The sequence below is a fragment of the Tinamus guttatus genome, unplaced genomic scaffold (assembly GCF_059628265.1).
Source record: "Tinamus guttatus ecotype Peru unplaced genomic scaffold, ASM5962826v1 Tinamus_guttatus_pri_ptg000530l, whole genome shotgun sequence".
Taxonomy (NCBI): domain Eukaryota; kingdom Metazoa; phylum Chordata; class Aves; order Tinamiformes; family Tinamidae; genus Tinamus; species Tinamus guttatus.
In genome coordinates, this window is record NW_028289064.1 from 3792846 (window position 1) to 3864676 (window position 71831).

The following is a 71831-nucleotide window of genomic DNA, read 5'->3' on the forward strand; positions in this document are numbered from 1 at the left end:
ACACCCCTTGGGAAGAGGCCTTCTTGCCACTTTCTGGTGTGCCAGCCTGGCTGTCCAAGGCAAGGGCTGGGACATGGGACAGGCAGGAGCTTCCCACGGCGCATGCGGCCGCGCTGCGGCGCACAGGCAGCTCGGGTGCCGCTCTGTCCTTGAGGAGCCGGCCGCAGCCCGTGGGATGGGGCAGCAGCTCTTGACTTTTCCGTGCACGGCCAGGAAAGTAACCTTAATTAAAAACATGAAGCCCCAGTTTGTATCGTATTCGCGGCGTTAAACAAGCTCTGGAAATAGAAGCCCTGTTTTCATTTAAGCTTTTCAACTGTGATCTAAGGAATAAAATATGGAGGGGGCGGGCATGTGTGAGATTTACATGTGATGATTTGGGAGATCTCGCTGCTTCGGAGGCTCGTAAGGCGCCACGATGCCAACTGCTCCCGCCGCTGCCTCGGTGCTCTTGGCAGCCCTGCCCCGCGCAGCCTTTTGGTTTTTTCCAGAGCCGCTTTCCAAATGCTGATTTCTGCCCGGGGCTGTTGTTGCTGTGATTTATTCTGGGTGCGGATGCGGGACCTGCCAGGCCCTCAGCAACCTGCTCCCCAGGCTCCCCGTGCATGCCTGGCCACAGGCAGGTGCTCCCTGGGGACCATGGAGGTGGCCCTGAGGCCACCACGCAGTGAACAGGCACCAATCCCATGCTGAGGTGCAGGGAGGTGGCGAGATGTCCCCATGGGGTCCCCATGGCGCTCCTGCCCTGGCTGCTTTCCTGGGGCTGCAGGGCTCCTCGCTGGCCTGTGCAGGGGCAGGCCAGGAGGAGTGGGGCAATGGGAGCAACTGTCTGTGTGGAAGCAGTTGCTGCTGCCTTCCCGTTTCACTGGCCCTTCCAACCCTCGGGATTTGGGATTTGGCGATCAAGCCTCTCACTTGCTCGGTGCCCTGTTGCTGTATTGCAACTATAACGATATTTCCCAGGTCATAAACAGTTCGGCTGTGCAGAGCAATCATCACAGCTGTGTGCTTTGCAGCAAGTCTCTGATGCAGTGTTAGCAGGGCCTGGGAAGCGCTTATTTCAGTGTCCCCATCCATCCCTCGGCCACCACCATCTGTGCGGCCTCTGAGCACTTGGGTAGTGCCCCAAACAGGGGCACCCCAAAGGGCCAGGGAAGGGCACAGGAGCTCCCAGCCTTGCTCATCCTTTGCTTCCCCGGGACGGGTGCTTGTGTGGGTGGCTCCAGGCTTTTCTCCCGCCTGTACCGGAGCAGCAGGATGCCCTTGTGCTCGGCCTCTCCCACTGTCCTGCTCGTTCCCTTTGGCAACCAGAGGCATGAAGAGGGGACTGGCGATCCCTGCTCCGCTCCCAGTGTCTTTCTAGCGTGCGTGGCTGTGTGACGTCATGGAGCACAAGCGTGACGTCACGGCCCCGTCCACAAGCCAGATGCACAGAGACTCCCCCAGGGCGGGGGGCAGCCCGGGCCGGTGGGGAGGTTTCTCTGGACGGGACGGAAGAGGGGACAGAGAGGAGAGGGACGGGGCAAAGCCGGGAGCGGCTCTGCGGGCGCCGGGGGCACCTTTGTGGCGCCGCAGGGAAATGGGGGGACGGGGCAGGCGGCAAGTCCCCTTTCCCCGCGCCTGGATGAATACATATTGAAAAAATAAATACATAAGTAAATGAAAAGTAAATTATCGCGAATACCGGCTGGGATCACCGCTCCCGTTTCTGCGCGCAGCGCCCCACATGCGAGGCCCGTCGGGAGCGGGGCCGGGCCGGGCCGGGCCGGGCCGGCGGGGCCGCAGGGCGGCGGGCGCGGAGGGCGCGCGGGCGCGCGCGCACCCGGCGTCCCCGCAGCGCCAGCACCGCGGGCCCGCGCGCGCCGAGGATGCTGGAGGGAGCGCGCTGCTCCCTTCCAAACCTTGTAAGAGAGAGGGACAAGATGGGAGGCGGGCGGGGGAAGGAGAAGGGCGAGCGAGAAGGGAGGCTGCTGAAGTGTCAGGAAAGCTCCCGTCTCCGCAACGGCTTCGCTAAACGCCCGTTAACGAGCGCGGGGGCTGCGGCTCGGTGCCCTCAGCCGCCGCGGGAGACGCTCCCCGGCAGCGCCGGCCGGGCAGGGCCGCTCCGCGGCTCCCCGCGCCCCGCGAGGGCGCGATGCCCGCGGCGCCTCCCCGGGGTGCCGGGGTCCCCGCGCCCGCCGCGGTCCCGGGGGGCGGCGCCCCTCGCGCGAGCGGCCGCGGGGCGGCTGCGCGTTTGGTGGTCGCTCCAAACAATTTGTTTCCCTCCCCGCTTGGGGAGGGGGAAAGGGAAAATCATTCCGGGGGAGGAGAGGGGAGGGGAGGGAAAGGACTAAAAAAAAAAAAAAACCCAAACACCAAACCCAACAGAAACCCCGTGCTCCCAACTATTGCGACACGGAGCGAGCAGCGCGGCGGAGGCTGGCGGGAGGTGCGGGCGGCAGCGGCCGGGCCGGGCGGGGGCAGCGGGCCGGGCCGGGCGGACCAGGGCCGGGCCGGGGGGCGGTCCGCGGCCGTGGGAGCGGGGGGCAGGCGGCGCCCGGTGCCCCCCGCGCTGCCTGCCCGCCCCTCGGCGCGGCTCCGCCGTGACCGGCAGCCGCTTCTCCGCAGCGCAGAGCGAGGCACCCGCACCTCGGAGCCGGCGGCCCCCGCGAGCGCGGCCAGCCCGACGGCGGCCCCAGGACCCCCAACCATGAACAGCATCGTCTTCAGCAAGCTCAGCGGCCAGGTGCTCTTCGAGGAGGAGGCCAAGGAGCGCGAGCGGAGTAGCCGGCCCTACGTGGGGGTGGTGGACAGCCCGCACCACGCCGAGGTGCTGCTTCCCGACAGCCCGTCCATCAAGGAGAGCCTCAGCCTGCGCCACCGGCGGACGGGGTATGGAGCGCGCTCCGGGCTGCCGAGGCTTGCGGGGGGCGAGCCGGGCTCCTGCGCTGCTCCCCGGCTGAGGCCGCGCTGCGCAGCCCGGGGGTGCAGAGCGTGCGAGGCGGGCGGGCAGAGCGCTCCCGTTTGGCCGTGCTGGACCCGCGCTGCCTCGCCCGGAGCGCTCCAGACGGGGCGAGCGGAGCGCTTTATTTAAATAACCCCCCTCAAACCGACGCGCAGGGTGGGAATCCACCTTGTACCGCGGTCCCTCCGCTTTGGGGGTTGCGAACTCGCGGGGCCGGGGCGGCCTCAAGCACCGCGTGTCCCCCGCGCGGTGCCGCAGCAGTCGGGCGCGCACTTGTCCCGCACCGCTCCTCGGCGGCGCTGCTTCCCTGGCGAGGGCATTTAAACCTAACCTCGCCAGGAATAGCGGCACAGGCGGGAGCGGCGGCACCAGGAACATTATCGCAAAAAATCAAATCCACCTGAGGCCGAAGAATCGTCTCTGTGCTTTTATTTATTTATTTATTATTATTATTGTTATTATTTTTCCCCGCTGGAACAGGTGAAATTTGAGGTGTCGGAGGACTTGTTGTCCCCAGCCTGTTGTCAGCCGTAGCTCGCACTGCTAACGCAGCCAGCGCGAGCCAGGGATTCCGGGTCAGGTTTACAAGTAAAAAAATAAAAGCGCTAAGGAGCACAGCGAGAAGGCACCGAAAGCGAGAAAAAAAAAAAAAACCCTGCGGAGCTATTTTTGCTGCCGAATTTCCACCTTAACGATTGCATCAGCTCGTGCTTTTCACGGCCGCGCTGGCTGGCAGGGCGCGGATTGTGTTTCACCGAGATGTCCTTACCAGCCGCTCCGGGCACTGCGGCCCTTCCGAGGAAGCCCCGGCGCAGCCAGCGCGGCCGCGGCCCCGCGGCGCCCCCTGCCGGCCCCGTTGCGCGCCCCGCGCCGCCTCCGCTGCGTGCGGCGGCCGTAGCCTTTGAGGGTGTAAAAAAAACCACATTTTTTCCCCTTTTTTTTTCTTTCCTTTTTCTTTTCTTTTTTTTTTAATGTTCTTTTTATTTTTTCTATCCTTATTTATTTTTTTTCCCTGGGGCAGGACTCAGGTCCGGGGGTTACAGCCCCGCGGGCGCCGGCGCGGACCCCTCCGCGGCAGCGGTGAGGGGGTGCTCCCGGCGCGGGTGCCGCAGTGCTTGGAAAGCTCCTCGGTAACCGCGCCGAAAATTACGCTCCGCAGGTGCCGAGCGCTGTAAACAGGTCGAGGCTCGAGCCCCGCGCCCGCGTAACCCCTGCGCCGCGTTTCCCTCTGCTCCCTCTGCCTCCATCCCCCGCCGCGACCCCCAGCCCCTCGACGGGGAGGCCGGGGAAGCTGCAGCCTGCTGGTCGCGGGTCCTGCGGCGGCTCCCTGCGGCAGCGAGCAGCGCGGGCAGGGTATATACCCCCCAGGGCACCCCCGTCGTCGGGCGGGACACTCGCAGTGGGGCAGGACACCCCTGCGGCAGCGGCGCCCAGGGGAGCGCGGGGCTGCCCGGGTCCGCGGGGCCGTCGGGAGCCGTCGGGGCCCGTCGGGCCGGGCGGTTCTCACGCTCCGTCCCCGCGCAGGGCCCGTCAGAGCGGCGGCAAAGTGCGGCACAAGCGGCAGGCGCTGCAGGACATGGCGCGCCCGCTCAAGCAGTGGCTCTACAAGCACCGCGACAACCCCTACCCCACCAAGACCGAGAAGATCCTGCTGGCCCTCGGCTCCCAGATGACCCTGGTGCAGGTAAGGCCACCCGTGACCTTCCCGGCTGCCTCTGGGATTTTCCTGCATGGGAGGGATGGGGACAGCGGCACCCAAAGCAGCTCTAAGGGATTGTGAGGCTGCCCCACATGCAGGGGTTTGGCCCCGTGGAGGAGGCCCTGCTGCAGCCACGCTTGCCCATAGCTGTCCCCATTGCATGTGTGGGACAGCAGAGACACAGGAGCACCAGCACAACAAAGAGGCCGGGTCTGAGCCCTGCGGTCCCCCCTGCCCTTCCCAGGGTTTCTCCTTCAGCAGGAGCAGTCCCATCGGACAGGAATTCCCACCTCTGGCCCTCCTGGATGGGGAAGCGCGAAGGGCACCTGGCAAATGGGGTGTGTGTGTGTCCTTCCCCGTCTGCCTGTCTCCCCTCTGGGGAGGGCGGCATTTGCATTTCATCTCATTCAGAAATACGGTACTTTTGTATTTATATTTTTGCTTGGTCTTTAAAAATCTTCCAGCCAAACAAAAAGAAAATCAATTATTGGAGGCTTTGGCACAAAATAGGAATTGGTCAGAAAGTTTTACGGAGCTGCAAATTTCCCCCATGAAAGCAGGATAGTATAGAAAAAGTGAACATTGTTTTGATAATAATCATTGTTATTCCTAACACTAGTTGTGCAGGTATTGGTGTTACCATACCCTCGATGCGCAGCATACAGCGATTCTGCGCCTCAGCTCTGCATCAGTTTTCATTGCACAGGACAGTTAGCTGTAGGGATTACTCTGATTTGTCTGTCAGGTGAAACTCCACTGAAATGACTGGTAGTTGTGTAGCAGTAAGAGGTATGAAGTTGGCTGTCAATGTTTGTAAATCTTATTTATTTGCTTTCTTTGCCATCTGGCACTCTGCTGAATTTTATGGTTAAATGATACCAGTGGCTGAGTGAGGCTATCTCAGTTCTGGGTGCTGCAAAGATTTACACATTGTGAATAATTTTATTTTCCTCACTGAGAGTTGCTCCTAGGTGCATAACATTACATGTGTTTTCAGGATTGGGACTTAAGTCCTCCACATAATACATTATGTGTCACTTTACAAAGGACATTAAGGTATCAAAATAACACGAGGTGTTAGAAAAACAAGGTGTCCATTCACCATTATTATTTTGCGTATTCTTTCAAGAAGGGTTGTGTTATGAACTTCGATTCTAGTACTGTTGGCAAAATGTGAAACTTTTACAGTTTAATACCTCATTGTGAAACTACTGCACTAGCAAAAACACTATAGCATTGACAAAAGTAGTACTAATGTCTCAGAAAGTGCTGGTTGTAATTCGAGGATACAGTTAAAACAGCTTTGCTTGCTTTTTAAAAATATTTGTGAAAGGTTTGCACAGACTTTTAAAAATGCAATGATGTAAAAACTGTGCGTTCAGTGCCACAATTCAATATGAGCAGCTTTTTGGACTACGACTTTTAGAATATTCCTGTATTTTTATATAAGATTGAAAACATATATCCCGAATACGTGTGTGGAGACTTCAACATTAGTGTTGTATTGAGGAGTCCCTCCCTTATTCTTTCACAAATGCCACAAAATAAACAGACGAGGGAAACTGTGGTGATTTTTTTCCAGCGGGTTTCTCACAGCAGCTTTGCTAAGCGCTGGTTAGGATATTCTCTGCTGACTTCTGTGAAAACATCAAGGGAGTCATGGCCACTACTCCAACAGAGCTTTATGGTTTAAGTGAGGTGCAGAATAAAATTAAGAAGGATCATAAATGGCTGCATTTATCCTTCATTAGGCTCCCTTGATTCTAGTGGATTTATGCTGGAGATGGGTCTGGCCAGTCATATTTCTATGAAATGTAGTATTTGAAAGGGTTGTGCAAACCAGCACATCTATCTTCGTTTACAGAAGCACATCAAAAAGAAACCCCAGATGTTTCTTCCATCATTTGGGCGCAATGCTCTTTTAATCCAGGAATACTATAGCATCTGTGCAAGAGGTAAATACATATGTCTGGCAGCAGCAGTAATTCCTGAGCCTGGAATTACTGGACAAAACAACACACACCTCACATCTATTTTTCACACACCGAGAATGAACGAGACTGAAATCCAGATCAAAATTCTTGTTCTCTGAGAGGCAGAAGGATGGAGCCAGGCTGTGATCTCAGCCGTGCTGGGTACATCTGAAAAACTTCCCTGAGGTCTTGGGTGTTTCTTTGAGCTGAGACTAGTATAACCAAGCACAGAGGCAGGACTGGGCTTTCGTATCTGTTTGAATGCTTTGCTTCTCGTTCCAGGGGGGCAAATTGCAAAAGCATCAAACAGGCGCTCTTACGCTTGGTTTTCTAATCTACTAACACCAAACACCATCAGATTTTGTTGAAAAACCAGGAACCGCTGCCTGATGTTTTCCCTGCATTACACGCCTTCACGTTCGGAGAGCTGTCTCGCGTTCCCTGGTCCCCTTCCCTCGCCCGGCGCTCTCCCGTGGTGTTTGCCCTCAGCGGGAGGTGACTCTGCTCCCACAGCTTTTACCCCTGCCGAGGCTGCCGTCGCTGAAAGCTGCTGCCTCGTCACTGGCATCTCCAGGGCGCTGACGCCTGGTCACCAGCAGCCCAGGGGAAGCCGAAAGATGCCGTTAAAAACCCTTCTGAGTTTCTGTCACCAAAAGTCCATTTAGAAAAGGAAAAGTCGGGGGTTTCTGTCTTTTCTTTCGACTGCCAATCCTGGTACAACACCCTGAATATCCCCAAATGGCAAGTAGCTCCCATGTATCCCAAGGTTTTGGTAGCGAGGTCTGGACTTCTTGTGCAATGTTTTTGGCTGTGGCTACACTCTCTGCTCTGTGGCCACCTTCCTTCCCCATCCCACCAGCTTGCCATTATTTGCCTGCACATCTTCAGCAGCTTCTGGAATATGACGCTGGTCACCATAATATTGATAATAAGGCTATAATATGTCATCTCCACGTGCTTGTCTTTCTCCTATTCCAGTGTGTACCACCCATCCAAAAGAGATGACATGCAGGACCCTGACACAGATGCAATTGATCCTCTTATAAGATGAAATGTTGAGCATCCAGTCTTGTTTTGTATTATTATTAGGACAATATCTGAACATCTTTTTTTCCTGCTATTTCATTTTCATTAATTTTACTATCACCCAGTTTTCTGCTTTTTAAACTTTTAATTTACTCCACTAACATTTTTGCTCAATATTCTGTTTCTGGGCATGGTGGAACAACACGGGAGTTGTTTCATGTACTTGTCCATCAGGGCTTTGAGAGGGAAGTCTAACTCTTTCAAGGAGGTAGGATTTCTCAGCAGTCATAATTCATTTTGTTTCCTAATAACTAGTAGTAAAAACCGGGCAAATTCTGGGCTGACTTATTCCTGAGCGGTCCAGCAATGTCTTTGGGAGTCCTCAAGGCAAATGTTATTGCAGCTTTCAATCCAACCGTCTAAAGTATTCTACTCCCCAAACTGCCAAAGCAGGAAACCAAAAAAGCAATATAGTTTGAAAAGCCATTTTATGCTTTACTCCAATTAGATTCCAATTGAGAATCCAATAATTTGTCCCATTAATATGCTATTAATATGCTACATTTTCATTCGCATTATTACCGCAGCATTTGATTTATTTTATTTTAAATTTTGTTTTAGTCATTCTTTTGAAATAAAAAAGAAAAATGTCCATATATTCCTTCCAGGAAGAAATATGAATGGCTGTATTGTTGAATCGAAGCTATTTGCCATACTAGGATTAATATCCCGGTCATGTGCTGCTGTGGATTTAATAGTATTCAGATTCATACAGGCATATCTGGTTTATTGGAGGAGGAGAACTGCTTGATTTCTCTTCCCCTTCTGAAACCTTGGCTGCTCTTAAGAAGTGAAGCAGAACAAATTAGAACAAATTTGAAGAATCTCTTCAGAAGCAAAGCCAGAGGGTCAGTATTTCTTGATGCTGATATAAATCCTTCTTGCTCTTTAGGGGAATGACTGAGCTGCTGTAAAGTCTGAATGCTGGGAAGCCTACCTGTTACTGTTCCTCTTGTTTTTATTTTGTAATTCCTGAAAGACTTTTTTATTGCTGCTTTGCAAGAACATCGTGCATTTGTTCAAGATGCTTTGTTCTTGGTAGGCCTCTGAGACAAAGGTTTTCCCACTGTCTTATATGTAAATCATTGGGTTTATGTTTTCAAGATTTTTGGAGGTTGTAGTAGTGTAGCTTAGAACCTTTTTAGTGAAAAGTTGATTTTTGGCAGCTTAGGTTGTTTCTGTCTGTAACAGCCAGAGTAAGTGTGGTAAAATGGGTACCTGCAGAGATTCCGACTTGGAGCAGTAGACACAGAGCTTTTCAAAGGCCACATAGATACACATGATAGCATTTGGGGTTGAAATTAGTGACAAAAAGTATCCTTGGCTTTAAAGGAGCCTGGAACTGCCTGTAATGTAGTAGCCCATGTCTAGAGCTCAGGGTGAGCATGCTCTATGGTACAATTTGGGAGCTGGTAGCCTTTTTGCAGTCCACACATCAGGATTTTGCTCCCGGATCCAAGCCTGGGAGAGGTGATGAACCTCTTGATCGCTTAGGGATCTGGATTTGTCAGGAGCAGCAAAACACCCCCAAATGCTGCCCCACAGATACATGCAAAAAACCTGCTATGTGCATTGGCCTAACTTTCATTCAGCTTTAATGAGCCTTGTTTTAACTGCCTTCAGGGTAAGAGTTTCTGGAGTGAGAGTCAGCTGCTTTGTGCTTTAGAAGAAAGTCTCTCTTGTAAATGCTGACTAAGGTTATTTCATAATGATCAAATACTACTATTTCCTCCTCTCTCCTCATAAGACTTAAAATATAGCTCATCTTTTCATGTTGATATGCAGAAAGCTGAGGGCTGGCATGGGAAGAATGAGTCCAAAATAAACCAAGAGTGCCATGCAAAAATTGCTCTTGCTAAACTTAATTGCTTTTATGCATGACTCACACTAATACTACCCTATCTTTCTTTCCTGTACATGGCACTTTAATGATGAAATATTTCGGTATATAATGAAGTGCAGCATAATGAAATATTTCTCATGAGATGTTGGAAAGCTGTCAGTTTTGTTAGACGCTGCAGTAACTGCTCTAATGTTCAATGGGACCCGGGATTGATCCATCTCTATCATTACACATATGACTTGAAAGTTATACCAAGTCGTGCAGAAGGCAGGAGACTGCTGCTTCGCCTGAGCAGTCTGGAGTGAGTTTGTTAAACAGCATTAGAAAGTGGATGGCTTCCAATCCATCCTTTCTGGTTTACTATAATGATTGCTGTGTCAATACGATGAATATAAACAAGTAGCCTTGGAAGAGAATGAAAATTACTTGGTCTTCTCTGCCAGCTACAGTTCTGGTCTCCTAACCTGTCACAGTAAAGTACATGGTTTGCAAAGGCATATGTTTGGCATTTGAGTGCTGATCCAGGGCTCACTGTATTTTCAGTGGAGCCCTGTTTCATGTAAACTGGGTTTTACATAAAACCAAAGTGACAGGCTTAAAACGCCACTGCTAAGTTCTGGGTAGGACTCTGAGCTGAAGTTTTGATTTTCCTAAAGCAGATACTGTTTATTTTTCTCATAATCACCCTAAAAGAGATTATCAATCCAAAATAATTAGCAATACACCTCTGTGCTACCTTTGCTGCAAATGTCAGATGACAAAACTAGGGCCAACATCCAACTTTGAGGTGTCCAGTTTGGTTTTCTAGTAGGTAGGATAGTATTGTATTGATAAAACATATGTTAACCGGCTTTGCAGGCTAACGTGAATTAATTTGTCGGATCATGCAGGTCCGGGTGTGACTGCACTGTCCTTCCTCAGCCCCGAAACGTGAGCAGGGCAGTCCCAGACCCGGGTGCTCTTTGCATTCTGCTTTTCAAGGAACACTACTCGGCGCCCTTTTGGCAGAGGTCATGTCACATACAGTTATTCCTCGAAGGAGTAAATACCATTTTGGAGCTCTGGTTTATCATAAAATAAATATTGATAGAGTTAGTGTTTTACTTATAGGAAAGATACCATTAGGTCATTCTGTCGTTATCTGTAATTCCCATTTTATGTTTTTGTAAGTGATAGTGAAACCGAGGCCAGCCCTTCCTTAAGTACACTTTGATACAAAGTACACGGCATCCCACTAACAGTTTAATTAGCATTGCTGACACACAAGACTTGTCTTGTGCCTTTCTGCTTCTTTGATGCATAAAAATCTGTAAAATGTTTGTGCTAGAACCTGGCTTTGCAGTGACCATTCATATGCAAAGGATACTAACATGACTGCATTTTGCAATGTCAAACTCGAGGCAATGCCAGGCCCTCGCTTAGCAGCCACAGATTGAGGAAGATACATCTTCACTATTTTTAGAGATTTCCATAACAAAACGTTCACAAGAGCTGTTGCTCCATAGAGCAAATGGCTGGTTTCTGCAGTGACTCAAAGTATGTTATGTTCTGAGTAGAACTTTTATGATACCCACTAGCTGTCAATCTCAGCGTACTGATAAAGCACGAGGAAGAATTTAGGCTTTTATATAACCAAATTCAAAAGTTTTTTTGTCTTTTCTGTTCAGCGTTTTATCGTAGCCTACATAAATGTCAAAGGCAAATTATCTAACATTACTTTTTAATTTTAATTTGCTACTAATATGTTGAAAATTCTTACTGAAAGTTCCACAGAATTTTCTTGAAGAAAAAAAAAAAAAGAAGACTCATGAGTATTTTGGGAGATCTGAATTAAAACTCACTACTATTAATAACAAGGACTTGGTAACACTCGTGAAGGATGGGAAGCCTGAATCCCCACTCCTGGCTGGGTCCAGTTCTGATCAGTATTGGTCTGCCAGACTCCTGCTGCCCCACACAGGAGGAATTTATTTCCGTCATTTGCTGTTTTTTTAGGCTGTACACAAACTCATGCAAATTATATGGTTAGATTTGTTTGTTTGCTTGGTTTTTGAGGGAACCTAATACATTCGTTTTTATGCAGGTATCCAACTGGTTTGCCAATGCAAGACGTCGCCTTAAGAATACGGTCAGGCAGCCAGATCTTAGCTGGGCTTTACGAATAAAACTGTACAACAAATATGTTCAAGGAAACGCGGAAAGACTTAGCGTTAGCAGTGATGATTCATGCTCTGAAGGTTTGTTGATGTTCTTTTACTATCGATTTTCAGTTGATTAAAATAAGTTTAGAAAGAGGCAGATTCCCAAAGAGAGCTCTGATTTCTCCCCAAACACTCCCAGGGGAGTTGCCTTTCCTCTTTGTGAATTAAATGCCACTTTCATTTCCCAGTTACTTTGCAGCCTTGCAAAATAGCATTGTATAAATTAATCAAGGCTGACAGGCTGGTTGTGTGTTATTTGCCTGTTCTGTTTAGTGTTATTATTAGAAAGATGTTTCATAGTTTATTAGATACTACAAGTTTATTCCTTTGATCTTCAGTAAAGAAAAAAATATTCATATTTATTGGTTTAGGGAAATTAAAAGCTTCTTGGTCATTACCTTCCCTGGGTTTATGGATGTTTCTTTATGGAAGGACTAAATCAATATTATTTCATTGACAAGACAATCTGATTGACTTCAGTGGGACTTTTTATATGGTAAACAGAATATGATGGAGTTTGTGGCAACCTTATGTGTTACCAACAAACATTTCCCATAAAAGATGCAATGAAATTCTCTGACTGATCAAAGTAAACAAATATAGGACATTTGTAAGTAACAGCCTATTTAATAAATAGAACATCAGTATTAACACATCTATCAGTCAGTTGTAACAAGGAGGTGTGTTGAGAGGTGAACAAATGCTATAAACATCGCTAGAAATATGTATGTCATTTTTAAAGGAATTTGTTTCAATTTGTACTCAATTTCGCTTGTCTCAATTTCAGTTTGTACATTTCTTTTATATTCACTTGCCTTTAAAATATTGTTTGCAGGAAAGTTAAAAGAGTACAGTTTAAGAAATTATGCTTAAATACATCTTATTGTGCAGAAGTAAAATACATCTTATTGTGCAGAAGTAGCCAATTTTAAGTTCATATTTTCTGAGAAAATATGATAGTAAGAATTAAGCTTGTTCATGCAGATTTGGAAGTGTTTGTCATTGGTTTATGGTACTGCTGAGGTTTCTTCTCTCAGCTAGTGTTGCTCATGAGCAAATTAGACCCAACGCCTGTTTTATGCAGTGATTTAATTTGGAATAGCTGAGAGCCCTGGGAAGTGCTGTGAACATATAAACAGAAAACAGTGAAAAATGTTGTTTAAGGATGCATTCTAAATGATTTGTCTGGTTTCAGTTTTGTTTATAGCAATTTAAAACATATAGAGAAAGGCTCTCGTATTAGGTATTTGATGTATCGCTGTACCTTTCTCCTTTTATTTTCAGATGGAGAAAATCCTCCAAGAAACCATATGAATGAAGGGGGATATAGCAAACCGGTTCACCACACTGTGATTAAAACTGAAAGCTCAGTAATAAAAACAGGAGTGAGACCAGAGCCAAGCGCCAGTGAGGACTACGTGTCACCCCCCAAGTACAAGAGCAGCTTGTTGAATCGCTACCTGAATGACTCATTGAGACATGTCATGGCTACTAACGCCGCTATGATAGAGAAAACAAGGCAAAGGAATCACTCTGGTTCGTTTAGTTCCAATGAATTTGAGGAGGAGTTGGTGTCTCCATCGTCATCAGAGACAGAGGGCAACTTTGTCTACCGGACAGGTAAGGAACAGCTCCCGCGTCGTGGTGGTTGCTGCTGGCTTGCTCGGTTGCTCTCACCTGAAGTGAGGATCTCCTGCCCCATGTGATACGGGAGCGGGTAACTCCTGTCCCTCGTCTCAGCCCCTCAGTAAGTTCTCTTGGCAGTTCTGAAGCTGCAGGCTGTGGCTGACCACTAGAGCAAGCTGCTTTGCTTTCCGGAGCAGAGCTGGGGGCAGATTTTTAAAATGACATTTAAGAGGCTTGTTTGCCAGCACGAAGGCAGGCAGAAAGGGGAAAAAAGTCTTGAGGCATTCTGACACAGTAAGGGAGGTGGCAGAGGAGGGATGTTTAAGCCATCAGCTGGCTCTGGAAGCCCCGGTGCATGGAGCCTGGGCATCTCTTGCCATCGCGAGAATGGGTTTAGACCAGATTCTGCATCATGGGCCAGGTATAAGACTCTGAGCTAAGGTCACTGCAGACCTGGCCCTTAAATATCTTGACTTTTTTTTTGTTTTAAGGGGCTACATGTAATTTATTATTTTAGACTTATCAATAAAAACCAAAAAGCATGATTTATATTACCCACTGCGTTGTCGGTTGGACAGGGGGTTGCTTGGTCCATGCCAGCAAACTACTGTAAGTCAGGGCAAGATGTGGGTGCTCTGGGGCTCAGCCAGGGCTCTTGCATGCAAGGAAAGGTCCCAGGGGGCCAGGCAGTGCTGCAAGGCTCCTCCGATGAAGCTTACTCCAAATTTTTTTGGGCACAGGAGGCAAAACCCTCCTTTGCAAGAGCTGGAGTTGTGCATTGCAAATGCCAGTTTCCATCGGCCATCTCAGGCTGATGGAGATGAACCTCCAGCAGCAGCTGTTCGCGTTGTCCCCGGGCCTTGCCTTGGGGGCATCATTTCAGGCGGACGGGCATTTCCCTGGAGCACGGCAGGGTTTTGTGTTGGAGTCAGTGCAGTCAAGGTGCAGCATCAGGCTTCCCGGCAGGTTTGTTCGGTGCTTCCCACCCTCACAGTCTCTCACGTTCGCTGTCCCTTCCCTGCCATGTTTTGTGCAATTCTTTCGTCCTTTCGGAAAGGCCACCAGGCCTGGCGGAGGCCGGGTGGTGGCAGGGGGGTGTTGAGCTGTGCGGGTCATTGAGGGACAAGTGCGGCCGGCTCGGATGCCCATGAACGGGATCTTGTGGGGAGCAAAAACAGCGGATGTGTGATGAAAACGTTTCGGAATTAACTCTCTCTGCCCATTTAACATTATTTTTCGACATACCAAATGCATTTGGTCCGCATTACGGGCGTGTTGCCTGCCAAGTTTTACTTTTAAATGAAAAGTTACTCAAGAACAGATGCAGCAGCTCAGATATGTAAACTTCTGTTTTTCTATACTTTTATACCATTACTTAAAAATGGACGCAATGACTTTTAAAAAATTGTAATAAATTTGCTACTGGATTGAGCTTTTCTTGCCAAGGTTCAAGCTACGCTGAAAAAATACGGTCTTTAACGAGAAAGCTGAGACAAGCATACTGCAACTGCAGTGAGTTCACAAGCTGGGCTGGAATGACTAAATAACAGTATATTTGTCCTTAAAGCTCCTCGCTGACGTTCCTGGAACTCCTCTTGAGATTGTATTTAAAGCACTTTTTAAAAATCTTGTTAACTTTTTGAAGTGCTGCAGCCTTTGATGAGAACACAGCAGCAACTCTTGGGATGTAGTTTTATTCTTCTTACACTCCCAAAGCAGACAAGCAGTAACTTACCAACGGAAAGGAAAAGGTCATGCATGCGTATTATTTGATATATCCTTTCCATATGTGTATGTACATTCAGGAAATAATAGCTACAAATAGGATTCTTTTTTTCAGCTATCAGATTAGTCCCATTAATGATTTTCTGATGATGCTGTAACATGAAATAATTGTCAGCTTCATGAAAAAAAAAGTATTTTCAAGCTATCCATTCATGAAATTTATTTAGAAATAATTGCATTTATCCGGGTAATTGTTAGACAGGAGATAAAATAAAAACGTTTTATTTGTTAAGTTTTTTTTCTGTAACTTTAATAACTGGGATAGTATTTTTCAGTGCAGTAATGTAATGGACTTGTAGCTGTATGCTCAAAAATAAGTATGATCTATTTCGTTTGAGTTAAATAACAAATATTTTTGACTATGCCACTTAGATCCTCCTGAAAGCAGCAAGTTTTTTTGGTTTGGTTTGGTTTGTTTTTTTTAAGTGAGACTTCACCACTTAAAAAGGGGTCCCATATGCAGTTTTTGCTACCAAATGAAACAGATAAGTTTTAACGCAAAGGGGTTGAAGCAGAATTTTGGAGTCCTTAGTAGGTATGTTAGTTTCTGAAAACATTTTGCGTTGCGTTGTATAAAACCACAGGTTGAGAACATTTTGATTGACATTTTATTTTTGAGAAACATTTGGCAAAGCTGCCCTGCTCCCGAGGGCAGGAAGTCATTTGTTTTGAAGCAGATTCTTTATTGCGCGGCTCTGGAAGGCGGCGCGGGGCGGCAGATGAGGAGCGGCGCGTTTGCTCGCGGGCTCTGGTTCGCGTTACGGGACCCGTCGCAGCAGCGGCCGCAGCGGCTCCGCTCCGCAGCCCGCGCTGCCCCGGGCAGAGCCCGGCCATGTGCCTCACGGCCAAATTAACAGGATGTGAGCACAGTGTCCAATGACAAAAACAAGAAGTCGCAGTTTAAGGTTTATAAGGAAAATGGGTTGTACTGTTTCCCATTTCAGTCATTAACATGATTATAAACACTGGAGCATATGCTACTCTAGGAAGTCCTATGTAAAGATCAAGGACAGGCTGTATAACCTGTCAGGAGAGTGGCCTTGCTTTATTCCTTTGCACGGGTACCGCGAGCCGCCGTGCCTGGTGCCTCCACGCGGTGCCGGGGAGCAGGCTGGGGCGGTACGGAACAGCACCGCCGCTCAAAGAGCAGAACAGCAGGAATGTATAGTACCTATATATGTATATGTATGTGTGTATATATATATTTAATGAGAACACATTCCCATATATCACATGTGCAAGTATTTTCGTTGTAGGCATATATGCATTTCTATATAATGTGACATCCATAACTGCGGTCACTTAAGGCAGAAAATTTTCAGTTCAGATTAGTCCTGGTGCAGCAATAATATATCAGTATATGAAATTAGTCAAATGTGTGTTTTAAACTGGCCACTGGCAGGTTTGTTCAGTATTTTTATTTTGGTAAAAATACATGTCAGAGAATAAGCTTTCCTCAACCCCTGGGCACGCTGGCATTCAGGGCAGCCTCTCTCCATGGCTCAAGTAACGGCAGCCAGACTTACCTATCTGCATTTATTGAATAAATGTGTGTAAAACAACAGCCTGACTGCACCCAGCACTGCAGAAACATGCAGGGAGAAAATCTAGCAATGTTTATAGTGAGGCTGGGCATAAATCTAAAATGCCAAGGCCAGTCTCTGGTTTACGGATTACTAATTGTTATCCCTTTTTTTGGGGATGAATGTGCAATGCCCTGCGAGTACTCCCCGTTCCTAGTCACCTGCATCCTCGTGGTGCAAGGAAATGAACCCCCGGTGCTGGGACACAGCTCCATGGAGAGCTGTGCTGGGTCGTGAAAGCAAGAGCAAAATGTGAGCGAGTGGAAGGGGGATGGAGAGGCAGGACTCTGAGTACAGGCAGATTTCACTTTCTGTGTCCTTAGCACAGCAGAAAAGCCAGGGCAAATCAAAGTAATGGGGAAGCTGAAGACTCACAGGCCTGAAAAGGAGGGTGGCTTTAAAAAATCCTTGAATAACTGGTTTTTGAAGATGTTTGATCTCTATTTTTAGACATTTATAGTGAGAGTGTGTTTAGTTTCTGATGCGTGCATTATTGCTGCCTTTTTCTTTCCTCCTTCCCTTTTTTCTTTCATTTGGATCTTGCAAAGTTTTTGATTTATAAAGCACAATCCTGGGCAGTTTTCTGCCACAAACAGAGGGCCTCAGAGGAGGCGCCCAGCGCACCGCAGGGTCAGGCCCTGCAGCCCACCGAAGTGTAAGGCTGTGTTCCTGCACATATGTACCGTGCACACGCACACACGTGCACACAAACCAAGACCTGTGCTGGGATTTTGTGTGGTCCTTGCCAACTTTTCCGCTCAATTCAACATTTTCAGAAATTAACATGTAATTTAAAAATGAGCTATAAAATTTAAAAGCCTAATATGAACACAATGGAACCTGTTTTCAGAAATAACTCCAGGGACCTGCAAAACCTACCAGCATTAGTGACTTTTGCAAGTTTGATCTACATGGTGGTGGAAACCTTGGGGATACTGTAAAATAAATGGTAACCTGGGGCAGCTGAAGGAGGCAGCTTGTTGCCGAGCTGAATGTCATGCAGAAGTGAAATGGAAACGTGGAGCGGCAAGGGCAGGAGGAAATGCGCAAAGCAGCCTAGCTGCAATTTGAAGGTTACGCAGTAAGATCGGATTTCTACGGGAATTTTATTAGTATATGACCTGATTCATCACCATTGAAACAATAAAGAATTGAGACTTGAGGTGAGGGCTGTGTTTAATTTGCTGTTTTGCCTTTTTTTTTTTTTTTAAGAAAGATTAGAAGTAAACTGCTTTACTACAGGTGGACTTTAACATTTAATATATCATATATCATAGCCAAAACTTGGGAATATTAAAAATCCTGCTTGCTCTCCTTTAGTTAAGCTGGTCGTTCTCTTTTCACCTTTCTTGCAGTTTTGACTATGAAAATCAAGTAAGCTGCCTTGCTTTCTAGTTTCCTTTGGTTCCTTGGTTTGCCAGCGGTTATGTTGGAAGCGCGGTGGGTCGGGATTACTTCCACATGACTTTGGAAAATGGGGCTTCATCAAAACTTAATCCTTTTGTGGAAACATAGTGGTTTCAGCAGAAATGTCTCTGGTGGGGGGAAATGAAGGTGCAGCAGGCGCAGGTGAGCCAGGGCACTCTCCCCAATGCCGTGCTTTATGCTCTCTTTTCATATGCAGTCACGAATATTTGGGGATTTTTTTTTCTTTATATATATATATATGTATATGTATATAAAGTTTCTGGAGATTGGGCTACCCGTGGGTTGACTGTGCTTCTAGTATCAGGAGGCACATGAGCCCTGTTAGGACATTAGGACTTTGGAGACCCCCAGGGAGTCAAAGAAGGTAGGGGCATGTAGACCTCTGCTGCTGGTTTTGCTTCTGTTGTGTGATGATAAATTTTCTGTGCTCTTCAGTTAAAAACCCGTTATCTGGCTGCAGAGGATTTTCTTTGAGACGTTTGCCTCAGGGCAGCCAAACACACAGATCAGGACTTCTGACAGCTTTATCATTGAAGAGAGTGAGATGTTTTTGCATGAATGGTTTGAAATGGAAAAGATGATAACATAGGACAAAAAAAAGTAATCAGACCTAAAAATGAGAGGATCGGAGGATCAGCCCTGTTTCCATGGCTGTGGGTTCCTCCTGCCTTGGCTATTACTGCCATTTGTGGGTCCTTCCCTGAGACCATTAAAATTCCCCCACTGCAAATATTCACAGCAGCAGCCAAAAAAGAAGCAGTCCCTGTGCTTGCCCGAAGATCTCTCTCCGACACAGCCGGAAAAATGTATGGTGCTGTCACCAGTTGCTAACAGGCATATATTTTAGTGCTCCTCGTAGAGTTAGCAAATGCGCCCGCCTTAGCAAGGGCCATTCCCTGGCAAGCGCCAGGTCCCCTTCACTCACCTAAGAATGAATGCATGTTCAGAAAGAGAGGAATATTTATCCCCATTTTCCCGTTGTTTCAAAAATCTTCATAACTGTGCTTGGTCTTCAAACCTGGGGCCAGCCCAAGTGTGAATGTTTCAGGAAATTGTGTGTGTGGAAAAACACATGATTATCAGTGACAGGGTTTTGAAGTCTTAGCTGCAGACTACATGACTAATAACGAATAGAGCAGAGGAATCAGTAAGAAAATTAGCAGTTAACTTAAGGAATATTTACAGAGTGTGCCAAAGTGCAGCTTGGGAAAACCGGCTTAGTGAAACGTCTGTGTTCCTTCTCACCTTCAGAAGCCCGGGGAGGGATTTTCCCTGGTAGGCAGGTTCGGTTCGGGTCTGTCTTGCCAGAAACATCAGCCCCTTTGTAACCTCTGCACAGGGGTGGGCTTGGGACTGGTTCTGGACATCCTTGGCCTTGCTGGCAGAGGGGATTTCCAGGCCAAGAGGGAGAAGGTAAAGGGAAAAATCTATGCGCTGAGGTCGAGCCCATGGCACAGGCAGAAAAGGATCCGGCACTGAGATGGGATATGGGCTGTTTGCAGCAAAGAGGGCCTTTAGAAGAATATGATCTAAACATGAAGAATATGTCTAAAACAAGAAAGTGAGAGAGAAAAATAGAAGCAAAGTCCGTGTCCACCCTGGGCCGGTGCTGCTTGCAGCGTGGCGGGTGCCGTGCGCCCTGCGGCGCTGCTTTTCACCTTGCTGTAGCTTGGGCTGTAGCTGTGTTTCCATTAGAACCCTTTTAATCCGCAAATTTATTGCCCAGCTGTAAAAATCCGATCCAGACTGAAACTTGGCGTGGGCAGTGTTCGTTCCCCCATCTGTGGAAGGGATTTAAGCAGGTACATCCCAGCTATGGCCATCTGAGCTAGCCTTGTAAATCTGGAGCGCGATGACTGCGGAGTGAAACGGCAAGTCCCTCAGTAGTCCAGGAGCCTGAAATGCTGTATGCCTGTGGTGAGACTCCCCAAAAATACTTATTTGTTCGCAGTCAAAGAGCAGTAAATAAAGTGTTCTGAGTTTTTCTGCACTTTCATACATGAGACGTGTTTCCCTCACTGTGACAATATTTTGATGTGGGTGGCAAAAGCGTGAACTTCTTCAGGCTGTGAGTCCAAAGCCCCAATTTAACATCGCCAGATTATCTTTGAACAGGTACAAATAGTAGAATGTACTTATTCCTTGTAATAGAAAAAAAATTATGACTTTTTTTTTTTAAATTTGGAGTTGTTCCGATTGGGGTTTTTGATTGGTATTTTTAGGAACACCTTCAAAATTAATTCAGGATTGAACTGTAAAATTAGTTTTATTCACCATCACTTACACCTCTTTACATTGTTTTTTCTAAAATGCTACATATTGAATATTGCCTGACCAGATAGAGTCGTAATCTTATCTGATCCAGCAAATCCTATTTCCCTTTGTAGGTTTGTGGTTTTTGAAAGGTGTTCTGTAACTTAAAAAACTCCTTTATGTGTTTAACTGAAATTTTTTAGGTCATTTGTCCATAATGTGAATAGCAGAAACATAATGATGAAAGCAGTTTAGTGAGACCAGACTTCTGATCTTCCATGTGTATTCACATAGAAGCTTTCAGGAGGGTTTTGGCAAGTAGTGACAAGTGGATTGAAGGCAGAGCCTGGAATCTATACGTGGACTAGTATGAGGCTGCAGATGAGTTTATACCCTGTTGCTCATAAAACTCCTGGGTTATATTTTGAAAAAAAAAAAAAAAAAGAGAGAGATAGAAAGAAATCAATGGATATTATATATGAGATTTTTGCCATCTCTGTGGAGTATGAGAGGATCTGGTAAACCCCCTGTTCCAGAAAAATGACCTCCATCTTCATCTGCAAAGTTCAGTGGCTAGTTTACAATTATCCAAAAATAGAAAGAATTATCTAAAATAGTAGGATTCTGTTTCCAGACAGCACACACCAAATTTTAAAATATTGGTATGAGATACAAGGAGTAGACTTGGAAAATACCCATGAGTGCAAAGGACTATTTGAATTTTTTAATGCTTTATGACATTAAAATGGCATCAGATAGCCATTTTAGATCTGCTAAAGGAGAAATACGTAATAACACACAAAAGGGCTTACATAAGTGAGTTTTATGTCAGTTAAAAAAAAAGAAAAGGAGCAGGAGTTTAAAGCAGGAAAGTAAGTCTGGTGAAGTAAGCTGCATTGTAGAAAATCTGGAAGAAGTAAAAACAAGTCAAACAAAGAGATCAGATAAACAGCTGAAGTTGGAACAGCTGAAAGAAACACACACACAAATAGGTAAAGCGAAATTCCAATGAGCCATGAAATGTGTTTTCCTTAATTTTTCAGCATGGCCTTGAAAGTTAATATTGGAGACATCTATCTCTGTTCTTTCACTGATGGCCAGAAGCTGAGGTTATGATGACCAGAGCGTTTGGTATGGCACTGACATTTCACGTTAGAAGGCATTGCCAAGACTCTCAGTTATGACACTAAAATATACTGTTATTTCTAAGGCCAACTTTGAGCCCCTCCCTCGTGCCTCCACATTGATTTAGGCAACAGATGCATGAAAAGCAAAGCAGCATTCAAAATAATCCCTTAGCTGAAGCTGGGGAAGGCTGGCTAGGGGGCTCTAGCCAAAATTCCTTAAATGTTACAATGTTTTACATTTCTAAATGTAAAAACTTTCTTTCCAGCGTGAGGTACCAGCCAAGTGTCTCAGTTATGGTATCTCGGAGTAAAAACTGGCATAGGGCCCTTGTGGTCATTTGTGGGTATTGACAGATTTACACCAATAAGATCAAGTTAAATGTTGTCGGTTTCTCCATCTCCCCTTTACTTTGTCAAGCTTTTTTCTCTCAGTTACTATTTGTCCACTTGAATGCCGTTCGCTGGAAAAATGACGGCTCTTCACGACCTGGCTCTTCAGGAGCGAATTGCCTCAAATTCTTCTCGCTAGCCAAGGTATTTTGTAATGCATTACCAAACGGCAGCAGCGCGGCTCTCCTTGCACTAGACGTACTTTGTGGGCTAGACGCTGTGGGCAACTCGAAGGAGAGCTTGGTCTGCTTGGTCTGTCTCTGCCATTGCCTCGAGGGAAGTTTCATCCCAAATCCTGGCCCTTCCCAATGGCATTTGCACCCCCGGGAATGGGACCAACTTCCCAGGGATGTCCCAGGGCTGCGGGCTGAGCCTGGGAGCAGGTCCTGGGCTGGCAGGACAGCAGGGCAGGGGGACTGCCCTGCTGTGATCTGTCACCCCCAGTAATACCCCTTCGCCAGCAGCCCCGCGCTGACGCTGCCGTTCCTGCTCTGCCAAACCGCGTTTCCCACTCTGCTGGTATGAAAATTATATGGTCTGCTCCGGAGCAGCTACGGCAGCTTCACACAGGCGGCTCAGCGTGAAGGCAGGGTTGGGAGATTGCACATGACACGGATACACAAAATACATTGTCCTATTTTTCTCCCTTTTATGTTGTTTGGCTGGCGTAACTATTGGTTACTGCATAGCTAATTAATTTCCCCAGGATTGCCTTCAAATAGGCCCTTCCTCCGCCTGCAAGGGTCTTTGTCCCTCTCGCAGCGGCTGCAGTAATATTTGCAACGGGGTGAAAGCAGGGTAAATAAGAGCAGAGTTTAGCTTTGGGGCCTGCTGTGAGCTGGGGGAGCGTGGGTGACGTGGGACTCCTGCAGCCCGTGCCCTCCAGCAGCGTGGAGCACCCAGGGCTCCCGCTCCTCATTAGGCATTCCTGGGAGCACTCGCCTCCCGAGCGCTTCCAGCAGGGAATGCAGAGCAGCTCCGGCCAGCTCCAGAGAGGGCTGTGATGTGTGCATAGCCATCTATTTTACCTATACGTTTGCATGGATACTTATACACACGTGTCTGTATATACATATAGGTATTGACATCCTTAGCTCCGCATTTTGCTGCTATGGGTGGGATGAGGCTGCTGTTGTGGTGTCTGGCTGTGCTGCTGAGCTCCTGCAGCTCCGAGCTCGGCAGCTGCTCCGCGTGGCAGGGAACTCTGTCAAGGCAGGCAAAATGAGGCTCCCAGTGCCATTTCTCACACACTAAGAGATCTCGCCTGCTCAAATTCAGTCCCTTGCTAGACTGCTTATTTCTGCTTGCCTGGGAAAGCCCAAAATCCTATTCATGGAGGTCAGCAGAGAGCAGGAGACTGACCTGTAGGAGGTGATCCCAGTGGAGCTGCTTTATGAAAAGGCCTGTTACTGCTGATCCAAACTTTGGCTAAACCAAAGCAAAGAAAACCTTGTTTCAACATTTTACATGAACAAAAATGACAGGTGCCTTAATCAGCCTGTTTTGCTTTTACCACTGTGTCCCAGCATTTCTGCTGCTGTTCAGTGTTCATGTGTTCAGAAAGCTTTCCAAGCTTGATTTGGTGAACTCCAGCTGCTTGCAGTGGGATCTTTGCTCACAGAGCAAGGACAGTGACTCCCAGAGAACACATTTTGTCATATTTGGGTACTGTTCTTCCTTCATGCCTTGCACCAGAGCAGGATAAAAAGCTTTTATTGAGTTTGCTGAGGTTTGGGGCCCAGTCGCAGCACAGGAGCCATGTGGCACCTAGGCGTTATCGGCCAGCCAAGAGACTTGAAACAGCTGGAGCCAGGAAAGGTGCAGGACGCTCCTATGGCCCCAAGATTTCTCATGGTTCAGTGGTGTTTGGGTGGGGGGAAGACAGACGATTCCTCCTCCAGGAGATTTCCCAGGTGTACCCTGCACAACGGCCTCCCTTGGCCCAGTTGGCCACTGTTCCTGGTGCCACCAAGGAATGTTTCTGCCCAGGAAAGGGCAGCTGTCAGCCCCAGCTGGGATCTGGAGGTCACGAAGCACAGTGAGGTCTCTGCAGGCCGAGCGCAGGACGTGGGTGGGTTATAATAAGGTCCCCAAAATGAGGAGTAATGCAGAGAGCTCCCCTTACACTGCCGATGGGGTGCGAGGGACATCTGTGCCGCGGGTTATTCTGTAATAGCGTTCACCTTTGTCCTTGGCTAGCTCGGCTCCGTTCAAGGGTTTTGTTCCTCTGGCTCCTGTGTATCTTTACAGCTGGATTATGGGTTTAGGAAAGTCAAATGCCCCAAGATCACAGATATAGAGTAACTGTTTATAGAGGAGGGGAGGAGGGCGAAAATCAACAGATTCCTGTGATATATTGGATGTCATGGGTACGTGATACTCCAATACCTTCGAACCTTCAAATGCTTTAACTAAAGATCTAAATATAATTTAGTTAGTAAAAATATACCTTAGTTATAATAAAATGATAATAGTGGAACTTGGCTACAGAGCAGCTAATAAATACTACACTTTTGAAATGTGCCTGGGATCCAAGTACATACTCTTTTACTGTGTAGTTAAAGCATGTGGCAGGACATGCTAGACCAAGATTTTCTTTTTGTCTTTCCAGTGGAAAACTAAAGTTCTTTGTTTAAGTAAAACCCTTTGGGAATTTTTCTTAAATAAAACAAGGAGCTAAAGAATTCCATTCCTTTTTGCCAATTTTTTTTTCTCCTTCAGGCCAAATTATCGATTAATGGTGCATTAAATATACTACCTAGTTATATCCTTACCCTTTTTTATTTAGGGTGCTTCAATACTATCTTATTGGTACTTCAAATACAGCTGAAATAAATGATGAAATACTCTATCGGGAAAATAATACCCCTTCCAAAACCTTCTGCTCTTATAAAAAGGAAGGTCAGTAATATGAAAGTCATTAAATTTGCATCCCTAATGGCATTTCCAATGTTTTAAAGGAAAAAAAAAATCCATACTCCTCTAAGATCTTCTTCCTGAGCCTCATTTTTGCCTTCTTCACTAGCTGTCTCCATTTCGGTACCCTATAGTTTTGCCAGCAGAGGAGCCAAGTGAATGCTTGACCATATTTTTGTCTGGCTCTAGCTAAACCGTGATCTGACAATAGAATACTTTTCTCTGGGTTTTCCTTCTTCCCCCAGGGAACCATACTTCAAGGGCAACCTGCTTGTCCAGCATATGAACATGTGGAAAATCCACTGCTATGCACTAATGATTTTCAGATGGGCCATTGTTGCTGAAAACCATCCCAAGAGCAGCAGCTTCTCCACTGTAGCACCTAACCACTTTGGGATCGCATTGCTCTTAGCGAATCTGGACTAAACCCCTTGCATTTTTGTATAGAGTGGTGACATATGCTGCATCATGCATATGTAGTACCAAAATTTAAGAAAAAAAAGGAGGTAAATGTCTCTGTTGTGACTCCTTTTTTTTTTATCCTTTCTAAAGTGCATCAAAATCTGACATTTATTTTAGCATGAAAACATAAATGTTGGAAAAAGTCAAGCTAAGCCAAAGATCCATGACAGCAAAGCAGCAGCACCCTAAATATGGTCCATAAATGAATTGCTTTTAAACGTTTGTTTTAAATATTTACAAGGAGACTTGTCACATGCCGGGGGGAGAGAAGAATTGAGTTTTAAATTTTAAATAGTTTCTGTTGCTGTTCTGCTCGGAATATGCATTCTTTTTAAACAACTTTCACTTTTAATCTGTAATTAAAGCCAAAGTTTTCTTTTAATTTTAAAAGCTTGTCCTTGGACTAAAATAACATGGAACATTTTTAAACATTGATCCAAGCTGCTGTAGATACATTTTATTTAAACCACAGAGCCTGCAGTTAGATTCCTTGCTTTGCCAGATAGACTACAAACTGTAAGTGTGGCAGTAATGACTGTGGATTTCTGGATGCCGTACTACCAGCGAGGAGGGTTGTTTTTCTGGAGTCGTTCCTCCCTTTGGGCCTTATTCATGAATGACTTAATCTCTCGTATGATCAAATGTCGTGCAAGTTATTGCACACAGAAAAATCAAGGAATGCGCCTCTTCCCCGCGCTCCCTACATGGAATTGCTGCTGCGCTGCCCTGCAAGCAGCTGGAGTGCGGCAAGGGTGGGAAGCGAGTGGCAGCAAAAACACACACACAAAACCACCAGAAGTAATATAAAAAGAGTGAGACAAAGCAAACAGAGGAGACTTTGAAAGATTGGGTGTGCAAGTTGGACGGTGCCGTGTGTAGATGGCTCCAGCTTGCCCAGGCTGCACCAGCTGGAGAGGGAGCAGCGCTCTCCTCCAGGGAGGGCGAGGGGCAATTTTCTCACCACGAAAAACAAAAGTGTTCCTGAGTATTTTTTCTGTAGCCCTGGCCATAAAGATGATTTCTAGTGCATGTTTCTATTAGCTTGTTTCATCTTGGAAAGCAAACATTTACTGTTTTGATGGGCACATCGCACAAAGTTCAGGGAATCAATGCCTCTCACATTCTCTCTATCCTCTTGAGCCAATTGCTTGCGTGGTGTAATTCTGTCATGTCAGGGGATGTTGCAGTGGGAGTGACTTTCATCCCCTTTTCCTGAAGCCAAAACAGGCTAAATCTCACAGAATTTCCATTAGCCCTGGTACTAACTACGCTGTGCTTGCCATCTGAGGAACTTCTCTTACAGAGTTTTAGTAATTTGTTGAGAGATCCAGCAGGATTCAGAGAGTGAAGAGATGCAGAATTGTGCCCCTGTTTATCCAGAGCTCATCCTAATTCTTTTATATTTCAACCAAGTCCTAAGTCATGTTGGGTGCTGTTCTCAGTTAAGAGTGAAGAAAGGGCCTACGTCAGCTGAGTTGTTTTTATCATCCTCAAACCCTGTGCCTGCTGCAGAAAGTTGAGTCTGTCTCACCATGCCTTGGTGCACGAACAGCCTGGTACGACACTTGGTATAACCAGGACCCCCCGCCCCCCCCAAAAATAGGGACTGTTACCAAAAGTGGAATAACTTGACTCAGGTGCTGAACTTCTCCAGCTGTCAGTGGGATCTACACAGATGTGAATGTGATAGTCTTAGGTCTTTCTGAGACATTTTTCTTCCTTCTAGTCCTGACAAAATGCTTAAAAAAGGTTCACCTCACTTTTCTGATAGGTTATTGTTGGAGTGTCAGTTTAGCTCTAGGATGTCAAGAGGAGGCAAAAGATAGAAGCTTGGAGACCGGAGAGGAAAAGGGAAATTTATAGCCAGGAGATAAATTCAATTAGGAAAATGAAAAACAGAAACTTTCAGAAGATTGTAGAGAGGGGAGAGAGTGTTCAGAGAAGACAAGGAAAGTGGAAAACAGAGTTGACGAAAGGGACAAAAAGGGAAGAATGGTGGAAGGGAGGGGAGAAGCAGAAAAGAGGTGGAAGGAATGAAGGCAAGAAGAGAAAATACTGTGTCTGCACAGGAGATATGAAGCAAATGCTAGTAGGAGAATCAAGTGTAACTGGGAAGGACTGTAGAATAAATTAGAGAAGGATCGGAGATATTAGCACTTTTACAGTTCAAAGTTTTTCTCTTTCAAAGCATTTAACAAATAAGGATGGATATGCTTTCAAGAGATGGTGCTTGGAATGCATCTTTGAATCTAGTTACTATGTCTTAGCATTTTTTTTTTCTACAGCACTCAGGCTAAGAGCACGTATACTTCTAGAAAAGCCTGTGACCTTGGTTAAAATACAGTACAAGCTGCTCACAACTCAGTGAAAAATCCAAATTTAGTCAAAGTTTGGGAAATACTATAGTTTTGTGGCTGGTGGTGTTTTTTTTTTTATGTTTGTGTGGAGTGTGTGTTTATTAATTTCCCAGTTTCTTGTCAAACTTGCACTCCCTGACTACTGGAAAACAGAAACATGGAAGAGCTTTGGTTTTATCATACCTAATCCTGGAGACTTTGGAGAAAAGATCAATTTTGAAAGCTATAGCCTGTTTTTTGGACTACTGTAAGACGGTTTGGCTAAATGTGGAGGCTTCTCTAAAAGTCTGAATGTGTCCCAGTTCTACTTCTTTGCAGATTTGAGCTCATGTTTGAAGATATTGTAGTTCATCATCTGTACGTCCCAGGCAGAATTTTTGCTTAGCCTGTTGCACAGTGGGCTGAAGGCAGTATGGGATGTAGGCAGAGGGTCTTTGTGCTCCTCGGAGACAGGCTTGGTCAGCAGCATCGAAGGGCCATCACCTGGGGTGGACTGAGTCTGATGTGACATGGCAAACCATGCATTCCTATGTAGTTCATGATACAGATGAACCTGCAAATATATGCCATGCCAGATCAGATTATATATATAAATTTCAAGTTCAGCAAAAGGCTTTGTTTCTTTTTCCCCCATCATTGCTTAAAGAAACAGAATTCATCTGAATTGAAACACGATTGGTGATGACGAGTGGGTGGTTCTGTTTACCCTGCCACATTATATAGTACCACTTTTACTCCTTGTTTGGATAGCAGTCACAAGACCCAGATATCAAGCTGTGAAAGTTATTTTTCTTGCAGCAGCCTTTCTTTTTTTGGCAGGCAGTGGCTTTGGAGATGCCTTGCATTTTGTCATGTGATTGTGCTGCCGGGCTGTGCTGATTTTTGCTGCCTCGTTTTTCTGGCTTCCATCGGACCTTTGCTCTCCTTTGGGTCACGATAGTTAGCACACTGCTGAAAGAGTGCAGTTTTGCATCATGGTGTAATGAGCTCTTAATACATGGCCTCTGTAGGAGAACAGCCCTTAAAGAAAGAATTCACTGTTTGTTCCACGTGATAGAAATCTGTTTGCTGTACCTCCAGCTGTCTGCATCCAGAACACATTCCATTTTTACAGTAATTTTCTTTTTGAATCAAGGCATAATGAGAGGAAATGACTAGTATATAATCATTCCATCTAGAAACATTCAGCCTAGTCTTGTAAACACATAAACTAGGTCTTTGTAAACAAATGTCTTAATTTTCTTTAAACTGAATGTGTAGATGTCACAGATAGAGAAGCTGGATATGTGAAACCCATATGGTTCCTATTGCATCAGATGCTTTCTTAATTTTAGTATTCTAATTGAAAGGATATTTTTTGAAACCTCACTAGTTTCACAGAGACTAATCTAGCTATCTCTCTATCTTTTTGGTCTAGGTTTTATACTTCCCTCTTTCACAGTGCTCTAGAAATATCTTCCATTTTAAATGGAGCAGTAACAATATCTCTAATGGACTTGGAATTGCCTTTGATGCTTCCCAGTTCATGATATGAATGCTTTTTTTTGGTAATCGATGTTAGGGAGCTGGCAGGGAATAAGAGGAGAAAGAGCTAGGAGGAGTTGTCAGTGAAGGATTGGGATATAATTTATTCATAACTGTTTGCCTTATTCCTGCATGATTCATAACGCAAAGTGCCTGGGCTTAATAATATCTTTAACTAGACAACATTTCCACTCGAGGAAGAGTCAGGCCTGCTTTAAAATAAAAACTGTTTTATAAACATTATAAGTTTGAGATACTCTCTGTCTCATATAAAGCAAAATGTTAGTTTGGCCTCCAGGAGCATGAGCAATATGTACTGATTTTTCCTTCTAAAAATAATAGGTGGAAAACAATGTTTAGATTTGAACTAGGTACACTTAAAATAGAAAACACAGTTGTATCTTGGGCACTACTGTCGCAGCTTCTGCTAGCATGTTCTTCAATGGCAGATGCGTATGTTCTGCAGCTGACCGAGCAACATATATTGGCTTGCTGGTTGTTACGTGGTGGGACGTCTTGGAGCGGTGTTGCTCTCTCCAGGAGCAGGCTGTTCCCCCCGCACCGCAGGCTGTGGGTCCTGGCCTGCCCAAGCAGGTGGGACATGTGCCATCGAGGACATGGTGGGACATGTGCCATCGACCTGGGTTACGCTCGGTCCTTGCTCTGTGTAAATCCACCTTTCCCGATCGTACGGGCTTTTTAACAAAGAATTACCTTTCCGTTCACTGACGTGTACAATGTATAGTCCATAAAGGTCATAGAGGTCATTTTGTTTATTAAATGGAAATATTTGGGACACAAAAAATGTTATGAATCATTTTGATGTTTTACGTTCAGGATGCAGAGTAAATTCTTCCAAAAATAATGGTAGCCAAACGTCACTGGTAGCCAAATGTCATTCCCTCCAAATGTTTGTGTAATATCTATTTATCTGTGGGCAGATGACTGATGTGTATAATCAGAGGCAGACTTTTGTCAAGTTGAGACTAAGTAAACACAGCTGAACACAAGCAAGTTGGACTACAAGATTTTTGAGTTTTGCCAGCACTGTTATGACCTTGAAGATGAGCCTTGCTTCAGAGCAATCTGCTTTCAATACAGGAAAATTCTTTGTGTTTCAAATTAACAAGTGTTGACTGAAAATCTGTGGGTTTTTTTTTTTTTTTGGTAGAACAAATGAACAATATGTTTTTGCCCAAAGGAGGGCGTCCTTTCTGCTGCTTAAAAATTAGGGCTGTTTCATGTAAGAATGCCTCTTTCTCATTTCTGTGAGAACAAGAACAATAGTTAAAGCAAGAACTATAAACTGATCTAAAGCTTCATTATGTAATGAGAGAAAACTTTCTGTTGTTTCTTTAAAACATAAATGCTTGTATTTTTGTAAAATGTCATGTGAAATTAAAAAAAAAAACAGCTTTTAACAAACAGATTTTATACCACTACATGTCTAGATACTATTCTCAACACTCTTGAAAGAGTAGTACTTCCTTTTATAAATTCTGTCCATTTTTCTCAAATTTGCTTGCTGTGTAAGCACTCTCCACTGAAGCGGAGAGCCTTGCTGGGGACGGAGGGGCTCTGAGTGGTCTGCAGCTCTCAGGATACTTTTGAGTAGCTCTCAGGATGCTCCAGTTGAAATGCTACCTTCTTAGGATGTGTTAGGGAATCATCAGGGAGTTCCCAGGGGACAGGTCAGAGGATCTGACAGTGTTTTAGACATATGTGTCTCACACTGAGTTGTGGTTTATGGTGTATGCCCATGCTGGTGGAGTCATGCCTGCAGGTGGGGTGAGCCATATTCTCAGAGGTGCTCGGAGGTGAGGGATTTGCCAACGCTTCATTACTTCATTAATCCCAAATAGAAAGGTTGTGTGGGCACTTTGTGTGCCCTCAGGTAATGTTTGCTTTTGGTTTCCAGTTTATTCGCCTACTGCTATGGAAGGAAAGGTAGCATTGCCTATACACACATTTTCCTGCATTTGCTTTACAGACTCTTTGCAGTTCTCCATAACTTCCCAGCGGGCAGTGAGTAGGCTATCACTATTGGAAAGCTGTGGTTCATGGGCAAAAGTGAAAAAATAAAAACCCTTTCAAAAATGGAAGAAATAACTTTTATTGTTTTAAAAGTGGAAACAGAAGTACTACTAATAAGGGCAGCGAGTTAATTAGAGAACATGGGGTATAACATTCACAGAACTTCAAGCCTTGGTGTTGCAGCTGACTGGCTCGTCAGCTGTTCCAAGGTTCATCACCTGTCTGAAAGCTCAAAGCCAGGAGCTGGGCTGCATTGGCAGGGTCAAAGGATCCCATTTTTTTCACCATAGTTATTGTCTAAAAGATATGACTGTTAATTATGACTAGGACCATGGCTTCCTGTCCCATTTTATTTCTCTGGAGAAGAGGAAAATCGTGATCTTAACTCTTAAAAGGAAGTGAGCATGCAGGGCTATCTAGGCAATTACGTGTTGGCTACGTAGGGAAAGGCATTTGAGCAGCTCAAGAAACACATCAGGGAGGTGTGAGCTACTCTGAGATGATGTTAATTTGGTTACTGTTTGGGAAGAAACTCCATGGTGATTTCCATTTCATCCACAAAAGGAGTAGTATTCTATGAATGCATGTATTTTACATATCTTAATGCATATATATAACCTAGTTTTCCCAGATGCAAATCATACTGGGTGACTATTTTTAATTTATGGTAACAGGAAGGAAGACTGATAAAACTTCTGAGTTGTTTTTGATCTATAGAATTTTTGATTTATTCATATTTTCACCAAAGTCATACTTTTAAGAGAATGACAGTTGATTTAACCATAAATACCATGTAACTCTAAAATGAATATGTACATATGATTTAGGTTGCTGATCTGGCAAATTATTGTGGAAGGAGAGAATTCCCTGATGGAAATCTCCTGACTTCCAGAAAAACTTGAATGAGCAAAACTTTACAAAACAGACTCGTTTAGTAAACATATAACATTATTGCCCTCAGTACCTGTCTTACATATTTTTGAAACACTCTGTTGAATGTTTCCACCCCATTACACGGTTTGAATGTCTCTGTAGCAACAGCCTGGTGCTTTTTTAAAGAAGTCTCTTCACTCTATTTGGGGAAAAATAATGTTACGAGGTGCTGCTTTTGATTACGCTGTCTTTGATCTTGGAAGTGAGTAGCCAGCAATTCCATTAGCTTTTAGAGAAGATTCTTGGCTTTCACTCTTCTTCAGACCAAGTCCACTATTGCGTCTGAGGCAACACTGGTCAAGTTAATTAGTGCCTTCCTGTGAGAAATACATTTAATAGCTCTGAATATGAACAGCTCTGAAATATATGTTTTCCCCATGATAATAATATGACATCCTTCTATAATGTGTTGTATTATTAGTACAAAGAGATGAATTTCTTTTTATCACTTGCTATTTAAAATCTGAGTTTTATTGCTCTCATAATTATTATTACTTCCATTGTTACTATTTAGGTGTAGTTTTCCAGATGAGAATTGTTTGGAGTGGTCCGGGAGAGCTGACACCATCACTCAGAACAGAGAAACAACCTCGGGGTATGCCATATTCCCCTCGGTTCAGGTGCTCTGCCTGAACACAAATGTCTGCCTTGTTTGACAACTTGTAGCTCAGCAATTGTATCTGTGATAACTGTTTTTCTTGGCCCTAATAGTTTATTATATTTTGCATTTTGACAGTGGTTTTCCAGCTTCAGTTCCACTCTCCTGGCAATGCTCTTCTGATAGTGTAAGGCTGATAGGAAAGATGGTGCAGAGGCCAGTGCTGCTTGTGGCTCGTAGAAGTGTATTTGGGAAAGGGACAGAGGAGGAGTGGAAGGAGCTACCTTATGTAGCTGCTAAGTGTTAGAATAGCCAAGCAGTAGTCAAGGCACTCAGCAACTCAGAAAATTTTTAGTACTTTACAGCAAAATCATTTTAACGTATGAAAAGTTCTTGCAAAAGAGTCCAAGCATCACCCACCAAGTCTGTAGGGCTTGAATATGCCTAATTGTTATGCTCTATGTATGCTCATGTTATGGTCTAAGACAGGTAGATGACCAAAATAGAACAGTAATAAAACCCACGCCTGCGTGGTGTGGTGGATTGAGTTTTACAGAGCTCCCATATTAATGCAGTGATGTTTTCCCAAGAACTGGAAGCAAGACAGAAATGTCGGCATGAGCTAGTGAGACAGCTCTCTGCTGCGGGATGGGTTTATTAACGTGGCCTCGCGCTGTTTTCTGAGGCCACACAGTGTCTCTGTGGGACGTTGTGCTATGCCACGTGGACACGCGATGCCCCATGACACGCTGTACAGCTACTGAATGCCCAAGGCCTTGAATGCTGGAAGTCTTGAATTCAGGCCCAGGTTCTTATCAGTTGACAATGCTTCCCTGCTGTTGAAAGTTAGTTTCTTCAAAATCACTGTCTCCCAAAGCAGCAGTGTGTGTTGAATAACAAACCCCTTCACATTCAGGCTCTTCAGGTTTGGGAATGGCGCCAACATTCTTGAAGAATGATTTAGTAGCCAATAAACATCTGCAAAGTCTGTAAGACTGTCAGAAACAGTAACATTGAAAGTAAAGATCATATCAGTAGCGATTCCCCTGTTCCTGACAAAGCATTCAGTGCAAATATTTGTTCAGTCATCCTTACTTTCATTCCCGTTATCACAGACAGTTTCACATGTTCTGCCAAAAGTGCAATTCAGTCTCCTTTCACAAAGCTGATCACATCCAAGGCCTTTTCAATATTAAATGTTGGCCTACTACTGTTTCAGGACCTCCCACACATACTCTTTCGGAGCACAGGAGCCTCATCTGTCTTGTGCAAAGCCTCTGCTGTGAAGGGTTCTTATAACTTTCAATTAGCAGGCATCTGCAATGTTAAGGTTTTCCTGCTCCTTGAGGATTCAAGTGCAGTCTGTTTGATTTATTACACTGCAACAATCTTCATGATATCCAAGATAGTCCATGAACTCTTCTAAATATGATTTACTTGCTGAGTCATTGAAATTGCACTGCACTGAGACTCAAATCATTTATAAATGAAAAATAATGTTTGGTGAAGGAAATATTTCCACTTCCTTAAAATCTCTTTTAAGCAAATTGGGTACAACCTCCTGAATAATTCTTCTGGGGACACAATTCTTCTGTGGATGAACCTTTCCCATTTGCCTTTTTGGCTGCGTTGTCTCTCACTTGCTCAGTGAATAGAAAACAGAGCTGATCTGAGAATACTGCCCTTCTCGAGATACCTGCTAGTTTGCTACAATCTCTGAGGCCCTGGTTGAAAGGTGTCTGGGAATACTTTGTTTTGGGAAGAAATACTGCAATGGAAGTAATAATGTGAATTGTGGTGAGTGGGAGAATGAAGACTGCAGTAGCTCCACAAAAATCTAATTCAGAAAAAAAAAATCAAACACTAAGCAAATAGTCTTTATGCAATTGGAGGTGAGACTAATCCACAGGCAACTATTTCCTCTGCAGTCACTCTGCAATGTTACTTTCTACCACTTACTCTTCAGACTGACAGAAAATTGTGTGACTACAACTTTCTCTGTAAGCTCCTGGAGTTTTTTTAATGTGCTAAATAAAGGTGTTCACATAGTGTTTCTGGTTGGCTGAGAAAAGAGATGCTTTTCTGCATACATGCACTAAAACAGTTTGAAAGAATCCTTAAAACCCAGCTACTCTCTGCAACATGGGATCATTGCCCTCTCTACTGGCATTAACATGAAAGCAGCTGGGCATCTCTGGGAACAGAATGATTAATTTCATGATGTGCTGTTTGATGCACATGATCTGGTCCTTCAAAAACTTCAATGCGTTTATTTTCATGAGGCATCTGTAGGATTTTGCAGGTGAGCAACTGAGGAACCAAACAGTTGAGATTTAAAATAATTTGGCCTAATTTTAGGTACCTAAGACCTCATGGATTCTCATCATTTCATGGATCTTTATACATTCAAAGCCCAGTTCTTGTTGACTTCAGTTGCACAGGTGAAGATTCAGTCCTGCTAAAGATCAGACATCAGGCTCTCGGGTCAGAGGATCGCACAGCTGACATCCACAAAAAAGATTGGTTAAAACAGCTTGTCTAGCTGAACACTTAGACTGTAGCACAATAAGAAATTCTATTAATCATTAATATGACTTATTGGGCAATGTTAAACCAACTGAATGTCTTTTATCTTTTTGTATGAGTAAGAATCCTTGTATGAATCTAGCAACGACCTTCCAGCTAGTGTGACGTTAAGATGAGGTTTGTCAGGGATTATCTCACCAAACAGACTGACTTCATCACTAGAGCAGGTCAGGGCCTGTTCAGAGCAGCTAGTGACCCACAGATAGTTCAAAGTGTGCTTATGTTACTGTATTTCATGGTATGTTTAGTGAGAGGATAAACTTACACTGCTTACGCATACATGTAATATATATATGGATACAGATGAATATATCTGTATTTCTCAATACAAATATGTAGGAAAAATTTCAAATGTATATCCTTTGATTTGTATGATCCTTTGTGCAGCAGTTGCCAGGGGACTATCATAAAACTCTTTTGTATTGTACAACTACTTTTACAGCCCTTTGGCTGATGGACCATTATAGACAACTTCTTTAAGTTGCCTATCATCACAGACTCACAGAATGGCTGAGGCTGGAAGGGGCCTCTAGAGATCATCTACTCCAATCCCCTGCTCCAGCAGGGACACCCAGAGCACAGAGCACAGGGCGGCATCCAGGTGGGTTTGGAAGATCTCCAGAGAAGGAGACTCCACAACCTCTTTGGGCAGCCTGTGCCAGGGCTCTGGCACCCTCACAGGAAATTTCTCCCTCCTATCAAGGCGAATGGTAACTTTAACTTGCTGACTTCTTTAAGTACTACTTTAATTCTTTTTGCCTGTGATCACATAGATAGCAATAACTTGGGCTATAACTTAGGTACCTGTTTTACAGTATTTGTATGTATGCATTAAGTACATCCCCATATCCCCTGCAATGGACATTTTTGAAGCAGCTATGTTTAAAAGGATCATATTCCATTTCTCAGTCTCTGCTTTATCTCAAAGGCAAGTGAAAGAAACAGTGATTTTCCTCTCCTTTTCAGACTTACCCATACTTTACTCTGTGCTGCTGAATAAACACACCCTGGAAATCAGTTTTGGCATTAATGTGGAAGTTCCTCCTCTGGCCTGAAAATACAGCACCTTGTAATTTAAATTGTCTTTGTACAATGTACGAGTTGTCTGAGCATGCTATGGCAGTACCAGGAGCAAGCAGGGCCACAGGAATTGCGTGGTGCCTTCTGGTGAATTCAGCAGGATATTCTGAAAATATCCCGTGTGCGTGCATTTATGTCATAACGTTATACCGCATATGTAGGGTCTGCTCTCAAACCCACAGCCAACTAGCATAACAAAATCAGATTTTACTGCTGTAGTGTCAGCCTGGGCTTGAAATATGGCTTTGAAACCCTCCCTTTCACCCTACATTTTTAATGAAAAACAATCCATCTGGAGTATAATAGTGCTTACCCTGGCTGTGTTTGACTTTAGCTTTTTACTTTTAAAGCCTTATTTTAGGCTTTAAGAGCTCCCAATTAAACTTTTCAGATCCACAGTGAAAGTCTGAACGTGCCTACTTGCACAACAGCAAGATTCTTGAGTGGGAAAAGGATATTTTTTAAAATTAAAAATAAAGCAAATTGATATATTGATACATTTTCTCCTTTCCTATTCCTTACTCTTTTTTTTCCTCTTGCATTTTTCTTCGTTATTTCTCATTTCCTTTTTTAACATTTACCTTACCTTTCCATTAGTTCTTTTTTTTTTATTCCTCCTCTGCTTTTTTACTTATTTTTTCAGCCTTCCCCTTCCCTGCTGCCTTACTTAGCTTGCATTATAGCCCATAATGGTTCACAATAGAAGGGCTAACTAGTTCATCCTTCCAGTCAGTACAGGATGTGCTGCAAATTGCTTTCCAGATAATACGAAAAATGAAGCCTAGGTCAGATATTTGTTTATCCATTATGAAATCCATATGGGAGAGTATCACCAAGGCATCTGACAACCCTACACAATTAATTACATACCAACTCAGTGAGGAAAGATTTGATTTCAGTTAGCTTTGCAGAAAACTTAAAAGAACCTAATACCATATAACCGTCAGTTCGTTAACAACTCGCCTCCAACACTATCCAGTCCCAAGTCCCATTATAAGCTCTGCTAAAGCCTGGCTAGAAAAACAAGTCTCACACCAAGTCCTGAATCTCAGCAGAGAGAACACACTGTCACTGATCATGGGAAATTTAAAGCCAGCTATGACAGCCAGAACAATGAAGTGATTTACACAAGGTTTGTATCTAGTTTGCTAACTAATAAATTCTACATGCAGGTGCACAGTCCAAGACGGGAAGGCTGTTTGCACTGTGCCTGCTATTATGTAGGCCTTTCAGTGCACTTATTAATGCAAATGTGAATATAGACCTGCATACTCGATTCTATTTTATAGTTTATAAAGAACACCTATCCCAGTCTCTGTGGGCATGTACACTCATTTTATAAAAATCACATGTATTAAAATGTAACTATATGCCTGCTGGTGCTTCAGCAGGCTCCAGACTGCACAGGAAAGAAAGGTCTCCTAGCTCCCAAGTATTCAGGGAAAAAAAAAAAAAAAAAAGAGTTACAGCAGTCCCTCACAGAAAAACTCATATATGTTGCTTTGGTACAGGAAGCAAACTGCAAAGTTGAGATTTCCCTGAGAAGACTTGGTCTGAGATGTGATGGCCAGGGAAGATCTGTGAGGCAGTGAGACAACTTATGGGTCTTAATGGAAAAGGTCGTCCAGAGCAGGAATTGTTCCTGGGAAAGATCTGCTGGGATAAAAAGGGAAAATGTTGCTTGTGACTATCACTGTGAACACATGTGGCTGTTGTGCCTTTCTGAAAGGACAAGGCCTGATGCCAGGCAGAGGTTGTCACCCAGAAAGGCAAGCTCAGCTTTACACTCAGTCAGTGTGACACTGGGCAAGTAAAGTGACGGGCTGGGAGTTCACCCCAAGTTGTTCCATAATCTCCTCCTGGAGGAAAAGGAGAGCAATAGCAAATTAAAACATTGGTGAAAAGGAGTTTTCTGTGGAGCGTGGACCAAGAGCTCATTCCTGCAAAGAGTTTCTGACAGCTTTGCTCCCTCTGATAAAAGGCCACTGTAATAAATCCTTGTTGGTAGAAATCAAGTGTCCCCATGAGATTAGACCCACAGACCACAGCCTGACACTGCTGTTTGCTGGTAACTTGGGCAGGCTGTTCTTCCCTCATCCCCCGGGGCTCTGCTCCTCTGCCGCTGCCGCTTGCAGTTCAGCGCCCGAAACCCAGGGGCTGAGGTCTCACCGCCGAGGCTGGCAAAGGTGCTGGGCCTGGAGGAGCCAGGCAGGCTCTGCAAAGCCAGCGCGGCTTCGTGGGGAGAAACACGGGGCAGGAGCTGCACAGAGGTGGGCTGGGATATCCCAGATGTCACGCTTGGGAAATGCCGTTTCCGTACGAGAGTGTGGTTTGGAGTCTAGATCAGAAGGAGCTTTTCTGTCCATGCTGCCGTATTTCATCTTCCAGAGTCTATTCATTTCATTGTTAAGAGCTTCTGTGCGAGCTGCTGGGTCAGAAGAGCCACGTATATGTCTGGAAGGTTTTTGGTGGCGTTGCTTGTTGGCTGAGCGGTATCGGTGTTCAGAAACTCATCTGTTTATTCACATCAGGCTCAAACGGGAGCACCCTCAGGCCAGCTCCTGCTTCCTCCAATTCAAGCCAGAGGAAGTGAGGTTTACTGTGTTTGGGTTTCTCAGAAGGTCCTACGGTCTTTGCACCAAGATTAAATGACATTTCTTGTAAGAGGAAGAGGCCTGGCATGCCGTGCTGGGTTACAGTTTCCCATCTCTTGAGCTGCTGAGTAGCTTGTACTAAGCCACTTTCTCACTCCAGATGTGGGTGAAAGTTAGTGATGTGGTATAATGTTTACTTTGGGATCCTTCAGGAGGAAAGGAGCTGTATCAGTGTAACAGAGTACAATAATATTAACTCCAGTTAACCCAGTTCTGTTCTTGAAGAAACAGAAATCTGAAATTCATATGTATCCTGAATTTGTGGTTTGGAAAATACTAGACAGTCAAGATGTGTGTGTGTGTGACCTACAGAAATACTTCATCTCCCCACTAATTTACTCACACATGTAAACTTCATTTTTCACTCAGCTGCCTCTGATTATTTCCTATTCCTCCCTCTTTTTCCTCCTCTTGCTTGTTTTGAAAATGCTGGTCAACACATGTTAAGCCAGTCTCCAAAACCAACAAAAGGAAGTTCAGGAGAGGCAAAAAGAGAAACATCTGAATAACACTGCCAATTTTAAAATGAAGATAAGTTATACAGGACCTTTTATTGAACCAACAAATATTTTATAGTATTCACCATTTGGGCCAGCAGTTCTTTTCCCCTCCCTTTTGAGCAAGAACAGAAGGTGTATAATTCATAAGAAATCTGTGCATGTTTAAGTAGCTTCAAGAAGTACTGCAGTCATGTGGGTCTGACCTACCGTGTCTTGATTTCCATGTCCTTTTGTTCTGCTACATGATATTCTGTACTCGTTCTCTCCGTCTTGTTCTCTCATTCACACGTTCTTTCTCCTGTTGGTTTCAAGCCATATTTGCTTTGTCTACATTAACTGAGAGCAAAAAGCAGGGTTTTAAGCCAGCTACTGTGGTTCTGTTTAGACTGTATTACCACTGAGTGGGGGAGAAATGTAAATGAGAAATGGGTCCTGCATGAGGTGTCAGCCGTTGCTTTGCTTTCCTTGCAGGGACTCCAGGATAAGTCAGTTCGTCATCAGAGACATTTTGTGTTTTTAGATCAAAATTCTTAGATCAGAATGCTGAAAAGTAGCTGTAATCAGTATTATTTAGAAAGTCCCTGAAGTCCTTCATGTACATAGAAGTTGCAGCTCTGGAACATTCTGAAATTTCTGAACATACTGCAAGAACCACACAGACAGCGGGACTCAGTATATTGAGAGCTGCAGTAGATGTATGCATATTTGGAAGATGTATATTTTTCTGCAAACTCTTCTATATTATCATTTTGACAAAAATGTTAACTGTAATGGCAATGTACTAGAGGAAAGTGATATTAGTGTCCAGCCTGTAGGTGGTTTGTCTACTTCTCTTCCATACTCTAGGATTTCTTTTTTGAGGGTAGATAGTTTACCTGATAGCAGAAGAATAAAAGAAAAGAATTAAATATAGGAGAAACTCTGTAAAAGTCTGCTCATAAATGTTTGAAATGAATGGAGTATTGCCTTCTCATGTTGTCTTTGGACTTCTGTGACTCATTTCCATCTCTGTTAAAATGGGACTACTGGTTACCTTGCAAGAGAGCTGTCAGGATCAACCAGTGAATATTTATGAAGAAATTTCATGGTGAAAAATAAAAAGTGCTACATATATTATTAATAATTATGTGAGTCTTGAAAAATACCATACTGTATCACAAAGCTGGTATTGTCCAGTGACTACACTCTTGGCACTGCATGCTACAGTAAGCTGTATACTGAAAACTCATACTAATGGAAAGGTATACAGGATTCCATCAGTAAGTGATTTATAGTTACTTCCTATTATAAACAAGAGGGAACAAATATCCAACCTAGCTGGTTTCTTTGGGCGGATGGTGAGAGACATTCCTGGCCAGGCAAAAGCTGATTCTCTGGATGTTTGCAATTGGGAGCAGAATGAAGCACGAGAAGGGAAGGCTTACATTACAATCTTTAGTTATAAATAATTATGTTTGCATTTTCAGAGTGCTTAAAAATTTCCAGTTGTAGAGCAAGTGACAATCTTCATAAGGGCTTCCTGAACTTGTGACCAAAAGTTGTTCCTGATATTTTATATCAAAAAGACTCAAATAGAATCTCAATATATTCTGAAAATTTACCTACATCCTTCTTCCAGTAAGTGCATTACTATCTGAGACATCACCAATCCCCTTCATCACTAATAGATTTGGTTCTGAATTAATAAATATGCTATTGAACACTACTGCTGTTGTTTGTTTAGGGAAGGTATTTATTCTGGGCAGTGTTATACAGTTGATAAAGCTGAGTATAAGCCCTAGTATATAAAAGTCTTGGGGACACTGCCTTTCTCTAGAGTCTCATTTCACACTGGTGCCAAACTAAGCATGACATGTACACCAGAGAAGAGCCTGGGATTTCTATGCTGGTCTATAGAGGCTGAAAATTGGGTGACACCCTGTCTCGACTGGAGTAGAGAGAGGACCGCAGCTCTTCAGGAGAGACCAAAGGTGACTGCCCCTAATGTTCATGTAGTGTAAAGGTGACCTCCAAGTAAAGCTGGGAAAGGGCAGCTACCGTGCATCCTTGGACCTTGTTGAAGGGGGTGCCTCTCATACAGTCTGAGAGGGACCGTGTGTAAAGTGATGAGTTTGCTTTCTGCACTCGTTCTGGGATGAATCCTCAGCTGGCGATGGTCAGTGGGATTCAGTATGGTGTATCCTTTTTCCATGCCTTCATCTGCCATTTCCAGTTATATTACACAGGCCTGATGCCATTTCTCTCATTGTCTGAGAGAAGACATTTAGGAAGACATTGTGCAATGGTCAAGAAACCTATCCCTTTCTGTACTGAGAATGTTGTTCTTGGGCTATGTTCATGCAACATGCTGTTTTACAGTTAAAATATATTGTGTAATTGTTGGGCAGCTTTGTCAAACTTCAGAGATCGCCGTGGAAGAGGGCTGCCCTGTCTGTTTTTGCAGCAGCACATAGGGAGGTAGGATAGATAGGTGGGCTTGAACCACTTCTTACAGGACATTTTTCTTGTTTGTGAATGAATGGACAGCTAGCTGGATAAATGCATGACTTTTAGATGGCAGGCCAATGGCAAGTGAGGTGAACCTTGCCTCTAGTTCTCCTTTTGGTGTTGGATCAAGCTGACTTGACCTGCAAGATGTCAAGGAAGGCATGCTTATGCCCTCTTAAAAGCAAAGGGCCTGGAGACTCACCTTACTTGCAAAACTGGGCTGTTTGTCTCTCCTGAGGAGGTTATACCTATCCAAAAATGGTAAAAATACTTATTTACTTCCCTCTGGTCTGTGAAACATTAAATTCAAACAGCTGAGAGCTGCTTAGGTGCTATGGCAGCGCAAAGTAAGATATGCTGTAACAGATTTGGCGTAGCAGAGAAGGATTTTTGGCAAGAAAAAGCAGGCCTGTGCATTGAAATGATGGATTTTCAGACTTCATTGTACTAACATGCTTACATGCTTAAACACCACTTATTAGCAAGAGCTTTGCAAATTATCAATAATGGTTTTACTGTAGCTCACTTTCAAGTTTCTTTGAAATAGAATGCTTGTTTAAAAAGCATAAAATTTGAAATAAAAAATGTGTTTTCTTTTTAATTCAGGAAGAACCTCCAGCAAAATTAAAACTGTGTGACTCTGCACTCCTGAATTTTACTTTGTAGCTCTGCAACTGCTTTTCTATGCCCTGGGCAAGCCACTTTCCTTTTGAGCTGACTAAACACCACTAAAAAATATTTGCAAATACTCCTTCAAATAAACGCTTGAATTGGAATGTGTGTCACCATTCACACCTACTTTCCTCAGAAGTTTATACAAGCAATTTTTTTGTTCCTAGGAAATATTTTCCAACAGCAAAAGAAACTGACAGATGCATGAGAGATGTGTATTTATATCCAGGTTTGCTCTGGCAGTGACATGCTCTATTACTCGCCATTTCCATTTCTATACCTACTGACCTATTAAATCCTAAACCTCCTCTTTGAAATTGTCACTGTTGAAAAATAAATGAAGCAAGACTAAATAACAATGTGTAGCCAAGCACAGCATGAAGTGTATCTCTCCTGATCAAATGTTGGTTTCCATTTGGGAGTCCAGTCTCATGAAAAGATGCATGGCTTTTCTAGTTTTATGCTGAGTGTAGGGTCTTTTTATGTCTTCGGTGCTGTGAGTGTCCATGCTGTAGCTGCTTGAGTTTTTTGTTTGTTTGACTCATTCTTTATAGGCATTGCCGTTAGGCATCAGCATGTAATTCCTCTACAATGCATGTCTCTGTCAGGATAGCAGGAGCATTGAATAAAGCTCATACATTTCTGCCTGGTAAATATTTCTGGCTTCTCTGCGATGTGAGGGCTTACATGAATGAACAAATGTGACTCTTGAAGGGAAAGTGTAGATTAGGCCCGTGATGCAATTTAATCTTGGAAGGCTGTTAACCACGTGTGCTTGTTACTTTAGAAATATGTATCCTTCTCAGCTTGCGCTTGTGAACAAGCTGCAGCCTGGGCAAGGGACGCATTAAAAACCACACACCCAATGGCTGCATATGGGCAAACGTTCTATTTTTAGTGCATACAAGAGTGCATTCACTGAAGGGCAATAAATCTGATTTTTATTTTTAGTTTTTATAATTCCTTATGTCCTTGGGATTTATGTATTGAACAGTCAGCTCCACTGCCCTGCAAAATGTAGATAAAGCTCCGAGACCAGCTTTATTCTCACTATTAATGAGATAACCAAAATACCTTTTTTCCAGACCAGCCTGATTCTCCTGACAGGATTCTGCAGTGCTGATGTCAAGTTGTGCCTCACGAATTCCTGTTCTTGTAATATCCTATCACAAGAATCTCCTTCCCACAATTGAAATTTCCCCACGAGGATTTTCTGAACGTGTTCTCTGCTCAAAGCACACTGTTGATTTCTCCACACAAAGATGGTTGAGTGAATCCGACCCTTCATGGGCGTCTAAACAAGGATTTGATTTAAAAATCTACTCTCAAGTTTGGAATTAACCTTGGGTTATTTTTCCATATGCCAGTTCCATGAATTTGCCTGTTTCAAAAACTATTAAAAGAAAATAGGCATTTAAAATGTTTTCTTTCTGTTTTCAGAAACTCTTGAGAATGGACCAAATAAGTGTGAAAGGTGAGTAAGGGGCTTTACAGCTTTTCAAAATTTTTATTATTCCTGTTTATCCTGACATCACATAGCTACTGTAGCTATGCAAGCTGTACATGTAAATATTTGTTACTGCTTGAATCTAGTGCAGCTAACAGAAAAGGAACCAGCAAAGATGAAACATACTGGAAGGAGATCAACGCAGCTATGGCCCTAACGAACCTTGCCCAAGGAAAGGATAAACTGCAAGGGACTACCAGCTGCATCATTCAAAAATCATCACATATATCAGAAGTAAAGACTGTTAAAGTGCCATTAGTTCAGCAGTTTTAAGAGATGGGTCCTTTTTCTTCTTCCCATCAAATGGACATTTTCCTCACAGGATTGGTTTTCAGTAAAATCAGATTCACAGATATGAGGCAAATGTGGAAAATAGGCCCCTTTTTACAGTATGGTCAGTTTAAAAAAAAAAAAAAACATTCCTTCAGACTGAGAGGTTTTCATTGTGTTAAATGAAATGTTCAATTGCTTCTATAAAAGGCATGTAAATTATAAAAACCTGTTTTTATCAAAACATTAACTTATTTTATGTTAATCAAAGTGCGCATAAGATGTTTGCATTGCTATTACAGTAAGTGCCTTGCTTTCAAGAAATAAGCTATAACGTGGGCATAGTACAACACTATTATGCCTCAAAATGATAATGCCATAATGCTTAACCTTTGTATATTATTCCAAGTGGGCTAAAGCAGCCTAGGGCTAAACACATTACTGCTGGAGGCCCTGGAGAATTGTGCTTATTTGACTTGTACAAATTGAGTCTTAATGGAATTGTTACATCAGTCTCCCTCTCTTTTTTTAACCAGTGTTATAAAAATTGTACAGTATGTTTCGTCAAAGTGACAATGAGGTTGTTATGCATGTTTCTCACCTGTATAGGCAGTTTATTAAAATACCAAAATCATTCCTTTGAAAAGTGCAATACTCTAGAACACAAAAATTTAGGAAATATGTTGACTGGTCAGATTATTTTGAATTTATACATATGCTCCCAGACATGTTGCCCATTATAGATTTATAGTTGAGAAGGTTCGAGCCAGACTGTCTGTAAATTCAAGCTGAATTTCTATCCTTTCAAGGTTTTGCTAGTGACTTATTGAAGTTTTGATGTAAGTAAACAAAACTGATTTCTAAGTCCATAGAGCAGTTCCTTATTTGCAATGAACCTCAAAATGTTTCCGTGATACAAATTTTACTTTAATGTGTTTTAAATGGTTTTATTTTGTACCTACTCCATAACTGGGGACAGTTGATTGATAAATCACATTTCAATAAGAAAAAAAAAGCTATAATAAAATATCAAAGCCCAAACTAGAAACAAATGGAATATGAAACACTGAAAAAACTCAGCATCCACTTTAGGAAAGTTTTAGGTAGATACTAAGCCATATATTAAATGTCATGTCTCTAAACTTGACGGCTATTGAGTGTAATAACTAACTCAAAACAAGGTTTGTTTTTTAAGAGGACTTTTTTTTTTCATGTAAAAGTTATTCTTAAGAAGTCATATAACAATATTTTAATGAGGTTTACAGTGCTTGAATAATCAGTGGCAAAGCCAGATATGTCTTATAGTGAATCAGTTTCGGAAAACTGGAAAAGAGCTAATTGTTGCTAGGATTTAGATGTTTTCCTGTGGGTATCCTGTCAGGTTTTTTCCTATTTATCCCTCTCCTCTTTTTCTCTTTGGTGAGCCATCAATGAACAAAACATGACTTTAGTCCTGTTCCCATTGAATTTAATGGCCACGCTATCGCTTCAATGGAAGCAGGATTGTGCTAATGATGCAACTAACTTGCAAATATAGGCTGTTTCAGTTGCACTAAAACAGTCAAGATACATTGCAAATATCAGCCTTGGTGTGACTTCTTAGGAAACTCCTTGATGTAACATAACATGGTTTTGGGTTATTTAGTGTACGATGAAAATGATTTGATATGAAAATATTTTGTACATATATATTTTTACTTTGTTTTCTAAATTGCTGATTTGCATTGACTTAAAGTGCCAAGCAAGAAATGTATGTCATGACTGTATGAACAGTTGAAGTATATGTTTTACTGACTTGCATCATTATGTGTCTAGGATTCCATGACAATAATTTTTGATACTTTACTGGATTTTGACATAATAATGTGAGTTTATAACTAATAGCAAAGAGTTAATGCTTCACTTTTGTTCATACTATTATAAGTTATTCTGGTATTAAATATTTTGTGACAATAAATTGATGGTTTTGTCAAATTTTTCTGTTAGCTATATTCACAGTGTTTTTTGTCTGCGTAAATGGCAACAATATTTGTCATGTGAAAAAGATACTTTTGGTGACTTCTCTGGAGTAAAATTGGAGAAGACAAGCCATTGTTTAAACAACTTGTTCATGGTTATTTTTTAAATGATCAAAGCACAAAGAATAATCTGTAACACACATCAAGTAGATTTAAAATTTAAGAAATATGTGGCATAATTTCTTGTTACCGTTTCCTTTAATTTATTATTTTTTCTACTGCTGCTTTAGAGTTTTCCAAAACACAAATTCTAATGAATTATGTGTGTTTTTTTTTAAATAACAAAAATCATGATCATTGCTGAGCCAACAGCTAATGAAGACTCAATAATTATTTATGATATAGGAAAACCAAACATTATTACTATTGCTCTTCTTTGTTTCAACATATGTAACCATTTTAGTAAAATAAATAACTGCAAACAACATTCTTCTGGTTTGAATTAAATATTCATTTATCTATCATTTGCATTTCTGGTTTCCTGAGGTATTCTGGAATTTTCTGCAGTCAGGTACAAGTACATGATAAGAAAACAGGATTGCTACTCTTTTGACTAATACTGTATTACTAATAATACAAGATTAATATTGAATACTGTAATACCAAATACTAAAGTTCTGTGAAGTAATTTAGCACATTCCCATTAAAAAGTGTCTGTTGAGCAAGTTTAAGCTAATGACTGCTAGTTATAATGACTGCTAGTCTGCTAGCTATAATAATACGGTGGTTTTATCTCCTCCAGGTTGGCGGCATATATCAGGAAACATAGGTACTTGCTATTCAGAGTCATTGGAAAACATGCATGTTCTTGGAAAGACATCAGTCATTTAGGAGTCTTTTCTGTTTACAGGCTCCCTTTGGCCACATTGCTTACAATATTCAGGACAACAGTTTCATCTTCCAGCATCCAGGGAACTCTTCTACCTACCCTCTTTGCCTTAGTGAGGGACCACTGAGAGACCACTCAGAGCCCCAGTCAGGGCTGGCGGGGTGACCTGCCGGTGGTGTCCACCGTACCCTACCAGCCACGGGAGTGCTGCCAAGCAATGGCGGCTCCAAACGGCCCAGGCTCAAGGCCTCCTTTGGGAATACTTCCAGAGGGTATCCAGTTCACACTGATGGCCTCCATTTCTCACACTTTTGAGGAGCCCTGGACTATGTTTGCTTGCGCCACCTCCAAGCACCAGACAAGACAACTGCATGTGGATGGAGTCCTTTGTGTGGGATGAAAGATAAAAGTCTGCCTGGCTGGCCACCCTGTCAAAGCTGCAACATGAGGGTGCAGCACTGACACCTTCATTTGAACATGAAGACCTCTCTCTTCCTTCTCCTGTAAGTCAGGCCTACATGGGCTGTGCATGGATATCAAATTTTGCAGGTCTTATTCTCAAGAGAGCAATGAGGACCTCAGAGCAGGGTGCCTGCACTGTCAGGAGAGTGAAGCAGTTAGTTAGTCAAGCTTGCCTCTGCTGCGTGGGATGAGTGCTGCTCTAGATGCCCATTTGCTATGTGGCAAATGTAAGGTCACAGCTGTCTTTCAGCGTGGTCAGCATGGTAGACTTTCAAACAAAGATACCTTTTTTTTTCTGTGAAATCTCAGGTTCTGAAATGAAGTCTTCAGCTTATTTTGCCCTTCCATTCAATCTTTATGATATATGAGCACACTTTCTTAAACCATGGCCTATTTTTTGCAGGAAAAAAGGGAGCATGGACTTCACATGAACTGTGGACACCAGACCCTCCAGGTATATGGTATTATTCAGTACTCTGGAAGCAGCTCTGAAGTCTGGTGGGAAGCAATGCAATGGTCACAGTAATAACTTTAAGCATGGCAGATCCCAATTTTAGCCCTGTTTTACCACGAACAACCTGCGAGACTCTGAGAATGAAGAATCTCAAAGAGATCTAAGTTCCTAACCTAACAAATTCAAGCATTTTTGAATGTCTGAGGACTCAGGCATGTTTCCATGGCCAAGTGCACACAGTTGCATGCCTGGTGGGAGCCAGCTGGACAGAAACCTGTTCCAGTTCGGAAACTGAGTAACCTCCTTTGTACGGCCCCAGTTCTGATCTGCTACACCAAGGTCCTCAGCAGAACATGGATCAGCCTCAACCTGGTGTGAATATGCCTGTGCAGTTTTTGGAACACTGCTTGTTCTGTGCCTGTGCTTGCCCACAGCAATGTTCCATTTGGATCCATGCTTTGGTTCATCGGTGCTAAGAGGATAAAAATATTGCCTTGTATCACTGAGCTGCTGTGTGTAGAAGGGCACTGAAGACTGAAAGGAGCTTTAGGGAAAATACATACCTAGAATAGAAAGCTAGGGAAGGAAAATGAGATAAAGCACAGCCCAAAGGGCTGAATTACCTCAGAGCTATTTTGACATACTGCTAGAGAGACAATAGAAATCTGACCTGGATGCAAGCTCAGGCTGCAAGAGCTGGTTTGCCAGCATTTGCCTATGCTCAGTCCATGTTAGCACCAGCGGCAGAATTGAGACCCAGACCTGTAATTTCCACAGTGCTGGTTTGTTGAGGCAGTGTTTAGGTTTGGGCCCCATCTTGAATCTCCTCTTGTTTAACAGGGAGGGAGGTGGTTGGCTAAAATACAAGTACGTTGTGAAAAAAAAAAAAAAAAAGAAAAGAAAAAAAGAAAAAAAGAAAAAGAAGTGGAAAAGCAGTATGAATGCCTAATGCAACAGAAAAAAAAAATCCCAAACCTCCTTAATGTTGCTGTTATGTCAGCTTGGGTTATTGGCAGTGGAAGTGGTTATTGGCAGCGGAAGTTAGACCTGGCTCGAGGCTAATATAACTCGCGCACCTGACTTTTAAAAAGGAGCTAAGATCTGGTTTCTTTATGGATGGGCTTTTTTCATTTATGCTCTTGGTCCCTTCTTCAGATTTCCTTACTTTCCTTTCAGCCTGTTTTGGACATGCTTCTCCTCTATCTTTCTTCCTGCCTGAAAAGTCTCCTATTACATGCAGATAGCAATGAGATCCTTCATGCCAAAGCTCATTCTTCTGCCTAACTTTGCAGTTTGTAAAACCACATAGGTGAAGGATATATGATCTAGCAAGCTAGTGTTCAGTGACAAAGTCTGATATCTCCCTTCTCGCAGCCCATGGCCAGTCCTCAACCTCAGGAGGGTACAACAGAGACTCTTCAACCAACGAGCTCCACCATCTATCACTTCGCTCCTAACTACTACTGCTTTTGGCTATCTTAACTCCCAAAAGGACAGTCAATTTAACCATAACTACCTAAGAACTGCCAAGTCTCATTTTATGAGCTGCTGTTGAGAGTTTAGCTATTTAAGGCTGATTTTAAGCAATTTTTATTGGTACTTCGTGGCATGTGCCTGATTTACAGTGCTGTAAATAACCACAAATTAGGGACATTTCTTTCTTTTATGGTAAAGACACATTATCTTGAGAGTAAGTAAGATAGTTTCCTGGTGAAAAACTGGAGTCCTGACCCCATTCTGCAAAGAAAAGTTTCATTCAGGGTCCAGTCCATGGACAAGGGCATGGGCTCTCCCTGGAGATGCTCTAAGCCCTGGGGACTGCTGGTGGGTGGTAGGATGAAGATCATGTCTAGGAGATGTACCTCACTGCTCCCCTGCTGCTATGAGATGCTGAAAGCAGAAGAGAGCAGTGCTATTTGGTAAGTGAGGTAATGGGGAGAGGTTGCTCTCAGTTGAACAGGGCTGAGTGCCCTCAGTTTGAAGAGATGTTGGTATCTGATGTTACCACAATTCAAGATTGAGTATGTAGCATGGAATCCATCTTCTCCAAGAGGGCTGTGTCTGAACTGAGGAACCTCAGGCACTGATATCACAGAAATTACTTATCTTGTGCATAAATGTGTTCCCTTCTCACTTGAGCTAGGCACAGCTTTCCTACATAAAAATCACAGTGAGAGAGAGAGGAAGAGAGCTATCTCCATGTGCCTTAATCCCATGCATCTCAAGCACATGTTCCAGAATGGATATTAAATTCTGCAGCATTTCAAGTGCTCCACTGACAGCAGTAGGAGAATAAACTACCAGCTGAGAACAGATGAACCCCCCACAACGTGGCTAGAGTCAGAGGAGACAAACCACACTACTAGAAAATAAGAGAATTCAGTCCCACACGATGCTGAGATCTGGTGGGCTCAATCCAGAATTACCTGCTTGCCTTTGCAACAGCAGCTGAGGAGTACATTGATGCACTTGGAAAACTTAATCCTAGAAAGGAATAATATTTTCTTTCAGTTGATATATAGCTGAAGCAGGCCTCTTGTAGGCATCCAAGACTTCATGGATGTTGAAAAGATGTAGAAGTTCAAGCATAAGAGAAGATGTTTTACATAGGAGCGTCCGTGTGAGTTGGGTGTGTTCGACAAAGCTATTTGATATTCCTCATATTAACTGACATGAGGACAAGAATATAAAGGGACCTAAGGGATTTTATGCTCATTTTTAAGGAGTTGTCAGGCAGACCTGAAAATTGTGAGACTGCTATTCACATTCAAAAGAAATTTAGAAGTAAGGCAGCATGAGACAGCCCTGTCCAGTGCCAGCAGGGCAGGAGAGGACAGCAGATCCATGGACATCATCTCATGGGATTCAGAGCCTACTTTTCACATTTCCCATTCATGTTTGCTGAGTATACATAGAGAGGAAAACTGAGCCAGCCTTCTGTTCATGGGAAGGAATGGAGAGGCCTAACTGAAATGCGTGCCTAAATGCTTTGGGCAACAGTTAAAATCTTTAGAGATCTTGTGAAAAGGCCACAAAATATGTAATTATCCAGCCCAGTGTAGTCATGAAAAATGGTCAGCAAACACTTTTCAGCTAAAGCTTTGCAAATTAAATACTGGGTCAGCAAGATGGAAACATTTTGTAGAACTGGACAATTGCTTTATTTTCTTTGGGCTTCCCCTTAGAAAGCTTTGAAATGATCAAACTGCCAGATTTTACTTTTTTAATGAAAAGTCCAGTTTTCTGGATTAAATCTTTTTGTCTTGAAATGTAAGATAGTTATAGTAAAAAGGTTGAAATCAAAATCAAAACAGAAATCATTGAAACCTATAAAGATATTGAAATTATCGAATTATTTTATTGACTTTTTTAAAATGCTCTTTCAGCTTTTCATGTGTTTTCCTATAGATTTATACTTTCCATTAGATTTGGAAAGCAGAAAACTTTGTCATCTCAAAAATTTTCATGGATTGAGTTTCTCCATTGAGAAAAAAATATATTCCCCAGAAGTACTTTTAATGCTTAGCATTTTGAAAATCAGAACAGTTTTACATGTTAATCTGTTGATTAAGAATCTAAATGTGGGTAACTAGTTTTTTTAAATATTAGGTTTTTGTGCTTAACAGTTTCATTAGGAGAATGATCTTTGCTGTAGGTCAGTGCGCTGTTGCCTTCAAAAAAAGACAGAGTTTACAGACAAGATGAGACTTTGCCAGCTCTCTGGTGCTTCTCCTCCTTAGAGAGGGGACATGGACAGCTGATTTGTGCTGTGATGGAAGAACCTGTGCGATACCATCACATGCCCGGTCATTACAAATAACAGAGAAAGCAGCGGTGTCAGACTGAAGATGGCATCATCTTTAGCCATAAAGAGAGCATAACAACATCAATAAGTGCATTTCTCAGCTTGCACTGAGTAGTATAACGACAAACAGAAGACTTGAGGTGGTCCAAGATTTGCTGCAACACTTCATCGGCAGTGAAACCACATGAGAAAAAAAAAGTGAAAACAAGCAAACAAGCACAGATGATAGCGACTCTCCACATTTCAACACGTATAGCAAAGAAATTCTTAGCCATATGCAGTCATTTAAACCCTCGACTACACCCCTGAAGCTGCCGCCTGCGGAGCAGGCACCTGCCGATGAGCAGGAGAAAGGCCTCATTGAGAGCAGCCAGCCAGGCCGGGGTAACGCCTCAGTCAGTGCCCGTGGCCAAATCTGAGGAGGCTCCTCCTGGAAAGTTCAGGGCTTTTGTCACTTTGAAGTGTGTAAAGTGTTATACAGTTACAAGTTATATTTACCGGTGCTCTCTCACCTTTTAAATAAAAGCCTTCCTTTATGGTCTTAGTTCCTATAAAAACACATTTCTATAACAGCTGTCTCAAACAAGACAACTCGCAATAAACGTGTTTACTATGCAAACAGCTATAAATACATCCCTACATAATGCAGTCTATATTAAACATGTTCTAAGAATCATCAATCAGATCCCCTTTCAGGAACAAAAATACAAGAAGATTGCAATCTTTTTGCAATTTCCTAATAGGCAACTGAGGTGGGAACTCTATACCCGATTTATAACATAAAATATTCCCTGTATCTGTTTCACAAAGACATGTACCAGCATGAGAGTGGGATTTGGTGGAACCTGGATTTACAACTGGAAATTAAATACAGGCATGTGGAAACGTTATTATGTAAACTAATACTTAGCTACTTTTTGCTGGATTCCCTCAACAGCAACAAAATGGTAGCATGGAAACCAAGTGCCAAGAGTAATTTCTTAAACCTCTTCTATGAGAATGAAAAGAAAAGCACTCTTATGTAGAATGAAGAGGACTCATTACTTTTCTTGTCTGTAAAGTCTTAAATGTCACAGCCCGGGGCTGAATTCTCCTTTCATCAAAACCAATGGAAGCTTTGACACCAGTTATTGCTTCAGCATGAAAGCATGAACTTGTGTTTTTACCTCTTACTGAGAAGCCTGGTAACATAGCTCAATCTCTGGCTTTCAGTAGTTTGCTTTGGTGGTTCCCATTGCTCAGGTAGAAAATACACTTCAAAGAGGTTGTAGTTTAGAGACACAGAGGACACTGGGGCCTTTGGTGTTGGCGATCCAGCGTTGCACTAGCTTGGAGCAATTCAGTGCTGACCCATGCAGGAGGAGAGTTAACAAGTGCGATAAGACGCTGCTAAACCCCTTTGCTTGTGTGTCACTTGCTTCTCCTGTCCCTGTGGACCAGCTGTCCCTGGGAATCCATGCATGAGGCTGACCTGCATCCTGGTCCTGCCAGCACCTTCGCTGCAGTGCGTACGTCCAGGCATAGCTACTCTTGATCCCCCTGGGGCAGGTATTCAGGTTGTGTTTCTAGTCACAGTCATTCTGTACACGGGGTGCCCACAGGCTTTCTGAAACTCATGCTACCCATCCACATTAGGGACAACATCGGGGAGCCCCGATGCTGGCCTGCTGGTCCAGGGGACAGCGGAAACAATTAGCCAAAGTGTGAGTAAGCACCAAATAGATGGCAAAGTCATTAAAAACATTCTGTCTGAGCTTCTGAAAACCAGATCACATCAAACCTTTTTAATTGCCTCCTGTGAAAGTTTGGCAAACTGTGTGGGTGAGAAAGTGGCAGTAGATGAGCCAGCTAGCTGGCCTCCAGTCTTCTGGCAATATCTCGCACAACATTCTCCTAAGTAAGCAGAGGAAATATCATGTAGCTGAAATTACCACGAAGAATTACCATCAACAAAACAAGCTGAACTCAGACGGTAGTTAGCAGGGGCTCGCAGTCAAAACAGAAGGAGGCATGAAGGACTTCCACAGAGGTCTGTCCTTACCTGCTTCTGTTCAGCATTTTCATTAATAGCTTGGATTATGCAAAAAAGCAGGGGTCCCCTCTTGTGGGATATCTGCTATTAGTGTTATACAACTATTTTCCTAGGGACATGTAGCTCTGAGCAGGCCTGTGGTTGTTGCCACCAGGGAGTGTTCCTCACGCCTATTCTTCCTGATGATTGTCTTGGGCAGAAAAGAAATGCAGCAATGCAGAATGTTGTCACATATATATTTTTTTGTTTTCATCTTGCTGCTCCTTGCAAGCAGATCAGAGACAAGTGCTGGCAGGAATTCAAAATCACCGTGACACATTGGAGAAACGGTCTTAAAAACAGCAGAATTAATCAACTATATTGTAGGAGCCTATGGGTGAACAGAAGTTATGAGATGCACAGATAGCAAGTGGGGAGTGTTGTACAGGAGAAGATCATAGGCTGAACATACACTAAAAATATCCTGCTATTATGAAAAAGAAATGCCACAGTAGGTTGTATATTTAGGTCTGGAACTGCAAGACATGTAAGTCAATTCTTCTACTCTACTGAGCTCTACCAAGGCCACACTGAACTGTGTCCAGTTTTGAGCATTGCACTTCAAGGAAACAAGGATCTAGGAGGAAAGGCTTATTGGTCTGGGGTCATTAAACTTAAAGAGGGTATCAGTCTTTAGGTGTATATTGCCAGCATTAAAATGAAGAGGATAATCTGTTCTTTGTACCTCATGACAGTCAAGTAATAACAGGTTTTAATTGCTTCAAAGCATCAAGTGGGTTAGTTATTAGGAAGAACATGCCTGCAGAAGAAGAGGGATCTATCAGAGAAGCACCAAAATACATGCGTGATATAGACTCCCCATCACTAAAGATTTTTTTAGGAGCAAGCTAGACACACATCAATCAGCAGCAGGTGGAATTGATCCTACTTTGGGGCAGGATAGATCCTGTGGTCACCTACCCACGCTTATTTTCTATTTATTTCAGCTGTCTTATAAACATGGCATGGAAGTCTGTTGCTCAATAGATGGTTAAAAGAGTGTCTAGCAGCTGGTTTATTCCTCTGTTTTCAGGAGGTGTGTTTACATTCCTGGCGCTAGCATGGAGGGGAAGGACAGCGAGTTCTGATCCCACCAGCCAGCCTGCGGAGGAGACCGGGCAGCCATCCATCGGAGGCTGTTTAACTTTCCCAGCCTTTCAGAGACTAACATAAAGGACAAAGGTGGCTCCCAGATGGAAGACAACAGAACTGAAAAGTGCAGAAGCTGTTGAAGGGATATACATTTAAAAAGAAAACTAAAATTGCCAGCAGAAGAAAGAAAGGAAATTTCCAGTTAGGTGCAATGGGACAACTACTGAAGGATCTCTGTGCTCCATAAGTGCTTTTGGCCTCCATTGAAAATACTTGGACAGCAATGCTCCAGAAGGTGTTTGTTTTGAGCAGAAGCTGGAGTTCCTGCCCTGAGCTCTCTGAAGGCCACACTGCAGGGTCAGCCTATATCCACTCTCTACAATGTCATGGGAGACTGAACATTTTCACTGTGTTCTGGAGTTTGATACAGGCAGACAGACCACAAAGAAAAACACAGGAATAGATCCTATAAGCTGCTTCAAATAACACTTGCTCCAGAGCCTCTGGTGATTGCTGAGAAATTTTAGTTTCACAGAAGATGCCAACATGGGAAGAAATTATTTCAGTTTGCCTCAGGCTTCAAAAGAGGTTGCTGAACATGTTAACTGACACCAGCTTTGACAGGCTGGTTTGTGGTCAATGCCGCTAACTACCAGGAAAACAAATGCCTGTAGCCGGGGTCGGGAATCACAGCACGTCCAGCAAAGCCAAGGAAATTGCTGCAACAGACTCCCCAGAGCTGCTCCACGAGAGCGCACAGGGCAGCAGTGTACTTAAAAAACATCAGGAATGTTCCCTGTGTGGCAAGATGGATCATTCAGAAATAAAACGCCTGGGTCTAAAAAAGGCCTGGTTTATTAACTCAGAGGGAAGTGCTGAATGTGCTTCTAGGTATGTGCAGCTTCAGAAAGCAGGGAAATGGGGAGGTGGGAGCAGGAGGCAAAGTGAAGTCAAAGTGTGTAAGAAAGAGGAACTGAACCAGAAATAGAAAGAGTGAAAGTAAACCAGAATTTTATTTCATGTCTTCATTGTGATGAGCTTTTCTTTATTATTATTATTTTTGGCAAGCACTGGCAATTTCATTATCCAAAGAGAAACACAATCACTTTTGATGCAAACATACAAAAATCATCAGGACTGTATCAGATCCAGAGACTACAGCAAATTCAAACACCTTTCTCTGTCGGCAGTCTGATTCATAAGGTGTTCACTGCAAAGAGTGACAACCTAATGGCTTGTGTGATGAGGGTCAAGCTATTCTTCTTGAAGTGAAGGAATCACGTAAGTGGTCAGAAATGGGCAGGAGGATGATGGAACATGAATCAGATCCAAGTATAGATAGAAATAGGCTTTTGCTCTCCAGGTAGGAATGGGAAATACCAAGATATTGTGAGTTAAAGTTGTTTTTTAAAGCAGAATACACATCACTGGAAGACAGAAGCCAGTCAGATGTCCTGAGATGTTTTAATGCTGACATAGAACCTGGAATGCAGCAGAACATGAACACCACATGTTAAATACCACACGTGAATGCTACATGTTAAAGAAACCCTGCCTGTAATTCATCAATACTCCAATGAGACTGTAAATCCAGTTCTTTATATAGGGCAAAATCCATTTTCTCATATTAATATCCTGCCATTTTAGCAACAGTTAAAAAATGTGACCTGTGGCAATAGTCTTACAAATGGAAAGGCAGAAATGTGCCATGAGATATTTACAGGAACAGCACAAAATATAGGTATGCTTGTCTATCTTTTGGCAGCAGATTTTTATCAAATAGCTTTTGAAAGGACTTTCAGAGAGGATAGTATTAACTGCATCATCAGAATGAGAGTAAAACATCCAACATCTATAGTCAGTCTTTTAAGAAATAACATTCTGAGAGCTTGTAGTTACAAAGTTCTTCCCTATTTCTTAGAAATTCCACACTACCATTTCTTTTAACATACCAGAAAAGCAACACTATAATGGATATTCCAGTTCCCATCAATTATTATTATTATTATTATTATTATTTACTTATTTAACTACTTTCTTGGGAGTACTGGATTTTAATTGTTACTTTTCTCCCCCTGTCCATGTCCTCTCCATATATATTTTTCACTTTGCAGAGGATGCTCTTTCAGAGGTACATTGACTTTTACAGAACTTAGCTAAACAAACCACAGGATCCATTTATGACTTCTTTGCAACAATACTTACTCCTTAGTGTTTACTACACACTTTGATCTTGATTCACCAAGGTGTTGACCCTGTGACAACAAAATGAATGTATTTTATGATTCTAAAAAAATAGAATAAAAAAGAACTTTGGAAAAAAAAAGCTATGAGCACATGCAGAAGAGGAACTGCATTTTAAGTGCTGCAAGTGCATGCACAGGTAAAAAGATGGCGTTTTTGAGAGAACACTGGAGCTGCACAGAGGGCCTGAAAACATACAACCAGCACCGACTGCAGTCTTGAAACATGAATCCAAAACACAACCAGCATTCATGATCCAGCCAAGAAAGGCTTTTTATTTGGCTTTCCATGCCATTGAGTGCAACAATTCATTTACTTCCAATATATAAATACACACACACACACAATGCTAAGCAATATCCTGCTGATCCAAAGTGCTCTGCAGGCCTTCAAATCTTCCAGTACCCCCTTCCAGCCGGCTCTCTTCCGGTCTGGAACTGTGCAGCCCTGGGGTACGTAACTGAGAAATATCTACTTCAGACAGGGCAGAAAGCTTCATGAATCACCAAACAACACTTCTCAGGTGGGAAAAGCACATTCCTTCTTCCTCTATGTGGAATTAGAAAAATATGTGTAGAAGTAAAGCCTTGAAAATCCCAGGAGAGCAATTGCTCTCTTTCTTTTTGAGTTCTGTTGAGCTTGTGAGTTTTGGGGTGGTTTAATTAAAGGTCTTAAAATTCTTTAACACTAACATTCAAATGCTTCATATTTTTTCCCCCAGACTCGCAGAGTTTCCGTCCTTCTCTCCCTCTCTCTCTTATGTCACTTTCACTCTGCAATAAAACAATTGAATCACACACTGGTACATAAATATTGGCAGATTTCGAGGTTTGCTGTTTTTTTCACTCAGCCTATTGGGCAAACAGCCTAGAAAGGCTAAGTTATTCGCCAGAGTTTGAATTTCTGGCAAACAGTGTAGATCCAGTACAAATCTCAAATCATATTTCAGGAATGCCGTGCTTCTACTCCACCTTTCCAACTCTTTTCTCTGTGCACTAATGACCATTATGGGGAAATGCGTTCCAGAAATGTGAAAATCAATGTAGTGGGAAATGTACCAAAACCACCTTTCCACTTATACAATCTCAGTTGTCCAAGAAACACAATTAATTAGTGTTATTGAGCTGTTTAGCTCCCCAATAAAAGCTTTTTGAGTGATTATATGAAGAGCCATTGGTACTGTAGACTTCATGTTGAAGTAATTAATGGAAGTTGATTATATTCTGACAAGTTAAACACAGGTTTGCTTGATATTACACACACATGGAAAACACATGCACCATTGAGCTCAGTACATAGGAGTTTAGATTAATGGTGTTGATGAATTATGTGGAGATTATATACTTTGCAGACACATAATGGACCTGATTTTGAAAAGCAGGGTCTCATTTTGCTCCTGCAATTTTGAGAGTGTGAATAATTGCAGGTGATTTTCTAGCAGCTAGACACCTCACTGCCTGGTTGAATTTCTCAGGGCAGAGGTCATGCCTGGTTTTGTTGCAAGGCATGGGCCGTCACTAGGAGAGCACATGCAAACAGATGAAGAGCAAACCTTACCCTAGGGCTATGCACTGTGACCACAATGGCCGGTAAGGACAACAGGTTTCACACACAACTGCGGTGGCTCAGCTGGAAATTTAAGAAACACTTTCTTAGTTCAGAGGCATGCTTTGAACTTGAGGTCTAACCTGGATTCAAAAGGAGAAGGAGGACCTTATCACCAGGCATTGTCCCATTACCAGGAAGAGGTTGCTGCTGAATTTGTGTTTGTGAGATTCACTCAGGTTCAGCCTAATATCTAAACCTACCACTGTGCATCTTCTCTTGAGGCTCTGTCTTCAGCTATCATTGAGAAAGTGGTAAGGACAGAAGCAGTAACCAGTGTCAGGATTCAGTAGCTGTAAAACAGAGCTGGGAGATAGAAGGCCCAGTTACAAACGAGTGGCCTGAATCAGCATGGAAGGACTAAAGCTTCAGTCTTTAGTGCAAAGCTGCACACAGTCATGCAGAGCAGCCTGCACAGAATGATCCAGGCCAGATTTGACATCTTCCCATACTATTTATCTTCAGGGACATGGCTCAGGGATGCCACAGCTGGTATTATAAGGTTTAGAGCACTATCTGGGTACACCCTTCAGGAGCCTGCCCCAGAGGGACCTGCAACTGTAGACACCCTGCACACAAGCTACAAAGATTGAACGAACCCAAGTGCAAGGAGTAGCCTTGGCTTCAGGGCACTCCCAGGGTCTTGATCTCAAGACTGCGAGACAGCCAGGACTGAATGAGCCTCTGCTACTCCTGATAGCAGATCATGCTGAGCCCCCACAGGCATGATTCAGTTTGAGACACCAAATCTATGAGTCTTAGTTTAGGTTTCCATGTGAGACGGGCATCTAAACTCCCACTGGCATGATGGAGACCTCATCAAAACAGAACGTGGTAAGGGATTTTGCATACCCTAAAGCACAATTTACTTCCTGAGCAGTTGAGTGAGCTGTACCTCCCCTGACTGTAGCTTAGATACCTGTAGTATTTTAGGTGCTAACCACCAAATGAAATCCCGGTCTTAGAGATACAAAACAGTCACTGTGCAGGGGCAGTAAGGTCTCTGTTGCCATAATCATGGCACAAGTCTGCAAGGTCAGAAGTTGACTTCTCTGCCCAGCCCTCTCTGGCCCAGATAACTGTGGCAGGGACCCCCACAGCAGTGCCTGTCCTCACAACAACCAGGAGAAGCCCAGAAACCCAGCTGTGCTGACCAGTCATCTGAGGACCCCCCGCTGCAGAATAAACAGGTAATGCTAACTCCTGGGCAGACCTTTTCACAGGTCAGCAAGCAATGGACAGTCTTCTTCCTGGGACTAACACACCTTCCTCTAAGTCTTGGTATGTTCAGACCTGGAAGTGTCTTTGGCTCAGTCATTTCATGTCTCAAGGACCCTGACTGAGAAGTGAGTTAAGAAGATGCATTAGACAGGGTTGAGTGAATATACCTACAGACCTCTCTCAGACTATAGCTTGAAGTACATTGCAGACCAGTTCTGGCCTAGTTCTTAACAGCATATGAGGAACTAAGAGCACCAACATGTGCCTATGAAGGCAGGGTGAATGGGAAGCTCAAGGGGGTCTCTCTTTTTGCAGTTGCAGTCCATGAATCCAGTGTGTAGCCTGGGCATTATTAAAAGATGACATCTATACTGTCTATAACCAAATATGGACCATGCAAACTTCATTACAAAAATGAAAAACACAAACAAGAGAAGCTCCTTTATCCTCAGAAGAGGCCTTCGCCCTCCCAGGAAGTCAAACCCAGGTCTATATGAGATTACTTACCCTAGCGTGTATACAGGGCAATGAGACACCCTACAGAAATGCTACTGTAGCCACTGCTTGTCTGGCCCTCAATGGATATTTCAGCATCCTTTCTGCCTTGCCTGGCCCTGGGTGCTGGCGAGGGTCAGGCAAGGCACTTTAGGGGAGCATCAAGCAGGGCACCCGTATGGATTTACCTGCTAGATTGTTAGCAGAGAGCGGGCAGTCAGTGGGAAGTGAACACGGGTGGTGCCTGGAGATGCCACAAGTTTTTGTGGCACGTGATAGCCCTAAGGATGCCCTGCAGGACTGCAGATGTGGTGGAGGAACTGAACCCAGCAGGGCCCTGCTCACTGTGTGGGCCAAGAAGGATCTGCTCCAGCTTGGTCCCTCCACACCGAGGCAGGAGACCTAACCCAACAGCACTTGCACAGGAACTGAACCAGTTTATTTGACTGTATAAATACCTAACCCCTTTCTAAGACTGTTGCTGCTTTGATCTCTCACCTAACTGCAACCCTAGAGGAAAGGCAGGATTAGGGTCTAATTCTGCAATTATTTGCTGCCTCCAGGAAACAGAAATCATGATTGGGAAAGGGGTTTTAACTACCACTCTCCCCTAGAGCTGGCTGGGGATAATCCCGGAAGCGGCCCGAAATCTTGCCCTGCCTGTGGACAGGAAGCCGTCCTTTCCTAGGAAAGAGCAAGATCTGGCTTCAAACTCTGTTTCTTAATTAGCTGCTGCAGGTGGAGAGCTGTGCAAGTCCCACACATTGCTTTTATAACTATCACATCTTTATGTGGCTTAACTGTTTTTTTCCACTGTAACTTGGCCATTTTTGGAAGAGAAATATTTTGGGTCACATTATCAATTTTTCCCCCCATGGAAAGCTTATAAAAATTAATCTATAAGTAAATTGATGAGGGAAAAAAAGTTCACAGAAATGTTTTCAAATGGATAACCTTCAAAGGATTTGAGCTCATTCCATTTGAATTACAGAGTCAGAGCTTAAGTCCAACCACTCTTTGGTTCCCTACCTCTCTTCCCCACCCATGCTGCTTTGCATCACACTTGAACAGGTCCCCAGTAAGTACTTTTTTCCTAATGATTGAATTTAGCATTGGCAGAATACGCTGACAGACTGTTCTTGAGGCTGAAGGGTCCATTTACTGTTCAGAGCATGCACAAAAAGCTGCGAAGTCCCCTTTTTGATTGGAATGCAGCAATTCATCTCCAGTTCCTCTCAGATGGGCAAAAGAGGGTATTTCATCTCCACACCTATTCATTATTTCAGCCTTCTGTTAGTGAGCCCAATATAGTTCTCCGCCGTGGCAGCTGTTTATGCCTTTAGATATTAATCTAGCTGGACTAGACCAAGGCCACCACAAAGACTCCTGATGTTGTAGTAGTCTCATACCTTGCCAGTTTATGTGATTAAATAGCACTAATATCACAGGCTAAGAGGCTGATAGTAACCTATAAAAGTGTAGCTGTGCCTTTTCATCACAATGAGATGCCTGCTGTAGTGCTGGGCAAGCACCATGATTGTGTCCACAGGGATCAAGGAGCAACATGTGTAAAAGCTCCATCCCTTTGGGAGAATATAAAAAATAAGCATCTTTTAAGAACCAGAAAACCAAAGCAGCCACCATCTAGAGACCTCCTGCATAAAGAAACTGCCTCTACTTACAGGGTTCTCATGTCTCACTGGTAATTGGTTTTGTGTGTTTATGGAAAGGACACAGAGCAGACCAGAGAGCCAAGGACACAGCCTAGACAAACATTTGCATTATGGCTCTGAGATCAGAGAGAAAGAGAAAGAGATTTTGGCTGAGCTAATTAAAAGACAATTGTGACAAGAAAAAAAAAAAACTCCCAATCCCTTCTGAGTCTGGGGACATGGCATGTTTTGCATATTCCTTGAAAACAAACAAGATCATAATAAATATCCCTGGCTCTATCATCACCCTCCTCTCCCAGTGAAGACAGCCCACAGCACGCTGAATTTTGGCAAGCAAGCAGGATTATAAAGCATTACTGTGCCTGGCAGGAGCAAGAATCAGGCCCTGGGAGGAGACATCATGGAGCTGTACGTGTACAGGATCGAGAGAGACGTGGTAACGGAGATGCAGGGCTGCCGGCACGTGGGAGAGCAGCGTGATTTGGCAGCGAGGTGGACCATGTGTGTCCTGTCAAGGGGATTAGCCCACTGGGGGCCATTGCTCACATGGAGTCATGGGCAGCACGCACACGGTTGGCCACGGAGCTGCATGAGATGCTGAAAACTGCAAGGCGTGGAGAAGGATCTGTAGAAGTTTGTGGCTGAGGTGGAGAGGATGTTCAGTCATCAGCATTGCAAGGACTGCAGGAGTGGTGCTGGGACATCTCGGCACATCTGAGCTCACTCAAGCCTGCCAGTAAAAAGGTCTTCCTCAAACTACAGCCAGAAGTGAGAAGCATCACTAAAGGAGGAGATACCAAATAAAGAAGGAAGAAACATCCAGAAGTCTTTTGATAATGGTGGAGAGGTAACTTGTAGGAGGAGACAAAATAGTTTTTGGAGAACAGCTACAGAATGTCTAGCCAGCCCATGAAGCCCAATAGGTGTGAGTGGAGACCTGTCTAGTCTGAACTAGGAGGCTTTCCATGAAGTGAGGCAGTCTCAAAAGACATCTTGACAACTTGAAACCTGCTAATAGACATGAGCAGCAGCAAGGAATGACAGATCTCAGAGACTGTGTTGAGAAAGCAATGGAAGGGGCAGAGGGCAGAGCAGGCCTCACTCAGACATCTGGCTGCACAACTGGGTTAGCCAAATGACCTCAGTAAAACTATTTTCTATCCATTTGTAACCCTTGGAGTGGGCCCTTGGAGGCCCACCAGGAAGAGGGGAGATTGTCCAGTTCAAATAATGCAAAACCTGATTTCTTTGAGGGAAAACTCCCTGACAGGCTTCTTGGCTCTGCTCAGTGTCTCACCCAAGTGAGTGGCTAGGAGAGGCTTCCAGCAGCCAGTCTGCCTAGGTCAGCTCTGTCGGTGTTGCAGAGCAGCTCCCCTACAGACAGCCAGAGCCCTCCAAGTCTGCAGGAGCTGTTGAGATGGGGCTTGCAGGCAGCCATCAGGCGGCAAGAGCCAGATCAGAGAATTAGCAGCGGGAGGAAAGCTGAATCCTCTGGCCTGGCCAAGGACCAGACAAGACCTGTTCTTGGCATAAGCAGGTGCAAACAAGGACTCCCAGGATAAATGGGCAGTGGAACAACTTATACACTTTTAGCTGGACTCAGACTTGCAGGGCAGACCAGCGAGAGGAAATCAGACACTCCAAGGGCCTGAAGAATTTGCCCCACAGATTGAGCCTTTCTCTGCAGCAGCCAACCAGAAAAGGAAGCAGCTGCTAGCAAGAAAGATGGACACTAATTGCCATGAGCCCCATAAGCACAGATATGTCAAATGGAAAAGGTGAGTCTGGTCTGGTCTGTGACATTTTTGAACAATTAGAAAAAGTGATAGATTTGGTTTGTAAAACAAGAGAACTTGGCAATAATGCAAAAACTAAAGAAAGCAGTTCAATTAAGTGCTTGTACAGTGAAAAAGTTTGCTATAAAATATCAATTTGCTATAACAGAAGGCTGGGCCAGGACAAAACATCACAGGAGCCCAGTAAACTGTCCCTTTCCCAGTCTGAGAGCCCCAGTACACCACTGAAGCCCAGAGACATACAAATGAGGCCCCAGGTTTTTGTTTAGATCTTTTCAGCCAAAAAAACAGAAAGAGGAGGCTGACTATAACCCATCCACTAGTATCTGGGAAATGCATGGAAAAACTGGACACTGCCTCAAGGATAGGCATTAATAGAGCAGACATGCTAAAAACAGTAATGGATAGACTATCCAAACCTGAACCAACTAATTGGTCTCAAATGGAGACAGTGACAGCGAAAGGTGCATTCGTCCAAGAGTTGGGAAAGTTGGGTTTGCAAATTGGACATCTGGAATTTGAGCTAGATTTCTGGATAGCCGAGATAGTGGATGAGCTAATAAACAGTTTGGATTTCATTATGCCTAATAGCTGAGTAAGTGCCAGGAAACCATGTCTTACAAATCCTGCCTGCAAAAAGTCTTCTCAAATATGTGGCACAGGTGAACAAAATGACTTGTAGACAAGTGGTTTGCAGTGAATGGGGAAAGGCACCACTGTAAGTGACACACCATGGGAGATTTCCAGGCAAATAAACCACTTCCCAGAGGTTGAAACCCATTTTGAACCCTAAGCTCTCAAAGGGATTTTAACCTTTCAGGTGTTGGTGTATTGGAAGCAGGAATCTGCCCCCCTTGTGTGCTGAGTAGCAGCAAATAGAGGGGTCGGGGGGAAGGAAGGGAGGCCATCAAGCACGATGGATTCAACAGATGGAGTAAATACTGGTGCAGGAGAAAACTAGGAGGGAGGAAAGAGTGGAGAGAAGTGCAGACAGCTTCTGTCAACGTTTGGTGCCAAGCGTTTTCTTGCAGATGGAGGACAGTTTAAGCCCTTTCCGGCTGAGCTCCCAGACTTGTCCTCGCTTTTGCTGCCAGAGCGTGAGAGTGGCACAGGGCTGGAACACAGGGAAGCTGCCTGCTGAGTAGCCGCTTTGCTGCTGAGCTAAAGCATAGGAAATACTATGGGCAGCAGAGAACTGCAGGGAGACACAGCTGAGCTTCCACACTGCCCTGGACCTCCCGGTGTGCTTGGAGGAAGGAGGGCAGCTGCACTCATCCTTGCCACAGCAGGGTCGGGCTGGCTTTCCATGAATGCTGACCCTTCTGGAAAAAGCAGCTTCTCGGTGGTGGATTGAAGCCCTTGGTGATGTACAGCCTCAGGTGGGCTTCTGAGCACACCAGAGGGGCAGAGAAGCTGTCACCAGGTGGGTGCTCCTAGGCTTGCGCTCAGCATGGCCATGAGGGAAGGCACCACTGCAGCCCACTGAGGCCTGGCCGCGGCCGCTTTCCCCACCACAGCTCGTGTGGCCCAGGCACAGCCTACAGAAGCAGAGCCAAAGGGCTTCCAGCTCCACCAGCATCTCTACACAACACCAGGACATCCATCCTGCAGATGCCCCCATTTGACGTAAACTTGCAAATACCACAGAACACCTCGCTAGCCTGAGCGAGGAAGAAAAACCATTGTTCAAGAGAATAAAATTCAGCACATTCTGAGTTATTAGGGCTCTTGTGACTGTTCACAGTTTGCTTTCCTATGTTTTAAAATGCCTCTCATAGAGGATGCAGGTGAACTTACAGTTCAGGGACAGGATCGCTATAGGAACAGCAAGTTGTCAGTGTCCTGATTGCAGCAAAAGTTTTAGGGCTGTGAGATAATGTATTGTATTACTGCAGTACACCTTGGGCTAAAGATTTTATGTATGTACCTTCACCTTTGCTTGGATGGGAATAAAATCATTTTAGAACAGCAAAATGAAAATACTCTGACGAAAGTGCATTCACTGTGTAGCAATTTATTTAATAATGATTAAATGGTATTTAAAATACATTTCATCTTTCTGCCTATAACTTACTCTTCAGACTATCACCATTGTAGACTTAGCTAGGATCCTAGTGACAATGAAATAATGGTGCTTTGATGGACTAAATACAATTTCAATGAAACCACTATTGGCAGCTGCTGCCTTTCAACCGGAAACCTCTGTGGAACTTGAAAGCTTAACATCAACAGCTTCAACACAAAAGATGGACATACACAGAACAAAGACAGATAAGGAAAGCCAGGTTATTCTCAGCTTTATTTTGTGAGGCTTGGGTGTCTGAAGGAAGGACAGAAAGGAATAGAAGAGCAAAAAGCTGTGTATATTGCCCCAGCAAACTTATGAGAAAGCTCAGAGAAAGAGAAATTGTTTGGCCAAGTGTTTGGCCAAGCACAGGAGGCATGGAGCTATGAGGAAAATGCCTACCCTTTGCTCTTCAATCTCTCCTGGGCTGAGAAGAAACCATGAATGACTGTGATAAATAAAGAGGCTAGCCTCAGAGGCACATGGTTTACCAAGCAATTTCTCATCCTGTCAGAACCAACTTACAGGACTTTAAGATGTGATCCCTATGGTCAAAAGGGCAATACTTTTATTTTCTCCTAAATGTTTTGAGAGCATCATTATCAAATGAGGAATTTGTATGTAAGTATTGAACAGACATATATAATCCCCTCTTTAAAAAACTCTCTTCACCCACATAACTCCTTGCCAGACTTCCTCAAGCCAATGAATCTAAATTATTTAAAAAAATGGTTGCTGGAAGAACTACTTGTTACTTTTTTCCCCATTGAAATGAATTGCCAAACTCTGTTTTTCTTTACCACTAACAAAGGCAAGGCAGGAAACTGTCCTTTTCCAAAATGAGGTGATATGCATGTGTGTTAGCAGTAGTTAGCAGTAACCACGTTATCTAGAAATTCTTTAAAGCCAACAAACTCTCCTAGCCATATTTTATTCCTAGCTTACCTTACTTCCCCTGTAACAGAACACCAAATGTTATAGTTGCTTTAAAAAAAAATCAAATATAAATGTTATGTATCACCATTGTGCTTTTGAGCACCATGCGTCAGTGCTGTAAGGCATGACAGGCTTAGGAGCTCTGTCTCCACGGCTTATCCATTATTGTCCCCTACTGAGTACCCTTCCATCACCTGCCTCCTATGGCTCCTTTATGTTTCAGCAGAGATGCAATTTCTGGCCTGAGCAGCTTCAATGTAGATCTGTAGCTTCCATGGCCTTGTGTAATCATTTACACCTGTGCAAAGGAGACGCAAACTCACTTTGCACTCACTTGACATAGGTGCAAATGACTACACAAGGTGAGAAGCAGTGGAGAACGGAGCCCCTAATGACTGCAAAGCACTTCAGCAGGGTGCAATGCAGAGCTGGAGGGACACGAGGGATACAGCGATGCGGAGGAAAGCGAACGGCAGCAGCATATGAGAGCCTGTTCTCCCGTGCCCTGTGTGCGGCTGCCATTGCTAGCAATGTAAGTCAGGCATGTCAGGCTCCGGGGAAAATAAATCAGGCCCTGCGGAGGCCCTCCAGCTCCTGCCTGGCTCTCCTACACGAGCTGGGCTGCAGCAGTGATGCCTGTGTTGCCACCTACTTTGGCTGAGGCTGGTGCTGTGTGGATGCAGGTTCAGTTTATGTGGAGAATCTGAGAAGAGTCCCAAAGGCAAAGCAAAACCTGGTGGCACTGGCTTATTTTAGGGTATGTTTCCTGGTGGGAGTCAGATGGGTTATACAAAAACCTCACTTGCTCCCTTTTGAAATGGTACAGGTGTTCCTAGCCTGTGTTGTTATATTGCCTCCTAAAACTGCCTGAGCACTGGGGAGCACAAGAACTTTCAAAGGAAACATTCACTTTTTATGAGTTGTCAGATAGGACAGAGTAGTTAGATGTAAAATTAATCTGCTGCCCTTTGTCAGAGCTCTCTGATGATAAGGTTAAAGGCACTAATTACTGCAGTGAGCTTTTGGGGTTGAGGTTGGTAAAGAACAGAAAGGAACCGCTTCATGCTGACATTTTTGGAACCTAAAATAAGGATTTATATAGCAACCTTTTTTTGGTAGTCTGAAAATAACCTTCTGAAACGTGTTCCTCTTAGTTCTACACCTGCCAGCTTTCTTCACTCTTCTTTCCCTCGCCTATGAATAGTGATGGTAAATACATCCAGAGAAATATGGTTCCTGTAAAGTACTGAAGTTTCTGTGTAGAGTGACATAGAATTACTGAATCTGAAATAAAGTATGTGTGTCATTTTTCCGAGGGATTTTTAAAATGTGCTTCTAGATATGTGAAAATATAAAAGACTGCTAACCAAAAAAAAAAAAAAAACACACAGAAAACATAGTCTCACTGCTCCGTTTGTTACAGCTATCTTTTAAAGGCAAAGCAGTCACATCCTGTTAGTGGTAGACTGGAAACCTGCATGTCCCCCCTGATTCCCTGATTTCTGTATATTTGCAGTACCCAGTGTGGAAGAGGGCAGGACATCAGTGCAGAAATGTTTTCTCAGAAGTCCTGTAGAGCCAGCACTGTTTCATTCACATCTCATGGCAGGTGGGCTAAATCTGATTCACAAATAGATGATGACAGCCGGGACAAGGGATCATTCTTGGTTGTAAAACAAGCAGGGCTGGGCACAAGGTTGTGGCAAATAGTCCTAACAGGTTTTTATTTTACAAAAGTGCTTACAAATGAGAGCATCAAAGATTTGACATCAAGATAGGATAGATGAAACCTGGTAGTGAAACTTGTGGGCCCCTATAGCTGGGGAAATCAGACTCCAGAAGCTGAAGACCATCTCAATATGTGCATTAATAATAAGAAAAAAATCCTTATTTTCAGTAACAGGTTTTGAGCAAAGGATTTCTACTCTCTGTTCCTGTTTTCTTTGTAACTTATGAAGGGGTTATTTTACACCACACCATCTATACTGGATGGCTAAAGGATGACACCCTTTGCAAAGTGCTTCCAGACATTATATCAGCACTCTACAGTCAACACACACAACATGCTGTACTAGGGGAACAACCGTGAGAGTCCTATACGTGACTGTTTTGAAATTTATGGAGGCAGCTGAAGTAGGATGCAGGCCACATTTGGCTGTCCTGGTAAGATATCTCCATCTAGCTCTCACTGGTGGCTTGTTTCTGATACTTGCTTTAGTGTCCTACTAGTCATGGCCAGTGGCAAGCATACTCTGCAGTTTCTACACAGGAAAGTGAAATACTGTGACTAGATCATTGTAGACTTATTTAAAGGCTGCTATGTCATCCCAACAGATCAGTCACCAGGTATTGCATCTTTTTTTTCCCCAGTTATTGCCTTAATCTTCAGATGCTCAGGGTACCCTTGAAGCATGGTGCTATGGACAGCATTATTTCTTTGACCAATGCCCATGTAAGAAAAGATCTACTTGGCCTGAAATCCTCAGTACAAATTGCATACCAAGCACACACTGCCTACCCAGTATCTTGACTGTGTCTGCCTGCAAAAGGCAGCCTTCTTTCTGCACTGCTTTGTCGTGCCTCTCGTTTCCCTTGCTCTGCTCTGGAAAGTGACTGAGCTTGAGCAAATCACATTCTTTTTTCTCCATGCATTCCTTGTGTCTATGTGTCAATGCCACGTTTTCCATATTACATTAGGGCTTCATAAGCCTTAAGCTGAAGATCAAATGAAGATAATTAGACTCTACTGGGTTCCAGTCAGTCAAAAGTACTCCTCTTTCTTACCGGTCTCTTCTCTTTTTTAAAATACTTTTTACAAACTACTGCATACAAGCGTGTGTGGGTGCAAACTCAAGTACCTAGTCTGAAACAAATCAGCACATCTGGTTCTTGGGCTTGCCTGTCAAACCATCTGTTTGCACTTGTACTTCCTGGTTCTAGTCCTGCATGTGGTTCAGTCATTTCTGAAAATGTAGCCCTTTTTTATTATTTTTCAGCAAAAATGCTGCTAAAGTACAGCAGTCACTGACATCCAGTGGTGGCCAAGGATAATTACAAATGTTTTTTTTCTGAGTGATTTGTTTCATTTGGAAAGCCAAAGTAAGGTTAACACTTGCTTTTGAGCTCTACAAAAAGAGGATAGATCAGCTGCAATGTAACTTTACCCTTTCCCATGTAGCGAGGGTAGGGACATGAGAACCGCTATTGAAAAGCATCTCTGTGCTCCTTCCCTGGAGGAAGGGGAGCTGAGTCTGACCTGCTCTGATGTGATTTGAGAGTTGCCCTGGACAAGCAAAAGGAGTTCTGCCTTTAGCGAACTGACGTGAGACCAGACCCGGCGTTTCCTGCCCCAGACAGTTTGGAGTGGGATAAAATTAAGGCTTGAGCAACAGTGACCCCACTATGCTGGTCCAATAAAAACACCATGCTGCAGGGTGAGCCCTTCAGGCACCCACAATAAGGCTCGAATATCAATTAAATTCTCTGGTGGGTGATCCATGCCTGGAGAAAACAACATCAAAGTTCCAGTTTTGGCTTAATTCCATTCAGTGCAGATAATTAATGGTTTCTTTATGGTTAAGTGGGAGTTAGTCTATGTACCTTTTATTTCTGTTGCAAATACTGCTGGTGCTTAAATAAGTACTAGCCTGTTTTTCTGTTATATGAAACTGTTCGGACTATGGTACAAATGCTGTGAAAGTGTTATCTAATTTTATGTTTTGAATGCAATCACTCTGCTACAGTGACTGCATTCAGGGAATGTTTATGAATAATTGTAAGGAATAAGTGTCAGATCACTATAGAAAGAATGGAGATAAAGCCTCAGAACGGCACAGCCTGTCCTAATGACTTACAGGAAATGTCACTTTATTAGTGAAAGCATAATAGTAAATCAAAGCTATTTTCAGGACATCTCAGATTTTTTTTTTTTCCTTTTCCTGGAGGGAACAAAAGCAAAAGAAAAAAAAAACCTAGTTTTTATTTTTATTTCTGAAATTCTTTCAGGAGTATTGGAGCAGGATGTGAATTTTGACAAGCACTAAATTCTCCCAGTGCAGCAAACTTTAATGGTTGCTGACACCACCATAATTTAAACCTCAAGCACTTGTAAACAGCTTGCCTAGAATGCCATGTAAGCAATACGGGCTCACTACTTTCCGGATATGAGACTTCATTTGTCTCTTCCCTGCAGCCTCCAGTACTGTTTCTACTCCTTCAGATGCCCTTTGCAAAGCGGATATTCCCCTCTCTTGTTTGACAGTCACTATCTTCCCCTTAGTTTTGTCCTGTACTACGGTAGTATTTGGAAAGCTCTGTCTACAAACAAGAGCTCCTTACAGGCCATTAGCTCTGTAAGAGATGCTTGCTGCTGCAAAGGGCTCGGAGACAAAGGAGATCCCAGAAAGAAAGGAGAGAAAGGATGAGTAGCTGAGGCCGAGGCCTGGGGGGCATGTGAAGACCCGTCCACCTCAGGGTCCCCCTTGACTTCACGTCACCCTTAGCATCAGAGAAAACTGGGAGGGGAGATGCAGTAGCACATCCTAAAG

The 71831-nt window shown here is 43.6% G+C and overlaps 1 protein-coding gene across 3 annotated transcripts; it reads left to right on the plus strand.

The window, feature by feature from the left end:
- Window positions 1–2337: 2337 nt before the first annotated feature.
- Window positions 2338–46963, plus strand: MKX (mohawk homeobox). 3 transcript variants are annotated; one of them, XM_088533943.1, is made up of 7 exons: window positions 2338–2428; window positions 2613–2871; window positions 4469–4628; window positions 11629–11782; window positions 13031–13366; window positions 44182–44215; window positions 44335–46963. In XM_088533943.1, the coding sequence occupies exons 2-7, from the start codon at window positions 2690–2692 to the stop codon at window positions 44519–44521; spliced, it is 1053 nt and encodes a 350-aa protein (XP_088390069.1). In that variant the 5' UTR covers window positions 2338–2428; window positions 2613–2689; the 3' UTR covers window positions 44522–46963. The 3 variants fall into 3 exon arrangements, with proteins under 3 accessions (XP_088390069.1, XP_088390070.1, XP_088390071.1); XM_088533944.1 differs by having other exon boundaries at window positions 2399–2428; window positions 2608–2871; XM_088533945.1 differs by lacking the exon at window positions 2338–2428 and having other exon boundaries at window positions 2589–2871; window positions 44340–44508.
- The last annotated feature ends 24868 nt before the right edge of the window (window positions 46964–71831 follow it).

Bases quoted from the DNA above. Each gene is read 5' to 3' on its own strand.
- MKX (XM_088533943.1), top strand. From the start codon at position 2,690: ATGAACAGCATCGTCTTCAGCAAGCTCAGCGGCCAGGTGCTCTTCGAG. The intron at 2,872-4,468 runs GTATGGAGCGCG...GTCCCCGCGCAG, and splicing joins CTGCGCCACCGGCGGACGGG to GGCCCGTCAGAGCGGCGGCA. The intron at 13,367-44,181 runs GTAAGGAACAGC...TTCTGTTTTCAG, and splicing joins CAACTTTGTCTACCGGACAG to AAACTCTTGAGAATGGACCA.